General features: G+C 41.1%; 1 protein-coding gene, 2 long non-coding RNA genes and 2 pseudogenes across 4 annotated transcripts in view; 4 read left to right on the plus strand and 1 right to left on the minus strand.

Moving 5' to 3' along the window:
• The first annotated feature begins 1,345 nt into the window (after nucleotides 1-1,345).
• Nucleotides 1,346-8,659, plus strand: LOC117977367 (uncharacterized). Its single transcript, XR_008621901.2, has 3 exons — nucleotides 1,346-1,562; nucleotides 3,409-3,502; nucleotides 6,529-8,659. It is a non-coding gene; the product is annotated as an uncharacterized LOC117977367 (long non-coding RNA).
• A 2,754-nt stretch (nucleotides 8,660-11,413) lies between these two features.
• On the plus strand, nucleotides 11,414-17,498 carry LOC117978472 (protein fem-1 homolog A-like; annotated as a pseudogene).
• Nucleotides 17,499-28,992: 11,494 nt separating this feature from the next.
• Nucleotides 28,993-30,111, plus strand: LOC100988705 (telomeric repeat-binding factor 1-like; annotated as a pseudogene).
• Nucleotides 30,112-34,145: 4,034 nt separating this feature from the next.
• LOC100994526 (ribosome biogenesis protein SLX9 homolog) lies at nucleotides 34,146-46,176 on the plus strand. The gene is made up of 2 exons (XM_055102793.2): nucleotides 34,146-34,269; nucleotides 45,466-46,176. Exons 1-2 carry the CDS (start codon nucleotides 34,146-34,148, stop codon nucleotides 45,996-45,998), a joined length of 657 nt encoding a protein of 218 aa, XP_054958768.1. The 3' UTR covers nucleotides 45,999-46,176.
• Nucleotides 46,177-67,628: 21,452 nt separating this feature from the next.
• LOC130540465 (uncharacterized) overlaps nucleotides 67,629-72,089 on the minus strand; it is a 7,652-nt gene continuing 3,191 nt past the window's right edge. Inside the window, exons 2-4 of one of the 2 annotated variants that reach the window (XR_008955006.2) lie at nucleotides 71,785-71,911; nucleotides 69,633-71,043; nucleotides 67,629-69,451 (exon numbers count right to left, since the gene is read on the minus strand). This is a non-coding gene — a long non-coding RNA (uncharacterized LOC130540465). Of the gene's footprint in view, nucleotides 69,452-69,632; nucleotides 71,044-71,784 lie in introns of both variants that reach the window. The other variant, XR_010110131.1, reaches the window with a different exon arrangement.

A 72,089-nucleotide genomic window follows, 5' to 3' on the forward strand; every position in this document is an offset into this window, starting at 1 on the left:
ATGTTGAGCCATTGTGCAGGTGCTAGCAAAACTCCCCCTATACATTCCCTGAGGGAATCCTTCCCTATGGAAAGACCCTATACCTAACCGAACCACACAGTATCTTCAGGGAACAGCCCACTCCTTTTTGCTCTCTCATGGCTGGCTCCCTGAGAGGTAATAAACTCTCTTCATTGCTGCCTCTGGTGAGCTCTCTTGATTTCTATCCTGGGAAATCACAAGATCCCAGGGCACTGTTAAGAAACTTATCACAGATTCTTTGAATTTCTTCAGTGGTTCTGAAACAAGAGTGTTCCCTTGACCCCTTTGCGGGACTTGTGACATGAGTGACTTGTTTACCATGCTGAATCCCTTATGGAAGGAAGCACATGAGTGGATTGGTGTGGGAACCAGAGCAAATGAATGTGGAACTGGCCTGTGGCTCCTCTCCAGCGGGAGCAAGCTTTGTGTGGGTTCTGCAGCAGTGTCAAAGTGTGTTACAATGGTCTTTTAGCTCTGCGGTCTGGGAGGGGCTGTCTGCGACCCCCAGAGCCCCAGAGGGCCTGTGTTACAATCAGTGCTCCTTTAACATTTGCTGTCTGTGGATGGCTAAGTGTTAACCAGCTCAGTGGAAGGTCAGGGTGACAGCCTTTTACACTTTGCTGTCTTGGTACCTGAGTTCTGATCCAGTGTCCAGGAAGAATCAGGTCACATGAACAAATTGAAGATGGTGAATGTGGAGGACTTTATTGAGTGGTAAAAGTGGGCCTCAGTGGGAAAGGGAGCTGGAAAGGGGACGGAGCGGGAAGATAATCTTCCCCTGGAGCCCAGGAGTCTCCAGCTGAACTCTTCTCTGACCATAGTCCCTGACCTCCAGCTGCTTCTTCTCATCTCAATATCCAGACACTTCTCTCTTCTGTATGTGTGTCCACTGAGTCTGGGGCTTGGGATTCTTATGGGCACAGGATAGGGGGTGGTGTGGGGTGGGCCAAAAGGCAACAATCAGGTGGGAAAACAGGGATAGTTCTCACTTTGGGCTGCAGGTCCAGGCTTGTGGGTGGAGCCCTTGCCAAAGATCCTGCCCTCTTCTACCAGTATTTGCCTGCCTTCTGTCCATTTCAGTTCAAGACAGTTTGTGCAATTTGGAAACAGCCAGATCTAAACAGTGTAAAATCTGGATAGTCAGGCAGAATAAGGCTGGAAAAAATATATAATTATATAGAATAAAGCTGAAAAAATTCGCTGAGTAATACTCTGTGTGTGCACCTACATGCACATGTAACTAAGTGATAATTTCTATTTCCTTAGATGTTTCAAAATGTATCTTGAACATATGACAAATATTTAATGTTTTCTGGGTGACTACATTGAAGCCAACCACTCACTTGGGACAGAAAAGTCATTTTTTGGTGTGTGATTATACTTGCTATCTTATGGTCACAACTTTTAAAACTACATAGAAGCATTAATATTTTTATTTTTCCTTTAGATCCTTCACTGAATTCAACCCAGTCTACTCAACAGTTCACCAAGAGTCTTGCTATCTCCAATTTCAGGATATGCTTTCCATCACCAATACCCAGGTTAATGGACACTCCTCAACCCTTTGTCAGTCCCTGCCCAGCATTGCCTTTGAGACTGAACTCTGGACGGCCTTTCCATGTTCTCTTTTCTGTAAAAAGGAGACTTTTTATTTCTGGCAGCACTTGCCTAGGAGATAGCAAAGTTAAATGTTGTGTTTCATCACAATCAGTCTCAACTAACTAAAACTAATTAAACACTAGGGATTTTGAGTAACCCACCTACCCTCACTAGACCCTTTCTGGATCTAACTGAAGATGTTCATGATCAAGAAGCAAGAGGCTGTTTCAGCTCTCATGTACAGATCTCAGCCTTGTATGGAAGGTAGTTCTCAGTGCTTAATTAGCACCAGCAGCATGGCCCTACACTTCATAGCATTTAAAACCTTCAGTTTTGCCCTTAGGCCCACCTATGCAGTTGTCCCCTGATAAGCTCAGCTCAGCTCCAGGCCACCCCTGGCTCTGTGGCCCATGGTTTTTGTATTATTCTTTGTCATCTCTAATTAACCTCTTCTGCCTCACCACTACTTAATTATTTATCCTTCTCAGAACTTCTGGCGTGTATTGTAGTATATTTTACTTTTAAAATATGTTGCCAGTGTTCTCAGTTTGTCATTTATATGACATGTTCCATGACAAAGTACATCCCTAATACAAAGCCTTAAGCAATCTCATTAAGGACAGATTGCTGATATCTAATTTCTTTTCCCATTCCTAGAAGCAGTGGTCTTCAAAGTGTGGCCTCCAGACAGCAATATCAATATCACCTGGGAATTTGCTAGAAATGTAAATTCTCAAGTCCCAGCTCAAACTCAATGAATCAGAAACTCTGGGTGTGGGGCCCAGCAGTCCTTCAGGTGTTTCTAACCACATATTCAAATTTGACAATCATTTACTCAGGGTCTCACCCCTGGTAGTGTATTAATAAATGCCTGTTAGGTTGACTCTGATAAGTCTTTCTCTCAAGCCATCTTAAAAAGCATGGAATCCAAAAATTCCAGAAAGAAATGAGGAAAAATGTTACAAAGAATGAAGTAGGGATTTTAGGTTTACGAGCAATTAGAGGGAACCGAGTCTTCACAAAGAAACACAATATCCTGATTTCCTATCTCATGCTTGATTTTCCTACATTGTCTCACCTCAGCTGCGTGATTCCATGTATCTCACTGACCCTTCTGTTTGCCTTCTGTAAGGTTACATGTGGATTCTGAGAAAATTCTTTTTCAACTTTCTATCTCTTATTCCCATTTCAGTCTATGTCTTCACAGAAAATTATCACTGCAAAGCTGAGCGGTTTCTGGAGAATCTTGGCTCATTCACTGAATTCTTTGGGAAGGGCTGGTTCCCTTTGCGCATCTTCACTAAACTTGGACCTTTTTGATGACTCTCATTTTCTATCACCACCATAGTCTTTAGATGTCCAGTGGAGCAGGGAAACTGATGGTTTCCTGCACAGGTTGCTCGGGGCAAAAATGGAAGTTGGAAGTAAGGAAAAGCATGGAGTTGGAATTGGATGCTGAATGCTGAAGCAAAAGAGTACTCAACGTCTCTATGGTTTTGCTTTGTGCTGGGCCTTCCTAAACCTTGTGAACACCTGATAAATGTTCATTTGATTATGTCAAGCTCTTTGGAGCAGTAGCTTTCAACCCTGATTAGGATGTCAGAATCCTTTGGAAGAATTTTTAAAAAATCTATGGGCATGGAACCCATCCATCAGTATTTTTAAAAATTTCCCAGGTGGTTTCCATGAGTAGCTAAGGTTGAAAACCATGGTTTTGGATTTCCCACTTGATGATTTTAAACCATAACATCACTTTGCCTATTTTTCTAAATATTCCTCTTTCTACAGTCAGCTTTCAAAAGTCAGACTACAACTGAATCAAAGAATTACACAAGAAAAGGGAAACTGAGTCATCCTTCAGCAACTCCAGGAACAAATCAAGGTACATATAATGATGGGGTAGTAAATGCTAATACCATCTATCTCCTTCCCTTGTATCTATCCCTGTTTTTGTTCCCCTCTTTCCACTCTGGCTTCCTATTCTCCCTTTTTGGCAAAATATCCACTATTCTTGAAGAAAGCGAACCAGCAAACCTGCTAATATTAAAGCTTCAGTGACCCAATAGGTAGCTACACTTTGAGGAACATTTGCATTTCCAAAGAAATTATCTGAAGACAAAAATGTCTAATTCAATGGGCTGAAATGCAAATTGTAATATTTCAGGCTAGAAAGATATCTAACCCAAGGAACTTCCTTATCATGCTCTGGGAGACAGTAGGCTGCCTCATGGAAGGCCGTTATAGATGTCCAACTAAACATTGCAAAAAACAGGTATAGAAGCATTGGCTTGGGACTGAGAAATGATATTCATTTGGTGCAAAAGTAATTGTGATTTTTTGCCCTTGAAAATGATGGTTAAAACTGCAATGACTTTTGCATCAACCTATGGATTAGTAATTGATACACAAAGACATGACACATGAGAATACCAAGTGCACTGCTTGGCACATAGTAGACATTCAACAAATGCTTCTCACTGACAACTTTTGCTTTCCTCCTCAATCACCCACTTTTTAGAATCCTTGAAAAAATCTTAAAAATTTTTCAAATATTCAGGAAACTTAAATAACATCAGATTTAGAGAAGAATTATTGACTGTAGCCAATTTTTGGACCTATACATTTTTTAAACTATGTGATGGGAATCTCTTCATTTTTTAGAGCAACATGGATGCATATCAATTACAAACCTTGCTAAATCATCCTTTCTATCTCTGAGGCAATAAAATTCATTATCCTGGTTAGTTTGAGGATACACTTAACCCATAAACACCAACAGCAAGTATAGATTCAGACATTTGTATCTATAATTTAGACAGTTTAAAATGAATATTAAGTAATTCAAAAATTGTTGAAAGCTCAGTACCTTTTCACACATTAATACTTTATCAACTTCCTTTTAAAGAGTGAGTAGAAAAGGGTTAGTAAGTAGAAAAGAGTAAAAGGCCTTTCTTTCACAATTTGCCAAGACATGCATTACTTATTTAAAATAAAAAAAATGCTGTTTGAAAAACAAGAAGGATGGCAAGAATGAAGCTCCTTCATGCAAGATACCTCTGACTACCCTCTAAAGACAGATACTATGGCATGGTCATAGAATTACTGCAGGAAAAATTTGTCCACTGAGGCTGCTTCCTCCAGAGGTAAGGTTTAACTTACGGTAACTTGCTATGGATCAACAGCTCAAGATGAAGTGTGTGGCTGGCAATTTAAGTGTAAAATTAGATTTCCAGTATAATCAGTCATCTGATAGCCCATCTAAATGTATTCTGCATTTGCACATTTAATTAATTATGTCTTAATTGAAAACATTTTGCTCATAATGATTGGTTCTAATTTTATTCCAAATTAAATTAGTAGGGGAGAAATTTAGTTTGGGAATTTATTGATTTATATATATATATTTAAAAAAAGTAAAAATAATGGATTTTCTCTTTTCTTCTTAAAAGGAAATATCTTTCTGCTCATTTAGAGGTGCAAAGGAAAACATTTAGAACTTTCCAGATGAATAAATTGCATTTCATCTGAATGAACATCTAACTTTGGAGATGGAGAGAACATTCTTTTGTATTGTTGTAGATATGCCTAGTATAATATTGGTATAATTAATTTTTCAGCTACAATGCAGATTCCTGGGTCAGTGCAAAAGACCTTGTTTATTTAGAAGTGATTATCTGAGAAAGTGGCTCATTAGTCTTAGATTCCTGGAATGCACAGTCTGGTCTAGAGATTAAAATAGCTATTTAAATTCCCTTTATGAAAATTGTGCCTGACAGGGCACTTCCATGTGCAGTGAGGTTTGTATTTGCACATCTAGAGCATCCAGGAAATCAGCGAAGGTGGGTTTTGTGTCTTTAGATATGCTACAGTTGATAAACCCTAAGATTCAGATATTAGCTCTTGGATAAGCTCTTGCATTTCCCATAACTTTAGCTTTGAAGCCATTCATTACCTTAATACTAAGGAAAGAATGTCAGAAAATCCAAAGAGAGAGAATTCTCAGTTATGATTTTTGGACATATAATTGGAAAGAAGTCAGATTTGGCTTGTACAATTGGTGCCATATAATGTCACACAAAGTATTTCCTGCAGTGTGCTCAAAGAGGTCAATTTGTGATTTATTTGCAAGTCATAGTTCTGAAATTACTGACTTGTGTGTGTAACAATTTAGCTTTAACTTGGGCACTTAATTTAGCATTAAATATAGCTCCTCTTCAATACTGACCCTTGCCCTGAACAAGATGTCATTTCATAAACCCAATTAAACATGGTTCCTACTGTGGTTTAAATACCAAGACAGATTAAATGTATTGTCCAGTTTCACAGATCAGCAATGCATCTCTTCCTGTATCACTAGCTCATGATAATAACATAAGGGACCAGTCTGTGCCAGTGGATGGGCCAGAATTAAAAGAGGATAAATATTGATGTCCTGCCTGAAAGAAAACTGGGCACCCAAGGTGTCAGAGAGTTGTCTGATATACTGTGACATGAATGTCCCATATATATAAATTGCAGCCTTTTTAAAATAAGGTAGAATTGTTTGTGGAAGATTAAAAACTCTCTTTCTAAATTGTTGAATTAAAATATTTAGTTAATAAATACATCACTGCTATTTTCATCAATATTGGAGTTGTTTCTTCAAGTTTGTGTGTTTTCTCAATTAGAAAAAAAGTCTAATTTGTTTAAATAGTGAGAAGTCAACATTGAACTGTTGTCTACTCAATAGCCGCAATTCCTTATTTCTTGTTTACAATGACCATAGATTGTTTATGTTTGTATTGTTGCAACAAGTTCACAGACAATGGATTCCTCTCCCAATCTGAGAGGATGAGCCATGGTTGGTCTAGGCCATGAATATTGTGGTAGATTGTATTGTGTGTTCATAATTCTTTGTTCTCTGGCCAGGTGCAGTGTCTCACGCCTGTAATCCTAGCACTTCGGGAAACTGAGGCGGGCAGATTGCCAGAGCTCAGGAGTTCGATACCGGCCTGGGCAACAAGGCAAAACCCCTCTCTACTAAAAATACAAAAAATTAGCTGGGTATGCTGGTGCGCACCTGTAATCCCAGCTACTTGGGAGCCTGAGGAGTGAGAATCACTTGAACCCAGAAGGCGAAGAATGCAGTGAGCCAAGATTGTGCCACTGCACTCCAGCCTGGATGACAGAGCGAGACTCTGTCTCAGAAAAAAATAATTAAAAAAGATGATTCTTGTTCCCTCCCCATCCTTACCTTTTTTTAATGAGGAAAGAGAATATTTCCCTGTATCACTGACTTTGGGCTTGGCTATGTGACTGCTCTACCCAATAGAATTTGGGTAGGTTAATAGTAATAGAAGTAACTAAGCAGAACTTTAAAGAAGCTTCTCCTCTTCAACTCTTGCTTATAAAGCATTATAAAAATCAATATATATAAAGCATTATAAAAATCAAATGCCCTAAGTAGTCTGTGTCCTTCAACATGGGTCCAGGAATGAGAGACATCTGGAGCACACCTGACTCTCATCTGTAGTCTAAGGTAGAACTGCTGCAACCAATTTGCAAAATTCATGAGCAAGGAGTAAATGCTTGCTGTTATCGGTCAGTAACTTCTTGTCATGTTTCTTAAGCATTATTGGAGCAAAAGCAAACTAATACAAACGTTAATGTAATTCCTTTGCTTGTCATTGATTTAGAGATGAATATTTGTCCTGTTTCCAGGTAATACAATGTATTTAGGAAGAATGCCAAAGGAGGGAGCTTATTAGTAGGATTTTGACCTCTAATGAAAATGATGGCCAAATATATGAAATTTTTTCTTTCTTTGGTTTTTATTGTTTAAAGACATAATTATTTAAGTTGTGTTAGTTGTGTGGGATCTTATAACTGTGAGGAATTACATAGAATGAAAATGGAATGTGCTGTGGTGGCAGAACAGAAAGAAGTTGGGTGATTGACATTGTTGAGCTGCTGCAGGAAATCTGTTAGTCTCCATTTCCAGAGGTCTTGCTATGTAGAAAAATTGGATGACTTTATTGCTTAGGTCACTATAAGAATGTTTTCTGTTACCTGCAACCCAATGCACCCAACTAATAAAGTACGTTTCTAGAAATACACTTGCCTGCACTCATTTTTAAGACACACAGACCACATACACACGGAGAGATATTTTTAAAGGTCTTGTACTACATAAATTGTACTATTTTTTAATTTAAAAATATGGGCCAGGTGCAGTGGCTCACACCTGTAATCCCAGCACTTTGGGAGGCCAAGGCAGGTGGATCACAAGGTCAGGAGATCAAGACCACCCTGGCCAACATGGTGAAACCCCATCTCTACTAAAATACAAAAAACTAGCTGGGCATGGTGGTGTGTGCCTGTAGTCCCAGCTACTTGGGAGGCTGAGGCAGGGGAATTGCTTGAACCCTGGAGGCAGAGGTTGAAGTGAGCTGAGATCACGCCGCTGCACTCCAGCCTGGTGACAGAGCGAGACTCTGTCTCAAAAAATAAAAAATAAAAAAAAGATAATGTGATTTTTTTATATTATAGCACATGTACAAGACTGAAATCTGTCTCATTTTTAAAAATAACTGCCTAGTACTTTATGCATGAACATCCTTTGCCTTCAAATTGAATTTGAGGATCAACCTCAGCTATTTTCATAAAATAAATTTAAAAATATATAAAAAGATGAAAAATATGAGGGAAACATTAAGTGAAATGGAATTTGAATTCATAAGTTGTGATGTCCATCTAAATAAGTCACCAAGAGATACAAGATGAAAAATGAAAACAAATACTCATAGAAATAATAGAAGAAAACTTTAAAAGGTAGAGAATAAAGAAACACATGCTGTAATGTCACTACCCACTCAGTGTTAAGTTAAATGGATTTGTTGAGAAGACTCCAAAAGCAGGTATAAATGTCGAGTATGTGTGTGCACATGTGTGTGTGTATGTGTGCAACCCTATATAAAATATTTTAAAATCACTTTTATTGAAATATTGCATATGCACATCTAAGAACAAATTTTAAGCTTGATGAATTTTTACATTGTTGACACAGCCATTTAACTATCAGCTAAGAGAGGAAATAAAATATAACCAGCAACTCTCACCTCGTTTTATATTCACTATCAATCCTTACTCTTTTTTAAATTTGAGACAGTCTCATTCTGTTGCTCAGGCTGGAGTGCAGTGGCATGATCTCAGCTCGCTGCAACCTCTACACCCTGGGTTCAAGCAATTCTTATGCCTCAGCCTCCCAAGTAGCTAGGATTACAGGCACTCACCACCATGCCCAGCTAATTTTTGTAATTTTAGTAGAGACAGGGTTTTGCCATGTTGGCCAGGCTGGCCTTGAACTCCTGGCCTCAAGCAGTTTGCCCACCTCAGCCTCCTAAAGTGCTGGGATTACAGGCATGAGTTACTGTGCCTGGCCCATTACTCTTTTTTAATACCCCAAAGGCAACTGATATCCTAATTTCTCACACAAGAGATTGGTTTTGCCTGGGTGTTGAACTTTATATAAAGGGACTATCAGTACATTATTTGCCATATTGATCTATGTTATTTTATGTAACAATAATGCATATTTATTCATTGTTCCATAGTGTTCCATGTAGAAATAGATCACAATTTATTTGCTATTTCTTCTCTTAATAGATATATTTGGGTTGGCTTCTGTTATTGTTATTATGAATACGATGCTTAAATATTCTTTTTTTTAGTAAAAATATGTGCAGATTTATAGCTGAACAGAAAAAGCTTTGTCTTTTAACCTGGATATCTGGATTTTTTACTCTTGGTGAAGATAACTGCAATGACGTTTATCATGTATGATTTAAAGTCAGGAAATGCCTCTTGGTAACCTACAGGGTCAGTTTTTCACTGATGGGTTACAACTGGCCTAATTGGTTTGACAAACCTAGCTTGATTACATGGACAAGGAGACATAAAAGGCTTGTTGAGAATTTCTCCTCGAAGCCCTCCTGAAAGCATGATTCCTAGCACAGAATCTTGGTGGTTGACACTGGAGACAGAATGCACACTCTGTGTCTGTGAATACTTGGAGCCCTGGGTAGCTTTCAACCTGGGATGTCTTTCAGACTCCCAGTCCATGCCTGCACTCTCTTTCACTTGCTGCACCATATCCTTTGCCTTTAAATAAAAGCCCCATGTAAATATGTTCTATGGAATGTGGTGGTTCCTTTCAAACATCCAGACAGGAAGCTTTTCAGTATGTATACATTTATATTGAGAATACACCTAAGAATGAATTTGCTCTTTGCCAGTTCATAAAAGTATATATATTTATATATTGAGCTTTAGACAAAATTTACAAGTAAAATACAGAAGGAAATTTCTTGAACCATTAGAGAATAAGTTACTGACCTGATTCCCAGTTACCACCAAATATGTTGGGGTTTATTCCTTACAAACAGGTTTCTCCTACGTGTTCACAACACAACTATCAGCATTGGTTGTATTCCCACTAACACCCTGTTACTGTCTAATCCTCAGACCCCATTCAAGACCCTGGCACTCTACATTAAGCTACCCCTGGGTATAGTTACCTTCTTCACTCTACTCTGACTCCAACACCTCATGCTTGGCCACCGTCATTCTTGGATGCCATCCCTGGGCTCTGATCTACTCCCTAGATTATCATCCATTTCACATAGACACTCTTCTTATCCTTCCTGGGTTAAACCCACATGGGTGCTTACCCCATTCTGCTCAGTCAGGCTCTGACACTCCAACCTTGCTACATCACTGCGGTGATGCCCTTTTCATCTTGCTTGGGTTCTGCCACCACTTCTGTGTGGACTCCTTCTCCTGTTCTTTGGCTTTGATACCTGGCACCTTGGAGCCCTCCTATACAGATGCCCCTTTCAGTCTATTTACACCAGAAAATCCCACAGTGACCTGACTCTTCTACATGCAAATCCTTTTTATCCCATTCTGTGCCACTGCCTTACATGGGTGTTCTCTTCCCACTAGCCTGAGGGATTTAGACACCAGGTGATGGATAATACTTCTGTCTGGATGCTCCCTCACCTTGTTTTGATTCTGACACCCCACGTGGGTCACCTACATGCATTGAAGCCCTTACTCAGTTGTGGCTTCAATCCAAATGAGGCAGCCTTCCTCTGTAGGTGGAGGAATTAACCATTTTTCCCTATTCTAAAAATTAATCATTTCCCCAAAGAGCGTGGGTTTCTTTCGTGGAGAAATAGTGTTTGGATACAAAGGTCTAGAGGCTAGGTGTTCTACTACGGTGTCATTGCTTCTAGATTCTTTCACTTTACAAAGCTAAGAAATACATATGCATATACCAAGCAAAGTATACCATAAGGGTAAAATGATGACTTTTTTGAGGTTGGAGGTCACTATCTCTCCATCCTGTCTTCCTTAGAGTATTTCCTTGAAATCTTAATAGGTCCAAATAACAGGTTTATGCTTTTGATTTTGCAATGGAAGAATGGGGACTTTCTGACCCTTGGAATTGTAAACAAATGCCTCCAAAACTTACTTGGGAGTTTTTCACAAGAGGACTATCTTAGGATGTAGCCCTTTGTCTCTTGAGGGATGAGACGTTATTCTTACTTCTGCTTTGCTAAATAAATTATGTGAAAGTCTGCCTATTCATTTTAGTCACTTTTGTAGTACCTACATGCATAGAAATCTGACCATGTTCATGTAGTAATAAACTGTGTTCTCTTTTCTATGTTGGTTCAGAGAGGTCTTTGTTAGTGTTATTTTATTTCCAACTAACACACGGCCTATATTTCTGTATTGTTACTTTCTAGAGATGGATGACTTTGGATGGTCAAATATTGATAGAAAGGCACTAGTGAAACGTAATTCAGAAAAAACACATTTACAGATCTGGTGACAAGAAATGAAGAAATTTTTCATGTTGAGCTCCAATTATCTCCGAAAGGTAGAAGGGAAGTCATTAGTTGAGAGTATACATGGCATTGGAGTTGGAAGTTTTGAGAAAAGTGGAGGCTTATGAAATTAAAATAGTTGTTTCCAATAAGATGAAATAGAACTGATTAAAGAACAAAGGAGACATGATTGCCGAGGAGTCTCTCAGATGAGTTCACGTTGATCATTGTAGTCTATTGTTTCACAATAACTCATTCCAAAGCAAGCTGCATATTGGATTCACCTGGGATCTTTTAAGATATACCGATTCCTGGGTCCCACCTGCAGAGATTATGTTGTAATCACTCAGGAGTCTGACATCAGCATCCAGATTTCAAAAGTTCCCCAAGTGATTCTAAAGCATCCTGAAGATCAAGAACCATTGACCCAGATATAATGTTCATCACCTTTATTGTTTTCCACAAAAACCTACCCATGTAAAGCATTTATGAGGATAGAAAAGTTTACTGAAAATTAGAAATTGAGAGTTGAATTGGCAAACAAATTTAGTCAAATTAAATTCTGAGTTTTAATGCTTTCCTATGGCCACCCCAAGAGTGTGGAACTCTCCTTGGGCCTTCACCCCATTGTCTCCAAACTCAAATCATTTCACTAACTCTTCTCCACCTTCCCAGTCTCTGCTTTCTGAATGCCACTTCCTAGTCTACCTGACTCTGGGAACTATCAGTTGGAGCAAAAGTAATTGCACTTTTTGCCATTAAAATTGAGTCAAAAACCACAAATTACTTTTGCACCAGCCTAATAAAACTTCTCACTCCATAACTCAGAGTGATTCAGCTCTCACTAACAACCTGGTGTTCTCCATTTTCCTTTAGCGTGGACTATAGCTATTCATCACTTTTGAGAATTTTTAAGAGGCAACATTCTTGCATGTGATCTGGTTTATAGAACCAGGATAAAAGGTCATTGTTGACTCCAAAGTTTCCCAGGCCCAGGATCTCCTCAGAAATATGTGGCAGAGACAGACCTGCAGGATAAAGACAAGATATGCAGTCTTTTCTCATTCACTCCATTGATAGCTAGTAACAGCCGACCATATCTCAGTTCAATGAAGGAAAAAAGATAGACAAATAGATACAGTAGAGTGTAGTCCATATAATGGCTTAGTATACATAGGAAGTACACAAGTACAGTAACATCTGGACAAACTAGAGGATGGGAGAAGAAGGGAATTGAGAGAGCATTGCAAGAAGTGAAGAACCCAGGGTTTGAGCTAGCCTCCTGAAGCCACATGTATAGAGTTGTAGAACTGGAGTACTACAAAGGATGTCAGAAATCGTCTAATCTAGTGACCCTTTGTTACAGACTAGAAAATAGAAATCTCATAGCCTAGGAGTTGAACTGAATTGCAGAAAGTCCCATAGCAAGTCAGGGGCAGCGCCAGGATTAAATTGGAATCGGGGTTCATTGACGACTGGCCCACCGATACTCTCTCAACAGGTAACGAATTTCTAAGGTTCTATGAGCACAGCTACAGGAGGAATTAGGCCAGCAATAGGGTCGCTGGTGGCAGTAGAGGCCTAAACCTGCATGGCTTACACTTGTGTCTGCAAAGTGACTGACTCATTCCAGCCCTATCTGTGCACTCTGCAGTACCTCTGCTCAGAAGCTGCCAATGGGGGAAATGCTAGATAGATAATTTGGCTTGAGCATAGAGTGTGAGGTAAGGACACATACTGAAAATAGGAAGGAGAATGAGAAACCTGAATCAAGAACCAGCCTAACAAATATTAGGCCTTTGAATTATAAAGCAGGCATATGATATGGCTTTAGAAAATTACAAGATCATAAAGATGAGCAAATAAGACTAGAAAATTATGACTTTGGGACCTTGTGTCTGAAGTAAATGGAGAGGCACTTTGGGGAGTGGCAGGCAATGAAAACACATCTACCACCTGAGGAGATGACTCACAGAAATTCAAAACAGCCTCTTTTTTTTTAAGTCCAAGTCAAATATAGTCAAGTGAGGGAGGGTACATCATTCATTCTCAACTCACTGTGTTTAGTTTCTTAAAAGATGGCCGAATTGTAAAAAAAGTTTTTGAATGGGGCAGTTCTAGTGTCAGTTGTTCTCTCTTTTCCTTTTTTACTTACCCACTACTATAAACTACCGTAGATACATTCTTTACATTCAGTTAGTTAGTTTTACGTTTCCCAATTTCCACATTTGTAATTATAGCCTAGGAAGCTTCTTTGCTTGGAGAAAGATGTTCTTATATTAAAACATAAAACTCTTCCCAAGCATCCACTAGTTCATCCGGTAAGCAATTTCATCATTACACACCAGAGGTCAGTATTGGATTATTAATTTACATGAGTGATTAATTTTTACTTTCCCAGTAATAAAGATGAGAAACAAAACACCAAAGATTATTACTATATTAGAGCTTTGGTGTTAGTTCCTTAAGCAAGTATCATCTGTGCAGGCATGCACAGATCATGAATGGCTTAACAAAAATACAAAACAAAAAGAAAAAAGCCATCACAATGAAGGTGGCCTTTGTTCTTTAGGAAGACATTCATAACTCATTCGAGGCATATTAATTATGCAACTTTTACACAAAAGTTACTTTATATTGAGAAATGTTCACAACTAGCAGTATTAACAGACATGCTGGCAGTGAATTAAAAAGATAACAATAGTTTTTAGAGCCTCATTCAAATCCGCATATCTACAATAGTGTATCAATTTGGGATGGCCAAAGTTATAGATAATTTGGATAAATAAAATAGGGGCTCAGCAGTAAAATAATGACTGTATCTCCAAAATCTTTAAGATTAAATGAAAAGAAGAAAAGACTAAAGGCAGATCAAGCTATCATGCTGACTACAGACATAGTAAAGGCTTTCCACAGAAAGAGAAAATAGATTAGTCTTGTTTTACTCTGGTCAACAAAGGGTAGAATTATAGAAATGGAGATTGCAGCTGCATATAGATAGAATTGTTAAGACTCATAGCTATTCCAACATCTTTGCTTAGGGGGCCATGGGGAGTGCCAACATCGAGTATCAGAACAAACTAGATGAATGCCAAAATCTCTTACATTCTAAGGTTATATGAGAAAGTGATTTTGATGCCAAAGAGTAAATATTCCACAAATTCCAAACCTCCTTCCAGGCATATATATTCGGGTGGCACCTGCTTTAAGAAGTCTCCCTTAATCTGAGAACACAGTTTGCTTGTGCTTCTAATACTTTGACCATATATTGTCTTTTGTCATCTTTTGACCATATTGTACATTTATGTATTATTTAGCTTTGTGTTGTTATGTCTTATCTAAAACCAAGATTCTTCTTTTAGGAATACATGTTATTTTATCCTCTATGACACCTAGCACAATACAATGAAGTTAGTAGATACTCAGATAATATCTGTAGTCTGAACCTATTTCCTTATCTGAAAAGTAAGGAATAAAAACACCCATTTTACCTGCCTCACTGAGCTGTTTTGAAGATCAGATGAAATAATGTGCCTGAAAGCACTTTGAAAAGTATAAAATGTTATACAAATGTAAGGCATTCTAATTTCAGAGGGAGGTTTTTCTCAGTTATAACCTCCATGTCAGCTTGAATAAAGGAACATTTTTTAAAACTTAATCTGAAAAGAAACTTGTCCCTTCTGGGCACAAATTATAAAACTCCCCAAAAAATGTTTGTATATATTTTTGTTTGTTTGTTCCTAAATAGTATAATGAACTATGGTCTTTCAGGGAAAATGTTGCTCTGATACTAGTCACAATGTAGAAAATTGCCCTTATGTACTTTCAGGAAAGAATTGCAAACAAATGAGCTATTTTCTCTTCTGGAGTAAAGGGACTTCCCAAGCATGGGTGGCAGCTGTTCAAGTCCATCTGGTCAAGAATTCACTAAGATCATAATGTGAAAGTTGCTCAAGTGCAGATTTGCATGACAGCCTGCAAATGTTCCTTTGGAGACGAAATGGTTTCTCAGGTCAATAATCTGCATATTTAAAAGTCTCTAGGACACCCTAAGATGGCGGCGAGGGAGACGGTGAAGGTTGGCTCCCGCCTGTCTGGGCTCTGATCCTCTGTCTCCCCCTCCGCCTGCGGCCGGCTCATGGCCTGGCGGAGGCCCGAACCAAAGACCTCCGCACCGCCGTGTACAACGCCGCCCGTGACTGCAAGCTGCAGCTGCTCCAGAAGCTGCTCAGCGGCCGGAGCCGGGAGGAACTGGACGAGCTGACTGGCTAGGTGGCCGGCGGGGGGACGCCGCTGCTCATCGCCGCCTGCTACGGCCACCTGGACGTGGTGGAGTACCTGCTGGACCGGTGCGGCGCGAGCGTGGAGGCCGGTGGCTCGGTGCACTTCGATGGCGAGACCATGGAGGGTGCGCCGCCGCTGTGGGCGCCGGCCACCTGGACGTGGTGCTGAGCCTGCTGCGCCGCGGGGCCTCGGTGAACCGCACCAAGCGCACCAACTCCACGCCCCTCCGCGCCGCCTGCTTCGAGGGCCTCCTGGAGGTGGTGCGCTACCTGGTCGGCGAGCACCAGGCCAACCTGGAGGTGGCCAACCGGCACGGCCACACGTGCCTCATGATCTCGTGCTACAAGGGCCACCGTGAGATCGCCCGCTACCTGCTGGAGCAGGGCTCTCAGCTGAACTGGCGCAGCGCCAAGGGCAACACGGCCCTGCACAACTGTGCCGAGACCAGCAGCCTGGAGATCCTGCAGCTGCTGCTGGGGTGCAAGGCCAGCATGGAACGTGATAGCTACGTCATGATCCCGTTGCTCCCAGCCAGCGTGACGGGCCACACCAACATCGTGGAGTACCTCATCCAGGAGCAGCCCGGCCAGGAGCAGGTCACAGGGGTAGAGGCTCAGCCTGGGCTGCCCCAAGAAGGCTCCTCCACCAGCCAGGGGTGTGCGCAGCCTCAGGGGGCTCCGTGCTGCATCTTCTCCCCTGAGGTACTGAACGGGGAATCTTACCAAAGCTGCTGTCCCACCAGCCTGGAAGCTGCCGTGGAAGCCTTGGAATTGCTGGGATCTACGTATGTGGATAAGAAACGAGATCTGCTTGGGGCCCTTAAACACTGGAGGTGGGCCATGGAGCTGCATCACCAGGGGGGTGAGTACCTGCCCAAACTGGAGCCCCCACAGCTGGTCCTGGCCTATGACTATTCCAAGGAGGTCAACACCACCGAGGAGCTGGATCAGCGCGATCACCGACCCCAATGAGATGCGTATGCAGGCCCTGTTGATCCGGGAGCGCATCCTCAGTCCCTCGCACCCCAACACTTCCTATTGTATCCGTTACAGGGGCGCCGTGTACGCCAACTCGGGCAATATCGAGTGCTACATCCGCTTGTGGAAGTACGCCCTGGACATGCAACAGAGCAACCTGGAGCCTCTGAGCCCCATGACCGCCAGTAGCTTCCTCTCCTTCGCCAAACTCTTCTCCTACGTGCTGCAGGACCGGGCTGCCAAAGGCAGCCTGGGCACCCAGATCGGCTTTGCAGACCTCATGGGGGTCCTCACCAAAGGAGTCTGGGAAGTGGAATGGGCCCTGCAGCTGCTCAGGGAGCCTAGAGACTCGGCCCAGTTCAACAAGGCGCTGGCCATCATCCTCCACCTGCTCTACCTGCTGGAGAAAGTGGAATGCACCCCCAGCCAGGAGCACCTGAAGCACCAGACCATCTACCGCCTGCTCAAGTGCGCACCCAGGGGCAAGAACGGCTTCACCCCTCTGCACATGGCTGTGGACAAGGACACCACAAACGTGGGCCGCTAACCCGTGAGCAGATTCCCCTCATTGCACATGGTCAAAGTGCTGTTCGACTGCGGGGCCGACCGGGACAGCAGGGATTTTGACAACACCCCGCTACACATAGCAGCCCAAAACAACTACCTGGCCATCGTGAATGCCCTGATTGAAGCAGGGGCCCACATGGATGCCACCAACGCCAGTCTTTCTCTGGGAGCCCACTGACTCAGAAATTCTGAGTTAGGAAAAGACACAAGACCTTCCCCACATCCTGTCTGCCTGGGTTACGTAGGCCTTTGCCTTGTTACCTAGAGGCGGAGGGACTGAAGCCATTGCTTTCCTTCCCTGCTAGAAACACAGGAAGAAGTTGAGGATGGTCTGCCTTCCCTTGTCCTTTTACACGGCCAGGTAACTCCAGCGGCTGAATACAGTGTTAGGACTGGGGGCTCCCGAGATGACAGTTTGAAAGTCAGGGAATGAAACCACCTCTCATTTCTTCCAGCATGATCACGACCTGCTCCTGTGCCACCGTAGTCCCTGGCAGACAGGCAGGGCTCTGCTCAGGGCAGCCTGCCACTTGCATAGCTTTTGGTTAGTTTGGTGTTCTGTTTATTTAATAAGTGGGAAGGTTGCAAGCATTGCACAGAAATTCTGAGATTTTACTGCCTTTTTTTTTTAAAAAGAAAGTTGTTTGTTGGACTCCATAAGTGAATTTCAAGCAGTGAGGATTTTGTAGTGCCTGAGATGGCTGAGGCCACAGGGAGTGAGCTGTATATATGAGGAAGTTGGTGAGCGAGATAAAAGTCCATGGTGTCGACCCCTAAAACATGGGTGACCGTACATTTTTATACATCTCCACTCTACGGCCTTTTACAGGCTTTCCAATTTTATAGGCCTTTCCAATTTTCCATTCTCATTGGAAAGAGAACTGTGCTTCCAAACAGAAATCAGGAGTGACCACAAAGCCTGACAACACTTTGCCACCCAGCAAGAACTGGCACAATTGGTTTGGGTCTGCATTGCCATAGTGCCCGAGTTAAAACTACAGGCCACTCCACCTTGCAAACCTCACCTGGCCTCTGATTTCATTGTGGGTGCATCCACAGGTGGCGCTAGCTCTTTTTTCAGCTGCTCCGAGGATTGGGACCCAAGTCATCATGAAAAAGGCCCAGGTACAGTCTTAATGTGATAAATCCACTAGCTAAGACGTTGAGTGCCAAGACCAGCCTTCCAGCCAAGGTTTGGACAAAGTCTCAAGTTCCCATGACTCAGGGTAAGGTGCTGGGGCTGCCAGAGGACCTGCCCCAGCAAGATTTTTCTCAAGAGTGAGACTCCATCAGCCCGGGCAGATGGGAGCAGGTTCTTGGCCGGTGTAGACAGCAGCAAACAGCAGAAGGGAAGCCATTCTCACTACATCCTCCCTGCAGTAGCCACAGCCAGGCCCTCAGGAGGAGCAGCAACCGGGGGTGTCCAGAAACATCCTGTCCCTGGATGGAAACTAGGTCTCGTTTGGATTTTTTTTCTTTTTTTTTTTTTTGCTGTGTTAGTTAGGAAATTATTTATTAATTTACAAGACAGGTTTTATCTCAGCCAAGGAGGGAAATGGCGTCCCTGTCCCTCCCAAAGCACAGAGCAGAGAAATGAGGCTGTTTACATTGCGAGTCTCTGCGCTGGTGTTTAAGTCATTAAAAAGATATTTGGGAAAAAAAAGTCTCTAAATACAGGTTTATGGAATAATTCATAACAGCTTTAAGGAACTATCATGGTACACTGGGAAAGTCACTCATATTGCAGGATAGATTTCTTCTGTTGGCTGGTGAGCATTTGTTTATAGTCGGCCTTGACTCTACCACAATTTTAGAAGTAGTTCTTTTATTTCTTTAAAAGCAACATTTTGGGACAAAATATTGTGAACAAATAAGGAATACGACTATATTTGTGAAACCCCTTGTTAATTTCCAAGTGATATTTTAAATCTTGAATAAGACATGTACGCTCATAAATAAAGAGGGAAAAGAAATAATTAAATCAATGTTCCTAAGAGCTTCTCAGAAAATAAGAAAGAGATAAGTGATAGAACTATAATCTACAATCTACCCTAACAGTATATTTGCATCACTTCTTAAACTTTGTTTAGTATTTTAACACCTGTTTCTTATTATATGTGAAGAATGCTGTGAGGTAGCATGTCGATGTTTTGCAGATTAATAAACTGATGTTAAAAGAGATTAAGTGACTGATTTTGTACTTTCATTATCTCAAAAGTGCAATTAAAACTGCACTTAGGATTGCCACTCCTGTCGGGGGCCATGGCTTTGGTCCTATTTTCTGCAAGTCTCTGGATGACGTCTGTCCACCCACTGTCTCTGAGTGCTCTCCTCACCTCGGCCTTCCTCCCTTATTTTAGTCCAACACCTGTCACCACTCTTCAGAATCCTCATGAAACTTCAGGAAAATCGACTGGGTAGGGCTTGTTTCAGAATTATCATCCAGCATTCTAGGGCTGACTTAGAATTCAGAGAAAGAAGCAAAAGCACTTATCAAAGTGTCTGTTCTAGAGGTAAGCTCAGAGGCACCATGGCAATTCCCACATTTCCCCAGGATGTCTTCAGAAATACCTGATACTGTCATCTCAGGCCCAGATATCATCCACCAGCTGAAGGCCGTGGGCAACATTCACATCTCAGAGTAAAGAGTGTTTTAGAAGTCCACGGGCAATCACCAGTCATGCAGGGAGTTCCAGGGGCCAGCCAGTTGTTCCTTTCATGAGTTAGGAGGCAGTAAGGACATCACGGTGATCATTTCCACTGAAAACACAAATTTAAGTCCACTCTGCTACTCAGCAATTAATGCTGACTTCTGAAAATTATGAAGCATTTATCACTATGGTCTCCTTCTAGGTTTATCAGTGCAGTCAGCTCAGAAAACTTTCATTCCTTCGGTATATCCAGCTCCAGCTAATCAGGTAGGGAACAATGAAAACAGGCTGACATTTGATTCAGAGGTTCTGGAAAGAAAGTGGACCTGGCAACAAAGTGACTGCACTTACAACCCCCCAACCTAATGTCATCAGGATCCATTGGGGCTACCGGGGAGAGAAGACAGTTTCAGAGGCTGTCTATTATAAGCAGCTCCGATTAACATCTTAGGACCACAAGACAAATTATCATTGGTATTTGAAGGCAAAAGGTCAAGGATGATCTGGCCCTGGGTGAGTACCTGGGTCTAACTCACAATTCTCAGAAAGGCCCTCTGGGTCCATTCCCGATACATTAACAAAATGCCTGAAACACAGTGGGGTTTGAGCAAATGATAGAATGAATGTTTATGGAGGACGATTGTCTGACCTCTTCTACTATACACTTTTGAGAAAGGTTCTCAGAATGTATGGTTAAAGTATTGTATAGGTTGAGCATTCCTAATCCAAAAATCTGAAATTCACACTTTTTGAATGCTGACATAATGTTCAAAGGTTATACTCAAAAGGAAATGCTCATTAAAGCTTTTTAGGTTTCAAATTTTTGAATTTGGGGTGTCAACCGGTAAGTTTAATGCAAATGTTGAAAAATTTTTTAAAAATCCAATACGCATCTTGTCCCAAGAATTTTGGATAAGGAATACTCAACCTGCATTTCAATTGTTTGCTTGTTTGCTCTGTCATCAGAAATGAGCCCGGTGCTGTGGCTCATGCCTGTACTCCCAGCACTTTGGGAGGCTGAGGTGGGCGGATCACTTGAGGAGCTGGAGACCCACCTGGCCAATATGGCAAAACCCTGTCTCTACTAAAAGTTAAAAAAACACTTAGTCTGGCATGGTGGCAGGCTAATTTTGTAATCCCAGCTACTCAGGAGGCTGAGGCAGGAGAATCGCTTGAGCCCAGGAGACAGAGGTTGCCGTGAGCCAAGATTATGTCACTACACTCCAGCCTGGGTGAAAGAGTGAAACTCTGTCTCAAAAAAAAAAAAAAAAAAAAGAATGAGTTTCTTCAAGAGAGAAATTGTACCTTGTTCATGTCCATCACTCCCATGCATAACATGGTTCCATAACAACTCAGTCCTTATGAAACTCCACTCAGTAAGGACTCAGTTTTTTCAGAATGAACAGACCAAGTAAGAGCAATTACTTATTGTCATGTGGCTCAGATAAGAAAGGGCTGGGATTTGAGAAAAGGCTCTATTACTGAATAGGATCTGGGTGGATGGATTCTATCACAGATGTAAAGCAAGACTACAGTAGTGTGTCCAACAAGATCGAGTGATAGCAGGTTGTAGTGCAGGTAAGTAGATATCCACAAAGGGTTGCAAATGAAGTGTTGACCTGTCCAAACAGACGGATGCAGTACAAGACAATTTATCCTTACAAGAAAGATAGCAAATTGGAATTAGGAATATTTGTCATTTCAGAGGAGGGTCCAAGACAATGGTCCAGGATCCAGGATTGGGGAACCCCTTCCTGAGGACGATGACAGGTAACAAAAAAGGATCAAGCTGAAGCTCAGAAATCAGACTTGGGTGCTGGGAGAGGAGACTAAGGAACAGACTGAGACCCACTTACCAGACCCAGGGTATTGTCTCTGCATTAGCTCAGAGACAAAGAAAAATGATGAAACCACAGCTGGCAGACACGTAGTCACCTAAATCTCCATAGCATCATTGCAGGATTCGTGCTGAAATTCAAGGCAATGGTGAAGCTGCAGGAGGGCTGTAGGTGGTCATAGCTCAGGAAGAAAGGGTCTTTCAGAGACTAGAAACTAGGTCTGAGCTAAAACATTTGCAATCTTGGATTTCTTTGGGGATGTTCATTCTACTAACAAACCAACACCAATTTAATTTCCTGACGTTTATTTGGGGAGGTTTACAAGAATTAATTTCCTTGGAACTGATTTTTTTAAACATCCATTATAGAAAATTCTTTTCCTCACTTGTGAACACCTCTGAAAAAGAAGTATTATTTATAAAAGTTGGTACCTGTTAAACTATTAGAGTTGTGGGGAAAAGCCTTTACAGGGTTCACAAGAAAAAGCCTTCTCCAACTATGACTTACAGATGTACTCTTAAAATAACGACTTGACATATTTATATGTATATCGTTAGTTTAATGTCTTACCTAATCGTCCAACAAACTAATTCAATGTTGTTTGCGATGCATTAAATGAACAAAAGATAAACTGGGTATTAGAGAATCCAGAGAGCCTAGTGGCCCATGAAATCACTGGATTTGCAAAGTTATTTTCTCTTCAGCGCTGTGCACTATCTCAGAACAAAATCTGTTGGCAAAGCACTTTATTGGCAACCAATGGGTTAGAATATAGAGACATTAGGAATGCCACATGGGGTCCAACCAATGCTCCATCCAGGCCAGCCTAGTGCAAAAGCAACATGAGAGGATTTTGGAGAGCGAGGTTGCCCGATGTGGTATCAGTTTGTAGTGTTGGAATTATTTAAAATATCTTCCCAAAATCATTTTGTGAACCAACATGTAACTCTAACCATCATTTCAGACAAATCCCTTGATTTTTTCCCACGGCTCTCCCTCTTTGTGTTAGAGTTCCATACATGTAATGCCCAATATGTGAAGAGAAAATTAACATTCCCCTTTTTCTACTTGCAGACTTCCAAACATTTCCTGAAACCTTAAACTCTTACTGATTCTTTCAACTGTCCCCATTCCACTTTTCTCTGCAGCAAGTAGCTCTCAATGTGTAGTCCTCAGATGGGCAGCATCCACTGGAAAACTGCTAGAAATGCACATTCTCAGGCCTCACCCAAGATCTGCTGAATCAGAAGCTCTGGGGTGGAACCCAACAACCTGCATTTTAACAAGCCTTCCAGATGACTCTGAAGCATGCTCCATACTGACAACTAATGCAATGCATTATGGTAAATTTGCCCACCCACCCTCTGGCAAAAATAACATCTAATTGCATTTACTTTTTAGTTTGATGAGTACTTATCTTGGTATCTTTTAATTCACCTGATGTTTCTGTTGGTAACAAAACCAACAAAAACATTGTAAATTTGGTACACTGAAATGCAAAATAAGAGTGAAGGAGAGGACACTGGTAGTGAAATCAACAACTATAAAGCAGTTTGGGGCAATTCAGTTTAGGGACAGGCATTATATCTCAAAAATCCAGTGAGCATCACATTATAAAAGCACAGCTCCAAAGGTGATGATTTCATGTGAGGACCCTTCAGTCACAAAGAGAGGATTAGCTCACGTTCATTATTTCCAAATTTCCCTCACCAAAGCACACATTATTAGGCATTTTTGCGACATTTTTATCAAAATGAAAATGTGTTTGACAATGGAGCAAACTGAGATATATGAAATATTTACTTGTTTGAATATCTGAAGATACTAGAAATGTGTCCTTAATTTACTCTGTCTTATATGAAATGTAAACCAATGCTATCCATTAGCTTCTAAATATGTTCCAACTGATGCATGTTGCAACTGTTCCAGCCCTGTTGCATAGGACAAGACTCAGTTTTTTCAGAATGAGCAGACCAAGTAAGACCAATTACTTATTGTCATTGAAGTTTGTGGTTTTTGTTCAAATTTTATAAGGGTACAATATAATGTGTTTAATCATCATGGTGGCCACTTTTTATACATAGCTTTTTAAAAACTTAAATGCAAACTTCACAACCTTTGCCTCATACTGAATGAGGCCTCATAACAAGCCCTCCAGATGAGTCAGTACCAGTAGAAGTCTGATTTCACATTCCATGAGTGTTTGCTGAAGGAGAATGTATGTGCCTGTGTTCTACTGGGCATTTCTGAAGGATATTGACAAGCACTGCATATAAATCCTAGGCTAGCTGTGTCACAGATTGGCACAATGGCAGAAAGAATATCTCTGAGAATTTACATCCCGGCAGAGGCAAATCAATCAGTCAACTATGGAGTAAAGCATTGTTAAATTCAATTGGAAAAAAAAGTTGACATTTTCTCATATGCTTTGTCATCTAATATCTGTGTTTTTCTCCGTTCAGTTACTCTTCTCTGGATTTCAAATAGAATTTCTAATAATAAACGTGTACCAATTCTATCATCAAGCTGTTTATGTTCTTTACATTTCTGTTCTTAATAATTATATGCTAGTCTTTGAATATGAAGATAATGCTTCTGACCCAATATTCATAATGCATGTGCCTCGAGTTGTTATTTTTTGCAAGAGAAATGTTTATTTTGATCTGATGCACTTTCTTTCCCAGTCTTCATGTGACCAGCAGCACCAACTGCAAGACTGTCTGTCACCTGAGTGTGGCTTGCAACCAAGCACATGTGGGAATTCAGTGAAGGCCCCTGCCTTGACCTCATTATCAACAGGAACCAGCCAAAGACAGTGGTCACTCTTTATCCATGTAAATAGACTCCGTAATTTATTTTCAAAAAAATCCAAAGGAAAAAATTTAAGGCCGTTGTAATACCAGAAATCTGCACTGTGAGTACTTGGAAGATGACAGTTGATAAAGCTGGGAGGTTTACAACGACTAGATTGTCAGAAGGGGTTAAATGTATGTTCTAATAATAAGAGAACAAGAAAAAAGAATGCCCTGGTGATGTGTAAATTTAAAATACAGTGGTACATTTTAGGAAAACCAAAAATCAATCCATGAACTTTGAAATGAAGGGAGATAGTTCTGAGAGAACTAAAGGAACTGGACTTGAGATCCAAGATTACAATTTACTCAATTTTTTTTATAGATACTTTAAGTATGGAAAATTTAATTTTATTCTTATAGATAGTAAGGTATAATACAGAATATAAAGTCCATTAAATTAAGGTGGTTATAGATCCTGGTTTTCTTGACACTCTTATATCATGCTGATGGTTCCTGTGTGAATATTAACATTACCCCCTTCAATTCACAAGTGTCTTGCGCTGTGTGTGGGTGTGCGCGCACGCGTGCCTGTGTAGCTTTTGGTTTTATTCTTGTTTGTTTTGCAAAAATGAAATAATAGCAAACATGTGATCCTGAAACTTTCTTCACTGAATACGTATCTTAGAATCTTTATTTTTCTTATTATTCAGAATAATTCATTTTTTAACCTACTACTTACTCATCATTAAATATAGTTATTTAATCCTCTTTTAAAACCATTTGAATTGTTTTAAATTTTGTCCTACTGCAAGTAATTTCATCATATTCTTTTAACCTATAACTGCACATACGTTTTAGTATTTCTGTAGGTTAAATTTTTGGAAATGGTATCAGATCAAAAAAGTTAACATTAAAGTCATAATCAATATTCCCAAATGTAGACACATTTTTGAATCTTCAATTTAATCACTTTCATAAAATTTCAACTTTCCTTAATAATACTTCCAATTTAAACTAAGGAGCTTTAATTGTTTAGGACCACAAAGATTTTTATCAGAGGGAGGACAAAACATGAAATATTTTCTTTTGTAATTTATTTGTTGCAAAAAACATCACTGCTGTTTGGAAATTGAGAAACTGTCCAAACTAGTACACTATGGACAACAAATGTGAACGGCCTGCCCGCACAGAGGTTTGAGAGCCACAGGAGACTTGAGACTTCTTCTAAGACAGTTTAAAGAAGGCTCATTTGTCTTTTTATACAATGTAGCAAATCAATATATTAAATAATATAAGAACACCAAGTTTTCTTACATATAAAACTAGAGTAACCTATCAAACAAAGCTGTTCCACGTAACTGAGAACTCATTAACCCTGAGGTCCTAGGACTATATGAAGTCAGTGCAATAGCAGGCGATAGTCTGTCATGTGCAACTAGGGCTTTCGGTGGGGAAAAGTACAACATCCCAGATTCGTCAGTGATGTGGCTGGATTGTTGGGTGTGAGAAATGCACCAGCCCTGACTCAGAGATGCCCTCTCTTGCTCATCTTCCTGTCATTCTGGTGCTGAACACCTGTGCCCACCCATAGTGACCTGTGACCGAGGGCATGGGCACCAACACCTTCCCTATCTCCCTGTCTTTTTTCTTTCCCTCTTTTCCCTTTATTCATTCCACTATCCTTCTTCCTCCCCCTCACAACCCCAACTCTTTTCATATTATCAACAAGTGGCAAGTACAGGCCCTGAGGAAGACACAGATGACTAAGACGGAGCTTCTGCCCTTGAAAAGCCCCTGATCTAGTCTGGGAGACTGACATATAATCAGAGGATCAGACAGCCTGATGAATACCATGATCATGTGCCTGACACCTTAGAGTAAAGAAAATGTGGCAACTCATGTTGCTAGGAGGAATCAGGACAGCTTTGCAGAGCACCGGGCATTTGTGATGTGTCTTCAAATTCATTGTCTTTGAGTGTAGGAAACCACCGTTGGAGCATATAGGCTGGACCTAGGAACCCTGGGCTCTGCACCAAACACAGGCTCCTGAATGGAAGATAGGTGACATTGTCACTGTCCTCAGTCCCTGCCCTGGCTTGCCTAGAAGGCAATAAATTAAGTTGTTATAGGTGGTGTGTACTTGTACCTAAAGACGTCACTGCTAGCTAAGGGGAAATAAGCCCCTGAAGATTGTTAGGGCAGTGAAATTATTCTTTAAGATACTGTTATGGGAAATATATGATATAATGCATTTAGCAAAGCCCATAGAACCATACAACACAGGGACTAAATCCTAATATAAACTGTGGATGTTAGTTAATCATAATGCATGAATATTGGCTCATCAGTTGTAACAAATGCGCCACACCAACACAAAATGTTAACAATAGGAAAAACCAGAGGCTGGTGGGGGAAGAGAGTATACAGGAACACCATATATTTTGCTCACATTTTCTGAAAACCTAAAACTGGTCTAAAAATCAAAGTCTATTAATTTTTTTAAACACCTTGAAACAGTATGTCTATCTTCTATTAGTTCCCTGCCTTTGTGAAAATAAGAGCAGACTTTTGGTTTTTCTTCTTTAGGACAAGAATTATATTTTTATAACTCCTCCATTACTTTTGATATATCTAATTATTTCTTTAATAACTGGATCAAACACTTTAATATTAATGAAGGTAGAGCCAATAGGATATCCTGGTAGATTGGAAGAGACAGTGAGAGAAACAGAGGCATAAAGGATGATGCTGAAGTTTTTGGCTTGAGCAAGAAGAAGCAGGGCTGGTACTAGGGTGAGCCAAGTGAGATGTTGAGGGCATACAATTTAAGGAGGCCCTTGCGTAGCCATGCAAAAGCAAGTTCAGCACTTCCTTGATGCTCTGAATGCCTTAAAGTTTGTGCCTAAGTGGTTGGCTTACTTCACTCTTGTCCTAGTCCTGACTGGATCAATGGTATCACCATCCACTGAGTTGGGGCAGGCTGAGCAGAAGCAAATTTGGGGAGGCTGGATTGAATATAGAAGCTTGGTTCTGGACATGTTGACTTTGAGATGGCCATTGAACATTCAAGTGGAGACATCAGGTAGTCAGCTGGATCTCTGAGTCTATATCTCAGGAAAGAGGCTGAGACTAAAGTTATGTATTTAGAAGTTATCACAAGACTAAATGAACTCATGAAGAAAGTGAGTGTGAATGGATAGTTAGATGGATAAGGGAAGAGTTTCAAGGCCTGAGCCATGAAATACTTCTATTTGTCAGAAAGAAAAAGAGGAGCCAGCAAGGAACCTTGAAAAAGAGCAGGCAATAAGAGAAGGAACACTGGCAGTGTATATTCCTGGAAGACAAGACAATGCTTCAAGGAGTAGAGAGTAATAAGTTGTGTTTCATGCTGCTAGAGTTGAGTTAGACAAAGCTTGAAACTAGAACTTTGGTGTTAGTGGCATTGAGGTCATCGACGATGTTGACTAAAACAGTTTTGGTGGAGAGATGACAACAGAAGCCTAAACAGAGTGCACTGAAGAGAGAAGAAGAGAGGAGAGAAATTTGATTCTGCATATACATAAAACTCTTTCAAGGTCTTCTTTTAGAAAGAGGAAGGAAGATAGAGAGAGAGACAGACAGACAGAGTGAGAGAGATGAGAGAGAAGCCAGAGGGGGAAGATAGGTCCAGAAGTTAATACTTTCCCAGTTTTTCCAACTTGCATCCCAACCCCTTCTCTCTGGGTTTTAGCAGTGGATACTTTGAGATTCTAATATTTATCTCCTCAGAAGGTGAGATGCAGAAGAGGAGATAGGAAATTGAGATAATAACTACTTTCTTCTGATGGGTGGGAAAAATTCTATATGAGAGTTTTTCTACCAAGACACATGTGAAAGGAAGTGGCAATGTGGCAATTCATCTAAGATCAGCAACTTTTTTTCTCTGTTTGAATTTGTTGATTTGGAAGTTATTTGTCTGGCTCTGCAACAGAATCATTATTTGCTCTACCAATTTTTCTAAAGTCTCACATGCTGATGCCAGTTAAAAAAGAATACATTTTAGTCTGTCAACTTTTGCTTACAAAAGAGGATCTAAAAGTGTGTTCCAAGGTAATTTGAACAGACTCTTTCAAGATAGTGCATCTTTTAGTAGATCCACAGAACAGTAAATATAACTTGATAATCACCCCAAACATTTCTTGCATTGGAAAATTGAATTGGCAGGTTTGCATAATAAAGGGCTAAAATTATGAACCACACAAGATTTGCCTGAAACTTGATCGTTCAGGCTCAAAATTCTCTACTGAATACTCTTGTGCTTGCTTTTGTATTTATCCATTTTCATGTAACTGCTTAGAGCAGACATATCTTTTTTTAATCTTTTTTCATAAAAATAAATTGTAATAAATATGCCGGCGGATGGTAGCGATGCCGACCCTACCGAGGAGCAGATGGCAGAAACAGAGAGAAACGACGAGGAGCAGTTCGAATGCCAGGAACGGCTCAAGTGCCGGGTGCAGGTGGGGGCCCCCGAGGAGGAGGAGGAGGACGCGGGCCTGGTGGCCGAGGCCGTGGCTGCCGGCTGGATGCTCGAGTTCCTCTGTTTCTCTCTTTGCCGAGCTTTCCGCGACGGCCGCTCCGAGGACTTCTGCAGGACCCGCAACAGCGCAGAGGCTATTATTCATGGACTATCCAGTCTAACAGCTTACCAGTTGAGAACGATATACATATGTCAGTTTTTGACAAGAATTGCAGCAGGAAAAACCCTTGATGCACAGTTTGAAAATGATGAACGAATTACACCCTTGGAATCAGCCCTGATTATTTGGGGTTCAATTGAAAAGAAACATGACAAACTTCAAGAAGAAATACAGAATTTAATTAAAATACAGGCTATAGCTGTTTGTATGGAAAATGGCAACTTTAAAGAAGCAGAAGAAGTCTTTGAAAGAATATTTGGTGATCCAAATTCTTATATGCCTCTCAAAAGCAAATTGCTTATGATAATCTCTCAGAAAGATACATTTCATTCCTTTTTTCAACACTTCAGCTACAATCACATGATGGAGAAAATTAAGAGTTATGTGAATTATGTGCTAAGTGAAAAATCATCAACCTTTCTAATGAAGGCAGCAGCAAAAGTAGTAGAAAGTAAAAGAACAAGAACAATAACTTATCAAGATAAACTTAATGGTAATTATGTTGAAATGGAAACTGAAGCTAATTTGGATACAAGAAAAAGGTCTCATAAGAATCTTTTCTTATCTAAGTTGCAACATGGGACCCAGCAACAAGACCTTAGTAAGAAAGAAAGAAGAGTAGGAACTCTTCAAAGTACAAAAAAGAAAAAAGAAAGCAGAAGAGCCACTGAAAGCAGAATACCTGTTTCAAAGAGTCACCCGGTAACTCCTGAAAAACATCAAGCTAGAAAAAGACAGGCATGGCTTCAGGAAGAAGACAAGAATTTGAGATCTGGCATGAGGAAATATGGAGAGGGAAACTGGTCTAAAATACTATTGCATTATAAATTCAACAACCGGACAAGTGTCACGTTAAAAGACAGATGGAGGACCATGAAGAAACTAAAACTGATTTGCTCAGACAGCGAAGACTGATTGTGTTTGTAAAGGCTTGATGAAAGGACAGTTAAGTATTTTGATCACTGTATTTTGTTTGAAACTTGTGTCATTGATGTATTTTAAAACTTTTGTTTAAAGCATTACAGTATTTTTCTGTGACCATCAATTAATATGAGGGTTTGTGCTATAAGAGTTAAAGCATGTGCTATCATTGTATTCTTTAAGAACTTTATTTTGATAAAATGTAAGTTTGTTGAACCCTGCCACAGTTAGTATCCCCACCCCCAAAACCTATTCCAATGAAAAAATTAAAACCTGTTACGAAAAAAAATTCAGTTAACCTATTTTGTGTCTGTAGGCTGACCTCAACACTGTAACATAATCCATTAAAATGAATTTTACTTTTTTTTAAGACAGAGTTGCTCTCTGTCACCCAAGCTGGAATGCAATGGCACAATTTCAGCTCACTGCAACCTCTGCCTCCTGGGTTCAAGCAATTCTCCTGCCTCAGCCTCCTGAGTAGCTGGGATTATAGGCACACACCACCATGCCCAGCTAATTTTTGTATTTTTAGTAGAGGCGGGGTTTCACCATGCTGGTCAGGATGGTCTCAAACTCCTGACTTCATGATCCACCCACCTCGGCCTCCCAAAGTGCTGAGATTACAGATGTGAGCCACTGCGTCCTGCCTAAAATGAATTTTCTAGACGATTGAATAACAGTAGTCCTTTGATAGGAGATAATGACTTGGTTTATGGCCTTAATATACTACTTAATTACTTAAGATGTTTATTAATAGAATGATAAATGTACAGAGTAACCTATAAGCGTGACATACTTTCGCTTTCAGTAGTTTCATGTAAAGAAAAAAACTTGAAAATAGTAATACCTGAGGACCCATGGGAATAACAGACACTGGGGAGGTAGGTGGGGAGCAGGAACAAGAGCTGAAAAACTACCTACTGGGGACTCTGCTCACTACCTGGGTGACAGGATCATCCATACCCTAAACCTCAACATCACACAGTATACCCAGCTAACAAACCTGCCCATGTGTTCCCTGAATCTAAAAAAAAATCGAAATAATTGTTTTAAAAAAGAAAAAGACAATAGTATTACCCATGGGACAAAATGTGTACTATTAGCAAGAATCATTTGTGTCTCATTTAGAAAGAATTTGACTTTTGTTCCAGTGCTTAAACTTTGACAAAAATGGTTTTGAGTAGATCTTTATAACCTGATGCCATAAATACAACATTCTCTGATACCTTCATTTAATATATCAATATTGGGCCTAAAAGAGTATTCTATAAAGCTTAAATTGGTATTAACTATGATCATCTTGATGTCTGTGATAGATAATAAACAAGGTCATACATACGTTACTAAACAATTTTGGTTTTTCACCAACATTTTATCTAAAAGATTTAGACTAACAGAATTATTTAGCATTTCGAGTCATGTGCTTTATTTAGCAAGTGAGTAAAAATATTGGAATATTGAAGTATTTGCATAAAAAATCAAATGGTAGTGTTTTGTAATCTCTATTGTATTTCCTATTAAGGTTTCATATATTACTTTCCCATTGTTTCTGAATTTGTTATCCTATATATAAACAGAAACATGGATGAGTACCATAAAAAATAAATAAATAAATATGCCAAACTCACTCCCAATAGCATCCATAATATCATATGTATTATATAAATACATATTTTACCATTATAATTGACAAACCAGCAATTATGAGCTTGATTCTTTGTGGATGCATTAGGAGCAGTGTTTCTTCATAGGATATAATATGTTGTAATTTCTTATTCTTTACTGCTTGCTGCGCTGTAAAACGTTTATAAAATGAGTTGCTTTTGGGGTGTGAAATGAGCAATCATTAGAGGAAAAGCATTAAGAACAAGAAAGTGGAGTGAGAATCATGAAGCATGTGCATTTCTTTCTCAAGGTCGTGGGTAAATTTCAGCTCCATGGAAAATCTTGAGAAAGAATCCAGCAAGAATGTGATCATGAAATGTTAGCTTTCCCCAAGTAGAAATTCCATAATAGAACTATAAAATTGCTGCTTACAAATTTTTTCTTCTAAATTCTCCTTGAAATTAGGGAATTGAAAGGGCCAGGAGGGACCTTGGAATTCATCTAGTCTGAACACATTATACATAGGAAAAGCTAAGCTGAGCCATTCTGCAAGTCACACTAATGTGACATAGAAAATACTAGAACCTAAGGTTCTGAATTACTGTTTCAGGTGTTCATCTGCTACAACAAACATTTATCAAACACCTAGTAGGTATAAGAGATCATTTAAACCCACCCCAAAGGATACAAAGTTGAGGAAAGCACTCTTTGCCTTTGCAGAAATCACAATCTATTATCAAAGCATATGGTAGAAATTTCAATATCTAAAACACAAGATCTAAAGTGTTAAGTGCCATGAGAATGATGTAAGAGTTTAAGAAGGGAGAGATACAACAAAGTTTGGGCAAGCCAGTATGTTTCTTGAAGGAATAGCACTTAATTTGTGATGTGAAGATAAAATCTCAGTAAAGAAAAATGGGGAAGAAGATGGTAAGCCTGGCAGAAGGAATATTATTAGCAAGTGCAGGAAAATATACTCTGATCAAAAAGAGCAAGTAGCCTAATGTGACTGGATTTCAACTTACCTTTACATTTTTCTATCATGTTATTTCATGCCCATAAATTATGGCAATAGTCTAAATGAACTTGAATATCAGACCAAATTGCCTTGTCTTATGTAGTAACCCACTCAAGTTTCTAAGCAGAAAATAACCTGACCCCCATTCTCTGAGATTTGAGAAAAAATTGTGTATCCTTCACTAAAGTTTGGAATGCATTTTGGAAGGAAAAAGGAAAACAGAACGAATATGTCCTGACCACGTGTATTACTCATTTGCTCTGAAAGCCATACCCTTCCCCTTTTTCTGCTCAGCTCTGAATGTTAGTCTCACAATTAGGTTTAGCTAAGTGAAGGCAGAGGAGCCGGCATCCAAAGGGTGGAAGGGAAGGTGAAGCCAGACTATTTCTTCTCACTCTCTGTACTTGAGGTAGCATCTCTTCTCTGGTTTCGGTTCCTGTTGTGCAGTCTTTGCCATGCTTCCAGCCTGGCAGCCTCGGCATTTCCTAAGCAGTTCCTTCTCCATGATTCCAGGTCCTACTGAGGACCCAACTCAAAGAATCCCGTAGTGCCATTGCCTCCCTTTGTGCTCCATTTCTGATATCATAGAGACTTTCTGTTGTTGCTAACCTCTGGGTGCTTCACATTTCCTTATTAACTTTTCCCACTCTTCCAATATAGGATATTAAAAAGCATATTACTGAAATGTTAAAAAGCATAACTGCCTTTAGATATAATTAAACAAAGGGCCTCAAACAAAGTCACCACGGACCTGCCTCTTTCTCCCTATTCCTGGACTCTTCTGTGCTCTTTTTGCATTGTCTTTGCTGTCAGGCTAGTTCTTTCTGTATAATTGGAAAGATGACTGTTGCTTGGCCCAAGTCTACATCCTTACGGCTCATAATCCAAAAGAAAAGGAGATTATCTATTTTCCAGAAACCCTGTATTAAATCTCAAATTGAATTTGATTGATTTGCTAGAGGGTAGGGTGATGAAGTTCTCTGGTCCTGGTCATTGGAGAAGGGTAAATGTTATTTCAGCCTCATTCAAGTTTTATGGAGCGAGGCATAGCATTTACTCAAAAGAAGGGATACTGGGCAAACAACTGTCATCTAATACAGAGAGATGCTGAAAATTATCTATTTGCTCCTCCATATCCACTCTTCATCCTTTTCTAACCTGACTTTGTGCAAAGGAAGCTCACCTCCTTGGCCACTCTCTTCCTTTGTCCTCTGACTTTATGTCAAGTGCAGCCAATGGAGCACATTGCCATGGGATTGGAAAGCAAGAGGAAAGAGCCTTAGTGGGGTTTATTCCACCCCCACCTGGCCAGGCAGTGATGTGGCAGTGGTGGTGGCAGCATCCCTCGCTGAAGCAGCTCTTGCTGGGTAGTATCTCCCATGTGCAGGTTCCCCAGTGCTCTGATAAGAGCTCCTACCTCCCCCATCCCTATAGGACTGATGGTAGGAATGGCCTTCATCACCTCTAGTCCCTGGGTGCGTCACTGCTTCTAGTGGGTTCCTTAGCTTTGTCCATACCCTGAATGAACTCTTGATTAAACCCTCTTCAGTTATCCTTTTTTTGGCATGCCAACTGATCCAGCCAGGACCTGGTACTTATGGGTTAAATGATTATTGCCACTTTCTAGCTGACAAAGCCAAGCTTAAACATTTTCAGAAACTTACTAAAGACCACACAATGAGGAGGAGGTGGGTCTGGGACTGAAATTTTTGTTTATTTGCCTTCAAAATCTGGATCTTAAAAGAACAATTTCTCCCCCTTTGACAGACATAAACCCAAAAGCATCTGTGCCATTGTCATGTGCCTTGTCTGTCTACCTTCTACATACATCAGAGTATGATGGGCCAGGCAGACAGGGATTTTGGCTTCCTTAGCAAAATTGGCTCTTAAGTTAAAAGGAAAAACAAAATAAGATAGAGAATCCCCTCTCTTACATTCACAACTTCATGGCTGATTCCAGTTTGCTTTTTGATAATATACACATTCCATTTCTTATAGTCTGTGAGTAAATGGGCCTTTCATAAGCCCATCCAAAGGGTAGCTTACAATTTTCATTCTGTCCCCTCTCCTTGCACTTTTCTTAAAGTGAATTACTAGTTAATGCCTGAGAGAGTAAAATCCCTGATCCAATTTTTTCACAAAATATATAGTTTTATGTGGAAGAAAATAGGAGTCTGGAAGATACTCAGTCTCAATGAACTTTACTCCTCTGAGGAAGATTAGCAACAGGGATAGGAGTCAGTAGAGGCACCCTGGTTAGTCACCAGCTCTGATTGTAAACAGTGGGATCATTGCTTTTAATTCTTTACCATAGAACTTTCTCTGGCACCAGATTCATGTAAGTATAATTCAGAAATGTAAGTGGATAACAGCTTATTGTCCAAGGTTCCCAAGGACCAAAAAATAAGGTGCAAAAAATACTTAAAAGTAGCCAAGTAACTCTGACCTGGAGTGCTGAAGTTCATTCCCTTTCTACATCATTTGCATAATATCTCCATATCCAAATGGTATCCCAGAATACACGAAGGAATTAGGAAGTCTAAGAAGTTAAATGGAAAATAATAGCACGGGTAAAGTGCAATTAATGCCGTAAGCAGGAAAGGCAAATACACTGATTTAGCTGAGATTTAACACAACTTTGGAACTCAACTTGGCAAAGCAAGAGGGGACATTGGAAAAGCTGTACCTTGCTAAGAGAGAAAGTAGCTTTCTATTCTGAAGCAGCTATATAAGTGCAGTCATAGAAGGCCCAATCCACAAGAGAAATGAGTCTGGTTTATGGGAAGAATCCAATGCAAGAACGCATTTACATGTAGCTAAATCACTGATCTTGAGAGGTCAAGGAAGATAGAAACCTTATTTAATGACAAGGTAACAAAAACAGAAATAACACTTTTTACATTATTTTTAAAATCTTACTTGTGATGCATACTAATGTCCCAGAGTTGTGTGGGCTTTTCTCCAGAAGTACAGATTCACAAAGGGTTATTTATTTATTTATTTATTATACTTTAAGTTCTGGGATACATGTGCAGAATGTGCAGGTTTGTTACATAGGTATACACATGCCATGGTGGTTTGCTGCACCCGTCAACACATCATCTATGTTAGGTATTTCTCCTAATGCCATCACTCTCCCAGCCCCTCACCCCATAATAGGCCCCATTGTGTGATGTTCCCCTCCTTGTGTCCATGTGATCTCATTGTTCAGTTCCCACTTGTGAGTGAGAACATGCGATATTTGGTTTTCTGTTCCTGTGTTAGTTTTCTTAGAATGATGGTTTCCAGCTTCATCCATGATTATTTTGAGAAAAGTTTAGAGTAAAACAAAGGATAGACCAAGGGCCTCTGTGGTCAGAGTTTGTGCTCTGAAAGGGGGTCCCTTTCTCCATGGTGCTAGGCAGTCACGGTGATACACAGACAAAACAGAAATGATCTCCCTGTTTTCTTTAACAAAGTTCCAATTACTCCCAGCATCTTCACAATGGGTGAGAATGAACCTCTGTTGAGTGCAACATGCTCCGTGGTTTGTGTTTCTTTACTTTTTTGTTTTGCTGCAAGGTTGCAGGCTCCTTTGTAGTCTACAAACACCTTGAGAGCAGGGATGGACTTTATTCATCATTGTTCTTATTCCTTAGCTCAAGGCCTGGACACATAGCAGGCATTTAATAAAGTGAGTTCTATTAAACTCATCTTTAAATGTTGATGTTGTTTTCTTTTCAGCAGAAAACTTATTTAGGTCACACACATACACACATACCACATGTATTCACACTCCAGAAAAGTAAATCCAACACATACACACACACAAAGAACAACTGATGTAAAAAATAATAATGGTAAATTGAAGGCAATAAAACATTTATTTTTACACTAAAATTAAAAAGTAAGATATGAAGAAAGCTGAGCATAAAAGATTGACATATACAGAAGCTACAAGAAAACAGACCTACAAAGCATTATTTCATGTCTTCATGTATCGATTTTTTTTCTCTAACATGGGGAATGAGGTAGGTTTTCCATTGCCTCCCACTTTCTGTTGGCTGCTGATGGCTACATTTCCTTTTCTGAGAATCTCACATATTGACCATAGATATTGTTGTCACTAAATAAACCACAGGCACCATTAATCAAACAGGAATTAGTGAAAGGGAAAGAGGTATAGTGGGTTGAATAATTTTTCCCTAAATTTATACACATCTGTGTCTTAGTTCTTTTGAGCTGCTATAACAAAAATACCATAGACTAGGTAATTTATAAACAAAAGAAAATTTATTGCTCATAGTTCTGGAGGCTGGGAAGTGCAAGATCAAGATGACTTCCTATTCAGTGTTTGGTGGAGGTTTACTCACTGCTTCATAGATGGTGCCTTCTCGCTGCATCCTCACATGGCAGAAAAGTTGACCAAGGTCCCTGAAGCCTCTTTTATAGGGTATTAATCCAATTCATGAGGAATCTGTGTTCATGGCTTAATCACCCCCCCCCTAAAAAAAGCCACATCTCTTAACTCTCTCATATTGGGGATTAAGTTTCAACACATGGGCTGGGCATGGTGGCTCATGCCTGTAATCCCAGCACTTTGGGAGGCTGAGGCGGATGAATCACCTGAGGTCAGGAGTTCAAGACCAGCCTGGCCAACATGGTGAAACCCTGTCTCTACTAAAAGTACTGGGCGTGGTGGCACGCACCTGTAATCCCAGCTACTAGGCAGGCTGAGGCAGGAGAACCACCTGAACCCAGGAGGCAGAGGTTGCAGTGAGCTGAGATGGTGCCACTGTACTACAGCCCAGGTAACAGCAAGACTCTGTCTCAAAAAAAAAAAAAAAAGTTTGAACATACGAATTTTGGGGGTATGCAAACATTCAGAGCATTCCAACCTGGAACATCAGAATGTGACCTTATTTGAAAAGAGAATCTTTGTAGATATATTTGGGATATAAAAAGGATTCTGGGATAAAACCATCCTGGATTTACAGTGCATACAAAAATCTAGTGTAATGACTGGTGTCTGTATGAGAAGAGGGAAAAATACAGAGACACAGGGTATAAGGCCATTTGTAACCTCTGGCAGAGATTGGAGTTATCCTGCCACAGACCAAGAAATGCAAAGGCCCAGAAGAAGATGAAAGAGGCAAGGAAGGATTGCAGCCTTCCAAGGAAGGGTGTCCCTGCTAACACCTTGATTTTGGACTTCTGACCTTCACAACAGTGAGAGAATACATTCTTGTTGTTTAAGCCACCCAGTTTGTGGTACTTTGTTACAATGGCCTCAGGAAACTAATACAGGAGGTTTTTTGTTTAGCATATTACAGGATATTGACTTGAGTAGGAACTCAGATTTCACAGAGAGATAGTTGGATGAGGTCTATGTATTAACACCACATTGAATATAAACTCTATAAGTGGGAAGCATTGTTTCCAGGAAGAGCAAATACCACATTCCAACCATATTGATGGTTGTTGAGTCAGGGCCCTCTTATTCTATGAGATTCCTGTCGAAACTGCCTTATCAGCAACTGTCTGGCTGAGAGCAAGAATAATCTTTTGCCTCTTTTATACACAGATTTTATGTAGTTAATTAAATAAATGTTAATTTAAATTAATAAAAATCATACTAAAGCAATTTCTAAAAATATATTTATCAGCCACTTTTTTTTTTTAGGTCTTCAATAGAATAATGAAATCCATGAAAAATCCTCGGGTTTTCAGAGTTTCATCTTGATATCTTAGCATTCTGTCAAACTATAGGCTGAGGGAGAAACATTCTGCAGCTTCCCTTAGAAGACCCACTTTGGATCCACCTTTCCGCAGAGGCATTTTTCAGGATTTCTGTGTCTAGATTTCTCCCTGGGAAAACCAGGGATAAAACCATCAGTCACATTACTTGCAGCCCAGGGAATGTTCAGCTGACACATGTGACTAGACCAGTGGTAGAAGGCATGCAGGACTTAGGATTTCACGTTTCTTTATGTTTGACCTTTACATTTCTAACAAGAAAGGCATTGTTTATTAATGTCTTCATTTTACACAGGAAAAAAAATGAAGATCGGGATAGTTAAGGCAGTAATTTTCCTATATTTTTCACTCTTTTGAGGAACAGGCTGGCCCTAGGAGATGGGATGCAGTGAGAAGGAAGAAAAGGCAGCCTAGCTTTTATCTCATCAAAGTCAAAAGTCTTATGGACACACTTTTGCAATACCTCTCCTGGAAGTGACTTAAGTGTTATGTATTTCCACATGCCCTTATTTTAGTAATTTTTCCATGGGAAAACAAACCCATGACTCAGTAAAATTTGACAAAGTAAATCGCCTAAAATTTCACAACAAAACTCCCCCTAAATGGCGGTGGGAAGCCATAGTTAGAAACAAATTTTGGCCTACTATTTTTCAACTAATTTTTAAAATAGTGGTAAAATACACATAACATAAAATTCACCATCTTAACCATTTTTAAGTGTGCAGTTCAATAGTGTTAAGTGAATTACATTGTTGTGTAATCAGTGTCCAGAACTTTTCCATCTGTCACAACTGAAACTCTATCCCCATTAAACAACTCCTCATTTTCCCCTCTCCTGAGCTCCTGGCAACCATAATTCTACTTTCCATTTCTATGCATTTTATTACTTTAGACACTTCATGTAAGTGGACTCATAGTATTTGTCTTTTTGTGGCTTGCTTATTTTACTTAGCATGTCTGCAAGATGCCTCCACGTTGTAGTATTGTGTCAGAGTTTCATTCCCATTTAAGGCTAATAATATTCATATATATATATATATATATATAAATTTTGTTTCCATTCATCTGTAGATGAACACTTGAGTAGTTTCTAATCTTGACTATTGTAAGTAATGCTGCTATGAACATAAGTGTACACTCTACCTACTACTTTTAATCACAATTTTAACCCTTCCATTTTGAGAAAAGTTGTAAAATAACAGAATATGTTTTATTTAGAAAATTAATCATTTTTATTCTCAGATATGAGAACAACACAAAGTATTTTTCTTTGAAGTTCATAAAATGCCATTGCATAATTTATTTTTACATAAAAATACTTTCTGGGTTGAGCATGGTGACTCACACCTATAATCCCAACACTTTGGGAGGCTGAGGTGGGAAGATCACTTGAGGCCAAGAGTTCAAGACCAACCTGTGCAAGAGAGTGAGACCTTATCTCTACAAACACTTTAAAAAATTAACCAAGCATGGTGGTGGATGCCTGTAGACCCAGCTACTCAGGAGGCAGAGGTGGGAGGATAGTTTGAGGCCAGGAGTTCAAGGCTGAAATGAGCTATAATCATGCCACTGCACTCCAGCCTGGGCAACAGAGTGAGAACCTGTCTCAGGAAGAAGAAAAAGAGAAAGAAGGAAGGAAGGAAAAAAAGAAAGGAAAAAGAGAAAGAGAAAAGAAAGAAAGGAAGGAAGGAAGGAAGGAAGGGAAAGAAAGAAAGAAAGAAAGAAAGAAAGAGAAAAGAAAAGAAAGAAAGAGAAGAAGAAAGAAAGAAAGAAAGAGAAAGAAGAAAGAAAGAGATGAAATTTCAGAGTACATTGCTGCTTTGAATTGAGTTGTGCATTGGGAAGCATCAGTCTCCCAGGGAGGGACAGAGAGCTGATAAGGTAGTATGCATTCTCCCAAATCTGTCCCACCCAGGGAATAATGTGCTAGATTTTTCTGACATGCTTCTGGAGGGTGAGAATGCTAAAAGTCCCTCACAGAATCATTTCCCATTACTAAATTCACCTGGTTTATTACATCTCATGAATGAAATTTTTCAATTAAGTCTTCCCCTTGTTTTTGTTGTGTTGTAACTACTTTAGGATGACTGTTCTACTTAGAGATGGTATCTTAGTCCATTTAGGCTGTTACAGAAATTTTTGTTACAAAAATGCCATAAACTGGGTAGGTTATAAACAACATAAATTTATTTCTTACACTACTAGAGGCTTGGAAAGCTGAGATTAAGTCACTATCAGAATCCGTATCTGGTGAGACCATTTCCTGGTTCACAGACAATGGCTGTCTTCTCGCTGTGTCTTCTCCTGCAATTGATTTCTCTTGCAGTGGATCTCTTGCATGTCTTTGATAAGAGCACTAATCTCATTCACCAATTCATGAATCACTAATCACTTATGAAAGGCTCCATCTCCTAATGCCATCATATTGGGAATTAGAATTTCAACGTAGGAATTTTGGGGGAATATTAATCTATTGTTCATGGTTTGATGACCTAATTCTCATGGTGGTTTTAACCCATGCTCCCTTTTAATAAACATAAAATGTTGTAAAATTATATACTTTTTCTCATAGACAACTCCCCCCCTTCCTCATACTTTATCGTCTTTAAAATCGCTGATATACTTAGAAGATGGTTTATTTTCTAGGCATTTCTGCAGACTGATTAGGTAGAGCTTTTATTTTTCTTTCGCCAAATATTATATTTCTTTTCTTTTCTTTTTTTTTTTTTTTTGAGATGGAGTTTCGCTTTTGTTGCCCAGGCTGGAGTGCAATGGCCCGATTTCAGCTCACTGCAATCCACCTCCCGGGTTCAAGCAATTCTCCTGCCTCAGCCTCCTGAGTAGCTGGGATTACAGGCATGCGCCACCATGACCGGCTAATTTTGTATTTTGAGTAGAGACGGGGTTTCTCCATGTTGGTCAGGCTGGTCTTGAACTCCTGACCTCAGGTGATCCGCCTGCCTCGGCCTCCCAAAGTGCTGGGATTACAGGCGTGAGCCACCGCGCCTGGCCTTATATTTACTTTCAAGTATATGCATTCTACTTCGATCCTCCTAATTCTGATCCTCTCTCCATTACCTCCTCCCCAAAAACCTTCTAAGGATCATATCATTTTAATTAGGAAGTTATTTGGCTACATTCAAAATATGATTTTTTCTTTATAAATATTGGACTAATAACTCCAATTTGTGCACACGACATCTGAAGAATGTTACAAATATGTGTGAACTCTGTAAGGCTCCCAGTCCAACTTTTTTTTTGAGATGGAGTTTTGCTCTTGTCACCCAGGCTGGAGTGGAATGGTGTGATCTTGGCTCACTGCAACCTTCGCCTCCCAGGTTCAAGTGATTCTCCTACCTCAGTCTCCTGAGTAGCTGGGATTACAGGCACTTGCCACCATGCCCAGCTAATTTTTGTATTTTTAGTAGAGACGGTGTTTCACCATGTTGGCCAGGCTTGTCTCAATCTCTTAACCTCATGATCTGCCCGCCTTGGCCTCCCAAAGTGCTGGGATTACAGGCGTGAGCCACTGCGCCCAGCCCCGGTCCAACTTTTATTTCATTTTCCTAATCCAGCCTTGTGTTGGAAGCTTCTTCAAACTAAACCAAGAAAACCTTAGGTCTTCATGTTCATATGGGGACTTTAATGTTGATATGGTGTTTGTACACTTTAAAATATTTCCACATATGTTAACCTTGTGGTGATTCTCTGAGGCATGACAGATACTATTTTCCTTGTTTCATAGAAGACAAAACTTGAATTACAGAGAGGTGAAGTGACCACCCTGAGGGCTTCCCCAGCTAGCAAGTTCAGGATAGGCTGAGCTGGATTCCAGGTTCTCTGGCTTCCAGTCTGGTACTCTTTCTGCTATTCCATGCTGTGTTTTCTGATTGAAAAATCATAAGTCTTTGGTATTTCTCAGCTTGGTCAAATCTGTTTAAAGATCACTTAGCCCACTTTTGTCTGAGTCCATATGAACCAAGTGATCCTTTAATCTGTCTTACTGAGTAAATGCACCCTTCCTGAAGTGAGTGAGTGCCCTATGGAGTTAGGTGCTGAGCTGAGCTGCAGTCCTGGGTTATTTATTGCCAATTTGGCATCACCAACTCTCCCTTCTAAGGGTTCCTCTGTCTTTCAGAAAAGTTGGGAGCTATATTTGCAGAACACCCTTCCCATATGGTTACAGGTTGGTTTACCAAGAAGTCCCTTCCCTTGCTGAAGATTTGGAAGGCTGAAACAAATGACAGGCTAAAGGGGGTTAAAGGCAGAAATGTGGAAAGCCATGAGATTCTAAGAGGCTCCACCAGAAAGCCACTCCCTTCATCACTGCAGACTGTGATGGTTGAAGAGAAATATCTAGAAGTTCAAGGACAATGGACAATGAACAGGAAACTGTTCAGCTGGGAGCTGAGCTGAGGTTGTCCACCGTGGCTTCATTGACCTCAGCTTCCCCTAGTCTTCCAATGGTTGTATAGGCTTCTTGACATCTGCATTAAACCTTTTTAATTTGGATTATCTAGAGCAACCAGTTTTTCCTGACTAAACTCTGACTGATAGACTCATTCCCATGCTAAGTGCTAACATTTTGATTATGACTTTTATTCTTATTGCTAAAGTATAATTTCAAACGATATAATTAGGACACTGAAGCAAATATAATATGAATATATGGCAAGGATTTTGTTCAACTCATTAATTAGGTGGGGAAACAATTAGATATTAAGACCAGTTCAAACAATATTTGAGGAGCTAGGTATTTATAGGCCATTTAATTTTAAAATGTTAAGATATTTGGGTTATATATAAAACTTGTTAATATCTTACAGAGCAATGCATAATAACATTTGGGGTTATATTTTCCACCAAATCATATGCCTTTCCATGGGACAAAAATCAACATGTTAAAGTAAAACTTCTGGGACCTTCAATAGATATTTTTAAAATTAGCATCATCATCATCATCATTTGCTATACACTTGATAGGTTATAGACACTACAGTAACATGTTCTCAAACATGTAATTGTCCTTTCAACAATTCTGTGAGGTGGATTTTGTCATCTCCATTTTAGAGATTTGGAAACTGAGCCCAGTGAACCCACCTGACCTCCTCAAGGTCATGGACTGAGTTAGAGCTAGGATTTAAATCCAGATTTGTCTCACACTGAGGCCTGTGATTTCCTCCTAGTTCACTATCACCTAATTAATTCAGATACTCCTGACTCTCTCTGTGTTAATTAATAAAATCAGCTTGGAGAATAACAAAGTTGAAAACTAAGCAAAGGAACATAGCTGAATACAAAATGTTATTACAAAAGATTAATGGCTTTGAAAAGTAAAAGCAGTATGAACTATGCCATGTAAACCTTAGGGGGATAAGGGCCTTAGATTATTCAAAAGATAAATATATTTGGAAATTTTTTTTAATTTTTAATTTTTTAAATTATACTTTAAGTTCTATGGTACATGTGCACAACATGCGGGTTTGTCACATAGGTATACATGTGCCATGTTGGTTTGCTGCACCCATTAACTTGTCATTTACCTTAGGTATTTCTCCTAATGCTCTCCCTCCCCCCTCCCCCCCACCCCACAACAGGCCCTATGGTGTGATGTTCCCTGCCCTGTGTCCAAGTGTTCTCATTTGGAAAAATTTTAACAACTGAGATTAAAAATCCAAAGTTGCCATTTCCACCAGATTATTATTTCACGGTCTGTGATGTGCCAAGTATAAAGAATAGGAGTAACATAAATGCAGGCCCCAACCAAGCAGAGTCTCTCAAACTTGAATAGAGCATGGAACCTACTTAGTAGAGGGAGTGAGGGAGAGAGCGTTCCCAGACTCTGAGCCCACGCCCTCTCATCCAAAAGTTTAGAGAGCACAGCTTGCGAGATTCATGGTCAAAATAGGCCTGATCATTTTTGGTGCTAGAATAAGATAAATTGTGTCTTTCAATTAACATTTTTCTATTTGCAACATTCTTACTTCATCCTCAGCCAGTGTAAAAATCAAAGTTTTATTGTAGATTAAAGAAAATAAATGAAAACATGGACAAAAAACATAAGTGAATTAGTATGAGTTGTGGTTAAGGGCATAGACTCTGGAGTCAGAATGTCTGTGTTCAAATCCTGACTCTACTGTGTCCTGTGAAACTTTGGGTTGGTCACTCAACCTGTCTGTGCCTCAGTGTTGTAAACGTCCAGTGGGTTTACCTTGGCCACTGCCTAGACAGAGCCAATTAATCAAGACGGGAATTGCAATAGAGAAAGAGTGAATTCACACAGAGCCAGCTGTACAGGAGACTGGAGATTCATTATTTCTCAAATCCATCTCCCAGAGCTTTCAGAGTTTTTAAGGATAATTTGGTGCATAGAGGAAGGCCAGTGAGTCCAGAGTGCTGATTGGTTAGGTCAGAGATAAAATCATAGGGAATTGAAGTTGTCCTCTTTCACTGAGTCCGTTCCTGGGTGGGGGCCACAAGATCAGATGAGCCAGTTTATCGATCTGAGTGTTTCAATAAACTGGGTGCCAGCTGATCCATCAAGTGCAGGGTCTGCAAAATAACTCAAGCACTGATCTTAGGAGCAGCTTAGGGAGGATTAGAATCTTGTAGCCTACAGCTGCATGACTCCTAAACCATAATTTCTAATTTTGTAGCTAATTTGTTAGTCTTACAAAGGCAGTCTAGTCCCCAGGCAAGAAGGAGGTTTGTTTTGAGAAAGGGGTGTTAATATCTTTGTTTTACACTATAAAGTAAGTTCCTCCCAAAGTTAGTTCACCCTACACCCAGGAATGAACAAGGACAGCTTGGAGGTTAAAAGCAGATGGAGTTGGTTAGGTCAGATCTCTTTCTCAGTTATAAGTTTGCAATAGCTCTTTCATTGTCTTCATCTATAAAAACAGGGCTAATAAGAATTATACCTCCGTTCATCAACACCAACATCTTTGCCAGGACCAAGATAGACCCCAGCGCCTTGGTGCAGAAGCTGGAGCTGGATGTGAGGAGCGTCACTTCCATCAGGAGAGGTGCAGAGGCCAAGACCGTTTTGCCCAAGAAAGAGAAAATGAAGCTGAGGCGTGAGCAATGCTTGCAGAAAATCGAAGCCATAAAACTGGCTGAGCAGAAGCATAGGGAGGAGCGGAGGCGGAGGGCCACGGTGGTGGTGGGGCACCTGCACCCGCTCAGGGATGCCCTGCCCGAGCTGCTGGGGCTCGAGACTGGCAGCCGGCGCCAAGCCTGCAGCAGGGAGAGCAACAAGCCCCGGCCCTCAGAGCTCAGCCGGATGAGCGCAGCCCAGAGACAGCAGCTTCTGGAGGAAGGAAGGACCCGGTTTCAGGAGCTGCTGTCCAGTCCGGCCTACAGAGCCAGCCCCCTGGTGGCCATCGGGCAGACGCTGGCCCGGCAGATGCAGCTGGAAGATGGCGGCCAGCTCTGACCAGGGCAGCGGGCATGCCACAACTCCTCGGGACACATGTGTGGGCCAAGTAGAGAGCGCCGGCCCCTCAAGGACCATGGCCTGAGCCTGGTGGACGCCCTTCCTTCTGGTCGGTTGTGGGGCTCAATAAATGGCTCTGTGAACTTCCCCTGCACCCCAAGGGCCGTTCCCATGAGCTGCTCCCTGATTCACAGGGCTGGGCCCCCCGGGACAGCTGCCCCCGCTCTCCTCAGGACAACCAGCCACATCCCTCCACTGGGGGCCCCAGCCCCCACACAGTCAGGGTGGACCGTGCACAGGGTTTGTGGGGACTGCAGTTGTGGAGGCCCCAAGTCCATCCCTGAGCAGGCACTGGTGCCCCCAAGATAGCCTCCTGGCTGTGTTGGGAAGGAATTGTGCCTGGGTGTGGCCCCAGCTGTGCCACCAGCTGCCCTGATTTGCTTCAGCCTCGGTTCCTGCTGCGGCCCTGGTGGGATCCAGGAGCACTGAGGCCTGCAGGGGCTGCCGTGGCGGCTGGCTCGGGGCCCTCCCCACCTAGGGGTCTGTTTCCCTTTCAGTCTCCCCTGCCACCCTCAGTGACCAGGGACACAGATGGCCCTGGCAAGGCTCTCCGCCTGCTGCTCACCTGTTGTCTGCACCCCCTGGGCTGCACCCCCCTACCCCACCCATTGCCCTCGCCCTACCCAGCTGCTCCAAACCCAGGCAGCCCACTGCATTGCTCTGGGGGTGGAGAGCAGAGGGTCCTTCTGCAGGGAGGAGATGTGGAGTGGGCCCAGCCCTGAAGCTCTTGCTGACCCGGAAGTGAGAGAGGTCCTTCTTTGTTGCTGGAAGCCCTGGGATTTGGGGGTTGGTTTTTGGACTGTGAATCAGTGACTGATCAGTCCTTGTTTTCAAGTTGTGGAAAGCAAGGGGGTGGTGCATCCCCAGGCCCCTGAGGCCCAGCTTGGCTCCCCCTGCCTGAGCTTCCCCCATCCCAGTGCTCTGCGGGGCCTCGCTGGCCCATGTCCTTCAGCAGGGCTGGGCAGGCTGGGTATGGTGGTGCACCCCACTGGGGGTGTCTGGGAAGTGCAGAGCAGGACCACTCTCAGCTCCCAGGTGGGGGCCCAGCACCCTGAGCCTTCCCATGCTGCCTGGGGTGGGGGTGGTCCCAGTGACTCCGGGGCCTCCTAGCTCCAGGGCATGTGGGTGGCCCCTGTGCACAGCCCCTCTTGTTGTGAACCCCCATGGTCTGACCTCCCCTGGCCCTGCTGCCTGCTCAGGGTTCATAGCTCCAGCAGCCCAGCCAAGGCTGCCTGGAGAGTGGTTGGCCGAGGCGAGTTGGAGCCTGCATCCCTTCTGTCCAGTGTCCTGGCCCTTCCCTGACATGAGCAGACACAGCATCCACAGAGACAGCTTGGACACCCTCCAAGGCCCCGGCCGATGGGACAGACGGGCGTACCGGAGCCACAGGCAGCAGATCCCACACTCTCTCGGCCAGGGCTGGCTTGGCTGCCCAGCCCCAGCTCCTTGGAGAACGGGCTTCTCACTTCAGAGGAGCTGGTCACAAACCAGTGCTTGCGACAAAACCATTTTTGTGGTAGAGCAAGTGTTGGGAACAATGTCTGTGAGATGCACGCAGGGCAGTGTGGTGGGGAGGTGGGCGGGGGCGGCTTCCGCTTTCTCCAGCCTCCTAATCCTGCGGTCTGGGTTTCCTGTGAAAAACCTGGCCGGGCGCAGTGGTGCACACCTGTAATCCCAGCACTTTGGGAGGCCAAGGCAGGCATATCACTTGAGGCCAGGAGTTCAAGACCAGCCAACATAGTGAGACCCCATCTTTACAAAAAAATACAAAAATTAGCCAGGCATGGTGGTGTGTGCCTGTAGCCCTAGCTACTGGTGAGGCTGAGGTGGGAGGATTGCTTGAGCCTAGGAGGTCATGGCTATAGTGAGCCAAGATTGCGCCACAGCACTCCAGCCTGGGTGACAGAGTGATCCTTGTCTCTAAAAAATAAAAATTTAGAAACGCCAAAAAAAAAAAAAAAAGAATTATACCTCATAGATTTCTATGAGAATGAAATGAGCTAAGAGTCATAAAATGTTTGAAAAACTAGCTGGCTTAAATAAGTACTCTTATTTTTTAAATATCTGTTAATGAAGTATTAGTTAGCATTTTTTTTTTTTTTTTTTTTTTTTTTGGTAATAAGCTTGGGTGTTGACCCTAAGGAATCTTTGCACTTAAGGTAGAGTTTGCATATAAAAATCCAGCCTGTACATTTTGAGAAAAGGGATATCACACACTTGATTAGCTCTGTGTGGTCTTTGTATCAGAAATATAAACACCAGCTGTTGTAAGAGATAAAGCCTGACATCTCAGTGGCTTAACAAAAAGAGATGTTTATTTTTCATAATGTAAAATTCAATCTGCAACAAGGATTAGGGTGAGAGTGTGATCTATGGTTGTATTAGTCTGCTCAGGCTGCCATAACAAAATACCATAGACTGTTTGGCTTAAAAAACAAAGCATTTTTAAATCACAGTTCTGGAGGCTAGAAATTCAAGATTAAGATGCTGTCAGGGTGGGTGTCTAGTGAGGGCTGTTTTCCTCGCTATCAGGGGAACCAGCACTCAGTATTTCAACATAGGTTCTTTCTATTTTCCCTAAGTGTTGGCTGGTCTGAGAAATAAAAAGAAAGAGTACAAAGAGAGAAATTTTACAGCTGGGCCTCCGAGGGTGTCATCACATATTGGTAGGACTGTGATGGCAACCACGAGCCACAAAACCAGCAAGTTTTTATTAGGGATTTTAAAAGGGGAGGGGGTGTACAAACAGAGAGTAGGTCACAAGGATCACATGCTTCAAAGGGCAATACATATCACAAGGCAAAGGCAAAATTAGAATTACTGATGAAGGTCTATGTCCCACTGTGCTTGCATTGTCTTGATAAACATCTTAGCAGGAAACAGGGTTCGAGAGCAGACAACCAGTCTGACTAGAACTTACCAGGCTGGAATTTTCCAATCCTAGTAAGCCTGAGGGTACTGCAGGAGACCAGGGCATATTTCATCCCTTATCTCAACCGCATAAGACAGACACTCCCAGAGCAGCCATCTACAGACCTACCCCCAGGAATGCATTCCTTCTCCAGGGTTATCAATTATTAATATTCCTTTCTGGAAAAAGAATTCAGCGATATTTCTCCTACTCACACACCCATCTATAGGATCTCTGCAAGAAGAAAAATATGGCTCTATTTTGCCTGACCCTGCAGGCAGTCAGACCTTATGGTTGTCTTCCCTTGTTCCCTGAAAATCTCTGTTACTCTGTTCTTTTTCAGGGTGCACTGATTTCATATTGTTCAAACACACATATTTTACAATCAGTTTATACAATAGTGGTCCTGAGGTGACGCACATTCTCAGCTTACAAAGATAACAGGATTAAGAGATTAAAGTAAAGACAGGCATAAGAAACTATAAGAGTATTGATTGGGGAAGTGATAAATGTCCATGAAATCTTCACAATTTATGTTCAGAGATTGCAGTAAAGACAGGTGTAAGAAATTATAAAAGTATTAATTTGGGGAACTGATAAATGTCCATGAGATCGTCACAATTTATGTTCTTCTGCCTTGGCTGCAGCCAGTCCCTCGGTTCGGGATCCCTGACTTCCCATAACACCTCGCTCACAGATGGCCTCCTTCTCACTATGCCCTCACATCTTCTTTCCTCTGTGCTCTCAATGCTGGGTGGGGGAGAGAGAGCATGCTCTGGTCTTTCTTCTACTTATAAGGAGAAGAGAAGAGAAGGGTCTACATAGTCTTTCAGAGATCGAGGCTGAAAGAATATCCACCATTTTCAGCATGGAGCTTCTGGGATCTCCCTGAGTGTCAATATTCATCAGCAAGTGAAGAGAAAGAATTGTACACAGGAGGGTAAGTGGCCAAGGTCAGTAATCACTTCTGCCCACTTCCCACAGGCTGAATGTAGTTGCATGCCACCTAACTGCAAGGGAGACTGGGAAACACTGCCTACAGTGTGGAAAGAAATAAATCTTGTGAATAACTAGCTATTGAATAGTTCTATTGAATCTGCCTCACAGTCTTTGGACCTCCTAGACATAAGGGGAAAAAAAGTGCACCTTTTCTTAACTCTTCCAGAGTGTTCTCTAGTTCATGCTACTTCAAGTTCTTTCCCCAAACTTTTCTCACCTATGTTTTCCTACGGGGCTATCTGACTCAGGAAGTTCATGGGCAATGTGTTCCTATAAAGAAGAAGGAGTGTAGGGCCACCTTCAGCTTATGTTTTAGCTCTAGAGGATGAGGGAAGAGCCAACATGTGTCAGTTTGAGGATGGATGTACAGTGAGTAGTGAGGGGCTTTTTCCACCTTGAATGCATGAGAGCTCTTGAGCCCCTCCCACTGCACATTCAGAGTCACCAGATTTGTGCATGATATCTCTGCTTATACAAGAAAAGAGTCCCTGTAATTGCTCCATATTTTCTGTCATGGTAAGAATGAAGAGCAAGAGAGCTAGGATAAGGCCCTAGAAAAAGGCAATGGCAAAGCTCAGATAAATGCCTTTCACCCCTGCCACTGTCTTTCCAGAAAACCCCATGTAAACCTTGAGCACACTGCAAAGTCATTGGACAGGTTTCTCTCCAGCAAGAAAGCCCCATGCCCCCTACCAGTTCACTGGGGCCTCTCAGGCACCATTCGCAACATGAGCTATTGGTTGGGTCTGGTATGTAGGGGAGCTGCCAGTGCCACTGAAGTCACGTGATAATTGTGGTCTCCTGGCCAGGAAGCAGCTGATCTAGCTTGGGGACAGGGCAGGCAGGATGTGCCATTGATTCCCTTGTGAGAAATTCCTAAGAACCTACTCTCCATCTGCGGTTAATTCTCCCAGGAGAATTAAGAGATTTTTTTTTTCTCTCTTCTCTAAAGGGAACAAATAAAGGCCCAATTATTTTTCCAGCAGTCTGAGTTTAGAGTCTACAAATTCTAATTTTTTATTTCCTGGAAACAGTAAAATTCCATTGCCATTTGTTTTCTTCTTTAAAATCCCCGTTACTGCACTTTCAAAGTAAGCTTTCCTCATAGCCCTGAAGAGCCTTTATCTTTAGGTTGTCAGTAAAAACAAGTTGCCCCCTTTGACTCAGTTGGTTGAGATATAGTGTACTGAAATGCACCCAGCAGGCCATTGCCAAAGTTGTGGTTTTTCAATTTATGTTTGAGACAAAAGAGTCCAAGGAGAATTCCACTTGTGTAGGTTGCATAAGAGCCGACAAACAAAGCTGAACTGGATAAGAGTATAAAGAAAGTAAGAGAAGCAAAATGTGTGATAGAGGCCACAGATGCTGCCATAGACAGCGAGATGGTGACAAGGTGAAAAGGGGCTGCAAATTTATTAACTGGCTCAGTCCTTACTGAGAGTTCTGCACCATATCTCCTCCACACAGGTGCAGATTTTGCTTTTAGTTTTACAAAGATTAGAGCAAGAAAGAAGCTGCTTTTAAAACAAGAAAAAAAACCACTTTCAGTGCACCATCTCGTATAATATTATATCCTATTGTACCCTGCCATTGTTTAGGCATCACTGTATTCTCTCATTGTGTCATGTATATATTAAGAGCTAAATAAATGTCTGTTTCATTGAATGTAAGAGCTAAATAAATGTCTGTTTCATTGAATAGTTCAGCTCTGCTTTCACCTCTTCTAATTAAACCAACACCACATGCCACTTGCTACCTCCTGAACAATTACTACTTTTGTGTTTCTTCATTTATCCAACAAACAGCTCCAAAGATGGAACATTCAACTCTAACATAAACCCTGCTGCTTCCAGGGGCTCTGCGCCCATCCCTTTGTTATGCTACGCTGACATTTAGACCTACTAGAAGGTAACTGTTTTTCATTTATGTGTCCTTACAGGTCCCAATAAGAGTCCCTGAAGAAAAAAGGTACATTGCATACCCAACATCAATTACATTTATCTTCCTTCATATGCAAAGCATCGTATGTTTCCACATTCAAGAAGCAAACTCATGAGTCATCATGGGAACACCATGACTTTTAGATTCAGACTGATCTATATTCAAATGTGGAACTGATTCCACATTACATGTCTAGCTGTAAAACTGGGAGTAATGTATGTATATGACCTTTGTAGATCTGTTTTTTTCATCAGAATAATAGCAATATTTACCTTGCAGGTTTGTTCTGGGAATTCAATGAGATGACACACATGCAGTGGGGCTGCAAATGTACTGATGTTAGAGTCAAAATGTGGGAAAAACAGGGGCCTTTTAGTGTTCTATATGCAGACTAGTCTTTGTAGACTTGCACCCCCATTGATAGTGGAGGCAGTCGTGCGATCTTGGTTTGATCTAGTAATTGACATGTCATTTAGTTAACACAATCTGTTTTAGATGCTTTTCAGACTTTTAGATTCTCTCTCCTACTCCTGAACTTCCCTGGAATGACACCAAGTTGTATGAGGGGTTTACTGTGTCCTTGTGATAGTGGAGAGAAAAAAAATTCAGATCATGTGGAATCCTTAGATGCCCTCTATGCCCAGCTGTGGACAGGCTGGTCCACCTCTCCTTGTCTGAGGATTGCTGAGCTCTGTCTAGCTCTGCCTATCCTTTTGGAGTGAAGCTTTGGCTTCCTGGAGTCCAAGGTTTCAGGCATTTGTGTGTATTCAAGTCCACCCCCACTTTATCCTATCCAGTCTTACCCCAAGCTTCTGACAGTTGCCCACTCCTTTCTCAACACTTCCACATCCCTTCTGGAGCATTTGGGAAATCTTAAATCCCTGTCATAACAAGTGCAGACAATGGAGAGCCAGGGCTCCATAGTGGACTCACCACCTGAACCCATTCTGCAGTCTTCCCACAGAATTGCTCTGGAGCCATGATGGATCTGGCATCCAGCTGAAGGCACAAGTTGTTCTAGGGGCCTGCAGACTCTGCCTTGGAAAATAATCTACTCCTCTGATATTTGTGTATTGCCCCATACTTCTATGTTCCTAAAAGACTTTTGCATTTGATGTATGATTCTTATGTGGGAATAGGAACGTTTTTGTTCTACTTTTTTTTTCTGCCTCCATTATCTGACAGGATGGGAAGGGGTAAGCTTTCCTGTTACTTTCCCTTCCTGTCTGAATGCAACTGTCCTATATCATTTGCTCCTCATTCCTCTAAGATTTCAGTCTCAGAGTTCAGCCCAAATGATGAAATTGGCTGTATCTTGGTTTATTCTGGCTACTACAACAAACTACCATAGACTGGGTAGCTTATAAAAAACAGAAATGTATTTCTCACTGTTCTCAAGTCTGGGAAGTCTAAGATGAAGGCACCAGCAAATTCCATGTCTGCTGAGGCCTGTTTTCTGGTTCATAGATGGTGCTTTCTCACTGTGTCCTCACATTGGTGGAAGAGGCGAGGGCTTTTCCTTGAGTGCCTCATAAGGGCACTAATCCCATTCATGTGGATCTGCCCCCATGACCTAATCACCTCCCTAAGTCTTCACCCTCTGATACCATCACCTTAGGAGTTAAAATTTCAACATACAAATTCTGAGAAGGCAGAAACAGTCAGACCCTAGCAGGGTGCAAGGACAGAAATCAGCCCAACCGTAAGAAAACTTAGAAAATATATCTAAAACTTTATCCCTGTTATAGATGGAAAATACTTGGTGCAGAGCCTGGAATCTTCTATGAACTTGGATAGGTGAATAACACTGTACTACATGGTGATAGCTGTGAAAGATCCAAGTGTTACACTTAGAACTGACAAATTCAACATATTTTGTCAGACAAGCATTGGGCTCATTCTGTCCATTCCACAGTCTATTGGCTGAACTCTGCTAAACCTATGTGATTAAATAAAGACATCTGTAAAAGTCTTAATGATGGTCACACTACAAAGCTCTTTGAGTAACTAATCCCAGTGTTAGCCAGCAATGAGTCTTAGGGAAGTTCTTCACATTGACCTGGATTCCAAATACCTAATAAAAAAGAGCAAGTGTCAAACTCAGAGTGTGTGTCTCTTTCTTCCTGTTTATTTATGAATGGCTTTTAATGAATAGGAAAAGAACAAAAAGTATAAATGCAGCTTGTCAACCACAACAATGTGCCTTTTCAACTTTTAGCTGACTAAGACATGAAAAGTTATAATTTCACTACTTTTTATATAAACATAACTGCATATTTTCACAGCTTTGCTTTAAGACTTAAGCTCCTCCAGCTGATCGTAAATTGCCAGGAAATGTCTGCCCAGTCTATCACAGTGTCTTAATTAAGCAAAGGCATAGAAATTATATGGGGGCCTTGGCCCGTGGGACTCACCAGGTGTAATGAATTCTGAAGAAGCAGTAGACACAGATTTCCCAGGGTGCGCTAATAATAAATACTAGTGGAAGGACAACAGAAATAAAAAAAAGTTTTTTCTCTTTTCTACCAATCTCTTCCTTTGAAAAAGATAGCAACAAAGATAGCTTAAAGATAGACCTTTAAGCCTCAATTTTGATGCCATTTCTTTCTAGAGAATTTTTGGTTTCTCCTTTCCACACTACATGCTGTGCTAAGGGACCCTCCTCTGCACTCCTATTGGTAAACAACATTATTATTGCATTATTCACACCTGCCATAATTGTCTTGTTATATATGTGTCTCCCCCAATAAGTCTGTGGCCTCGCCTTGTGTTTCCAATAATTCACTCATCAGAGGGCTTTCCCAGGGGGCTGGGGGCAGAGAGGGGCCCACTGATAAACAACAGATGCCCAGTAGGCCTGAGGCATGTCTGACACATGGATGATGAAGGAGATGGGAAAAAAGGAGCAGCAGCTCCTGGAATGACATAGTTAAGAGCCCGAGGAGGTGCATTGCTTTAAAATTACTGATCATAAGAAACAGTTCCTGCAAATGGTGTGGGGCATGCGCCCTTGTGTCCATGCCAATTCACTTGGTAAACACCAGAAACAGAATTCTCATTGAGTACTTGAAGCTCATAGAAATGTCAAGAGTAAAAGGAATGGTGCAGTTGGAATTCCTGTGCAATTTGAAGCTCTCACTTGAAAATGAGAGAGGGACAAGGAACCAGGAGTGAACAGACCAGGGGATCAAGCAGGAATAATATATGGTTCAATACTTGTCCAAAGTAAGAGAGATGAAATATTCACTACTTTAGAAAAACTAAAGTGCTCACCTTTCTGAGGTCATGGCCTTCCAAGAAGAGATATTTTAGTTGCAATAAATGAGCTCTTTCTACATGAGGCTGAGGGTTTGGCTTCCTTAATTCTGCAAAAATAATAATAATAATAATAAAAAGAGAGAGAGAGAGAAATAAAACGCACCCACTGATGTTCAAAGAGGAAGAGCAAAAGCCTGAACTTGCCATATCAATGACTAACTATAGAGTTATTCATTAGAATAAGATACATAGGATTTGCATCCCGCGAGAGGTCACTGACCCTGTTTGAGAACGATCATTTGGTTAAGAATTGTTTAATTCCTTCCTTTTTAGAATTTGAAACAACAAAATCTATTAAGCAAAAAGTGGTAAGAGAGCACAAGATGCAGGAGACTTTCTCTGTCCCAAAAGACCTTACAGACTTGTTGAGAAGATTGTATGAATAGGTGAAAATCACCAAACGATGGCATATGTGCTTGGCACAGAGTGGGCAATTGGTTAATATCTGTATGGATTGCTGCTTAGCTAATGAAGTCTGTGGTGTATTTACTAGCCTTAAGTACATAATGTTGACTAAACTATGCTCCGCCCTGACAAACCATGAGGCCTGCTCTTCGCACCGCTCCCACCTCGGGCCTGTGCAATGAATCCCTGATCTCCCTGTCCTTAGGAGTCACTGCCCTTTGGTCTTGTGAGGCCTTTCAGACCACACCCCTCCTGCCCTAACCTTCTTCCCTAACCTTCTCACTTAATTGCTGCAATTTTAGTTTGTTTGCCAAAGGAAACGAATCTCTGTGACCGTGAAAGTAAGAAGTAATATGAAGTAATATAAACAAGTGGCATAAAGTGTTGTGATGATTTTGTATTGAGATGAGAAGTTGATCAGCTCGAACACAGAAGGAAGGTAGTGCCCTTAGAGTCAGAAGTATAAATTGATGATCCAGGTCTGTCTCTTTGAAGTGTGCACCCTTGAGCAACTTACCAATTCACAAAACCTAAGTTTCCTCATGTTTGCAGAGAAGGGATCCCAGCTGTGGCACAGGCTTTGTTGGGCCAGTGGGGTGAGCGCAGCTGGAGTGGACAGACTTAAGTCCATTTTGCATGAACAATGGCTTGTTTGAATAGAAATGCTGGTAGGCCTTTTATTGGTGGTGAGAGAGGGCAATAACAAGTAGAATGTAGGTGACAGTCAATTATTTCAACTCATTGGTGACAGTCTTTTGGGAAGTGCAGATTACATACTGTCAGGCCTCTGAGCCCAAGCTAAGCCATCATATCCCCTGTGACCTGCACTATACATCCAGATGGCCTGAAGCAACTGAAGAGCCACAAAAGAAGTGAAAATAGCCTTAACTGATGACATTCCACCATTGTGATTTGTTTCTGCCCCACCTTAACTGATCCCAAAACCTATAAGAACTAATGATGATCCCACCACCCTTTGCTGACTCCTTTTTTGGACTCCTTGTTGCTCACACAAAGCCTGTTTGGTGGTCTCTTCACATGGACATGCATGACAAAGGGAAATCGTTCCAGCCTTAGAATTGTGCCTTTCTCTGAGGAGGGAGCCACAAAGTGTTAAGGAGGGCCAGGCAACAGGAGCCTAGGCGAGAAGTTAACACTCCCAGACCTAAGCAATCTAATCCCAATAGCGTTCCAGGAGAGAAGAGCACTAAATACTTCCTCAGCAGAGAACAATCGACGGTCTCCAATGCCTTTTCCATCTCAGGCAGCCAAGTCTCTGCTTCTGACTCCACTGAAGAGACTGGAGGGGGCATCAAAGAAGAGGAGCTCCATCCATAAAATCAGAAAAGCATGAAACATTTGGTTGGAGGATGAGAAAGACACATAAAAATTATTGTTAGCATGCGTGTTACCTTTAATGAATATTGATCTCTACCTTTACACATGCTTATTAGCATGCATATTGGAGTAAAACAAATTGGCAGCCACCAGTTTTCAGGAGAGATCCTGAAAAGTTTCAATTAAGCTAAACACAGCAAGGGAAATAAATGTACATAAGAAAATCATTAAATGTTTAGTGAATAGAATTGGTGAATTGCTTCCATTTTATACAATTTTCTCTTCATTTTAGGGCTTACCAAAACTTGCAGCTGTAAGGCCCAGTTATTTACTCCTTCAAATAAAGCAAGATTCCAAGAATAAGTATGAATGTTTTGTTTTGTTTTTCACTGAAATATTCCGGTCTGTAGCTACTCCAAATCACACTAATCTTTCTAGAGTCTGGTATAGGTCCTGGTCTCAAGGCCACTGTTACCACCATCACCACCTTTTGTGCCTCAAGGTTGAGCCCTCCTAACTTACCTGCGTGGAACTGGAAAAGTCCCATTTCATGATACTTTAAGCAACCCAGATGTCTCTTTCACTGAAAGTGGTATTCTTCCTGTGTTTTTTCTTTCCAGCAAGTGATGTCGACCTCTACCTACACCTGACATCTCAGTATAATTCTTGACATTTTCTTCTTCACATTTCCATTTTCAGTCGCCAAGTGTTGTCAGATTTTACCTTCTCTCTATTTCTTGAATGAATTTTTCTCTTTCTGTCTTCATTGCCATCATGGATTCCACCCCATCACTCTCTCACCTGGGCTACAGTGAGCACCTCTAAAGTGCTCTCCCTGATTCTCTCTCCAAAAATGTTTCTGTGCTATATCCAAAATGACTTACTTGAAATGTAAATACAATTTACATTGTAAATTGCTTGGCTTAAAAATTCCCAAAGACTTCACATTGGTACTAGGAGTCCAATCAAGAGTCAAAAAATGGGTTCAAGCAGTACAAAATTTGTTTCTTTTCTCTCTCCCCCATCTTGTGGCAGGAACATTATTGAGCTAAATGATTCAGATATATTTTTTCTTGCCTTCTGGACTTTGGTCTTCTTATTCAAATGCTTTTCCCACTACCATCCCAGATTTATATAATTAGCTCTTACTTTTATTTTAGTTTGCTCTTCATCTTCACCACCAAGGGAAGCCTTACCTGATATCCCTAAATATGAAAGGCTTTCATAACAGTGCATAGTTTTCTCTGTTACTTATAATATTGTTTTTAAATTTTTATATTTTTATTACTATTAATAATAAATAAATCTGAGCATGCTCTTTGATAAGAAGTCTAATAAAGTTTTGATGCAATTAGTAATTCAGTACATAATTGTTTTCTATAAGCCATGATTCTAGAGATTGAGGGGAAAATGCAGCAGTAATCTCTCCCAAGTGGAAGGACAAATAGCCAAGCAATATTGACCTACCCATTCATCTCTCAAAAACAGGGTTAAGATATTGATTCTCCTGTTTTCAGGATGAAGAAGGGACAGGGAGTTTCTTGCTTGTTATTTTCTCAACTCACTCTTTTTATGGAAAAAGTAATTAATCTGATAAATGACACCGAAGATTTTGATGTTTATTAGCAAGGTGGTGATTCCAAGAAGTTGAAATAAAAAGGCTTCAGAGCCTGTCTCTCTCAATCACTGTCTTTGGGCTCTTGAGGCTGCTTGTGCACAAAATAGGAAGCACTTGTGTAAGAGCTGCATAGGCAGGCTCAGTCCAGCTACTGGTTTCATAAATCCAACTTTTCCAAGCATGACAGAATGTCATAATCCCATGAGCCAAAAGTTTTATGATGAGAGAGAAAGAATGATATTTTGCTCCCCAATCTAATTTTCAAATTAAATTTTAAACAAAGTTAATAAAGTTAAATAAATTTAACACAGCTGAATATACACACACATGCATACACCCATGCACATGCACACAAGCTTCTTGCATTCATTTTTTTAATTGTTTAATCATTCATGAGAAATGGTTTGATTTTGTATTTTCTATCTACCAATACTTGCACAAGCTCTGGCTGCAAAACTTTTGTTGGTCAAACATTAGCATTTGGGCAACATGTCCCTGCTGAGAGATAGATCTTGATACAGCCTTAACTACATCATCAGTAGACATGGGACTGTTTTTAACTAGAGGGAGGCAAATGGCTTTCAGATCGTTGTGCAGCTGGTTTTAACAGTAGCCTGCAGTGGCTTTTTGACTGACATGAACCTTACTAGTTATTATTAGGCTTCAGAGCATTAGTATGAGGTTTTAATTTGCTTATGTTAGGCATGAGAATGTAGCACTATCCTAGATGCCCTAAATATTGTTCTTTGTCACTTTTTTCCTACTGAATTCAGAGGTAATTTGGGGACTGTGTCTAAAATGGTCTTATATTCATGTGCCATAGGTTTCTGAAGCTTCTGTTCTGAACATGGTCTCAAGTTGGCTCTTGAGAGCTAATTTCATTACACATGATCATAGGCATAAATTTAAATTTATGGGGGATTGTTTTGTACATCCGACAGAATCTGGATTTACTACCAAGAGACTGTAGAGTTTATCAAAAGGAAGATAAACAAGAATAAGAGTTCTTGCTGTCTAGGGAATATATCATCTTCTTTGGGTAATGCCTATTAATGCTCCTCAAAATAGCTAGAGCATTCAAAGTTTGTAACCAGTTCACAATGACGAAGTAGCTTCTACTAGAAATTAAATATATTAGTTCTTTCATTGAGTAACTATTGCTACAAGAATATATTTGCTGAATAAACTAGCAGGCTTATTGACATAATTGATTTGCATACCATGGCAACACTTCATGGACCAAACCCCAAGTCCCATGAAAAATTGAATAGAATTATTTGACAGTTAAGTATCATTGGAAAGGCCTGGCTCTAGGTCTCAGGAAGCAATCTGGTTGATTATGTGTTTTCAGTGTGTAGTCATAATACAACTGTATACCAGTAGTGTACATTAGACACTTTATACGCTCTACATATATTTTCTCATTTGATCCTTCAATACATGCATAATATAGGAAATAGACTTGAATTTAACTGCTCCAGTAAGGCCAAAGACCAAAAACCTCATTACAATGCCTACATTAGAAATTCTTCTTCCAATTAAAATAGTTACCAGGGGCAATTTCTCCTGCCATAATGAGAAGACATTGGATGAACTTAAAAATTTTTTTTTTGTTTAAAGCCATCAAAACACTATGGGCCTAAAGTTACAATGAACTAAATTTCAGAGAAAAATAAGCCTTTCCTAGGTGATCACAGATTAGCAGCGGAGCCCATCTCTGAGGACATTTGCTGGATCTGGGGCCTTGAGTAGGTAGAAGGACAAGCCTACAATGTGCAGAGACACCTGGAACATTGGGAATAAGCAAAATAATCTACAGGGAACTGCAATAGGGGCTGAAACTAGAAAGATCATGTGGTCTCCAACTCTTACTTATTTTCACTTAAGAGACAGGGTCTCATTCTGTCACCCAGGCTATGGTGCAGTACAGTGATCATGGCTCACTGCAGCCTCAAACTCCTCCCTCAGGTGATCCTCCTGCCTCAGCCTCTCCAGTAGATAGAACTACAGGTGCACAGCATCATGCCTGGCTAATTTTTATTTTTTGTGTGTGGACACAAAAACCCACTATGTTGCCCAGGCTGGCCTAGAACTCTTGGCCTCAAGTGTTCTTCCTGCCTTGCCCCCCACCCTCAAGCACTGCTATTACAGGTGTGAGTCACCACATCTGGCCTCCTCTAGCATTTAGATACTAAACTGTTGGGAAAATGAGTAAAAGATAAATATAAGTAGCATTTTGAGTATTTTCTTCCCATACACCCATGGGATTGTTTCATGTATCTTACTACTTCACATAGGAGACCATTCCTCCATCCAACTATGCAAACTAAGTCTTTAAAATTTGATTTTTGCCCTACAATAAGCTCTATGCTAAAGCTCATTACATGTGATTTTGACAATTTCTTTTTTTATACCACAGTTGCAAAAAATTAATCATATTCTTTACTTCATGAGACATTATTATTATTGTTTCCTAAAAGTTTCTTTCTGGTTTTACTTATTCAATTTTTTTATTCTTTATCTCTTGTCACAGACAGGCATGCTAATTTGTTTGATATAAGTTCTTTACTCTTAAAGAATTCTTACAAGATAAGAAGGTTGTTTTCTGAGTGTGTGTATGTGTATATACACAAGTGTATACATTTTTCTTAAAGAGTATCGTGCTATAAAGCTAATTTTATTTCTATTTTTTTCACAGAGCATCACATCCTTCATGTATTTCCACACTGCTGTAGGCTATTTTTGGTTGTTTATTCCCCTGTAGCTGCTGCATAGTTTTGGAAAAAATGAATCAACCACATTTTCCCTATCCAGTCTTGCAGTAGAATTCACACTGATATCCTGCTACTGAAATATTCACTTCCTTGTGGTATTCTTATGAAAAGACTTTTTGGTCATGTGTCACAATTTGTCAGGGTCTATGTTAGTCTGTTACTATTGCTATGAAGACACACGCGATGCTGGGTAATTTATTTATTTATTTTTTAAAAAGAGAGGTTTATCTTGGTTCAGGGTTCTGCAGGCTGCACAGGAAGCAATGGCATCTGCTCTGGGTGAGGCCTCAAGAAGCTTACAATCATGGCAGAAGGTGAAGGGGAGCCAGTGTGTCACATGGTCAGAGAGGGAGTAAGAGAGAGAAGGGGGCAGTCCCAGGCTGTTTTTAACAATCAGATCTCTCATGAACTCACTGAGACGAACTCACTCACAAGGGGATGGTGCTAAACCAAGCTTGTCTAACCTGCAGCTTGAAGGCTGAATGCAGGTCAGAACAGCTTTGAATGTGGCCCAAAACAAATTTGTCAACTTTGTTAAAACATAAGAGATTTCGTGTGTGTGTGTGTGTGTGTGTGTGTGTGTGTGTGTGTTTAGCTCAGCAGCTATTTTTAGTGTATTTTATGTGTGGCCCAAGAAAATTATTCTTCCATTGTGGTCCATGGAAGCCAAAAGTTGGACATTCCTGTACTAAACTATTCATAAGGGATCCACCCCATGATCCAATACCTCTCATTGGGCCCCAACTCCAACATGGGGGATCACATTTCAGCATGAGATTTGGAGGGGACACACATACAAACTATATCAGGTATATGTGCCCATCATTGAGACAGGTTGTAGAGTATGCATACTTTCAAATGGGTCCTGTAATGTTATTTTCTGAAATGTTTAAAACCATTGAATTTCCCATCCATTGCCCATAAAGGTTGTTTTCCTCATATCCTCATCACACAATGTTATCTAGGATTCTTATATTTTCTAAGTGAATGATGAAAATACAGATCTCATTTTATTGTGCACATTTGCATCTGTCATATTGTTAATAATGTATTGGAATTTTTTGGCCCATCTTTCTATTGAGTTGACTATCTTCTTTGTTCATTTGAAAATCAATCATATTCACTGTGCCCTAAGCATTGTCAACATTTTCTACTACTCTGTCACATGTCTGATAACCTTGCATACCAGCCTTTATTGAAATGAATCTTTATGATTTTTATACTCCTTCCAGAGTTTATGTATTTAAGTAAATTTTTTGGTTTAGTAAATCCTTTATTAAATTGTAACAACAGGCCCAAATCTCTGTTTTATTGGGTTCATTCAGATTTAGAATTCAGAAAACTTTTTGGTGGATAAATTCTTTTTATCATAATAAAGAATGGCTATGATAATGCAATATGATTATTTCTGCTAATGCTTATTGTTTTATAGCCTACTTTGTTTATGTGATCAGGAGGACAAGACCTGAATGGCCTTGACCAACTCAGCTTTCTGTACCTCCTGGTTCTCAGAATAATTTTAGAATGTTCAGAGAAGACAATATCCTGAGATAAGGAGAAACTGTCTGGGACTGTCTGGGCTCTGCCCTTGTTGTTCCTAGAACAGGATATTCCTGCAACTCTTAAACTCAGAGAGCCAAGTAGCACATGGGGTGTGAAACCTAGGGCGGAGCACTCAGGGGTTCCTCAGCTGCAGTACACAGTGGAGCATGTGCAGAGGAGACTCTGTCAACCCTGGGCAACTTTTCTGACCTCAAGGGTCAGGCTTGCCACAGAACTTAGGCTTTTGCTGATTCTTCCGGCTCCTCTGTGAGTAATAAATTTGGTTTATCTGACCTACTGTGTGAGCATTCTTCTGTTTCTGGCAGCTTGGTTTATATAAAGAAACCTCTTGCTAGACCTATGAATCTATGCAATGTGGAAGTGTCATAGAGGTAAATAGGAAGCAACTTAACTGAGTTGAAAACTAACATACATAACATGGGGCCACTGCACCAAGGGGCGAAATGAGCCGGCCAAAAAGGCCACATGTGACAATTCCAGACACACTGTGGAAGAAGAAGGATGCTGAAACTCAGAGAGATCTGAAGATCTTATCCAAGCCAACAGGGGGCAGGGAATTCCACTGTACTCTGATTCAAGAGTACAAGCTTCATCTCAGAGAAAAGCAATGCAATGGCCTCAGCGATCAGACCAGAGAGACCCTCTGCCACAGAGAAAGCAGAGATCCAGAGAACAGCATGAAGACAATAAGAGACTTGAGACTCACTTTCACTTTGCCTTGAGGCCACAGAAAGCCCAAAGCATCTGAATATCTTCTTGGAGGCATTTTCCTAAAATAGAGCTATTGAAACTTGAAGAAAAATGTGAATCAAGAAGCTAAATTTAAAGATATGTTATTTTCTCCTGCCCTCCCCCACAAATTAACCACAGGATGAGTCTAGTGAGATGAAGCATATCATTTATACAAAATACAGAAGCTACATATTCTTTATGTGAGCAGAAATATGTTCAAATTTTACCCAATAAATGCATTTTGTTTTACTACTAGAAATAGTAATTTTCACTTGGTGATTACTTTATTTTATAATTATCTCTATTTAAATTTGTATTAGCCCACTCCTGGGTATCTACCTAGAGGAAAATAAGTCATATGAAAAAGACATTTGTACACACATTTATAGCAGCACAATTTGCAGTTGCAAAAATGTGGAACCAGGTTAAATGTCTATCAGCCAATGAGTGGACAAAGAAAATGTGTTATAGATACACCATGGAATACTGCTCAGCCCTAAAAAGGAATGAAATAATGGCATTTGCAGCAATCTGGATGGAGTTAGAGATGATTATTCTAAGTGAAGTAACTCAGGAATAAAAAAACAAATATTGTATGTTCTCACTTATAAGTGGGAGCTAAGCTATGAGGGTGTAAAGACATAAGAATGATATAAGGGACTCTGGGGACTCAGAGGGAAGGTTGCAGGGATGAGGGATGAAAGACTACACATTGGGTACAGTGTACACGACTCGAGTAGTGCATACACCAAAATCTCAGAAAATCACCACCAAATAACTTTTCCATGTAACCAGAAACCACTTGTTTCCCAAAAACTATTGAAACAAAGTGATATGTATGAAAACAATGAATATGATAGTCTTGAGGTACAACATTCACTGGGTTTCATATGGGAGAAAAACAGCTAAAATCAAACACATGGATAGACAGTCAGAACAATGTCCATCGTATACATAGTAAAATTAATACAACTGCAAACATGCATGAGTGGAGTCCATTTGGAATAGCCTGCAGTGAAGATGGATGCCTTAGGGCCCACATAACTCATGTTAGGGAGAAAATGTATAACTTTATTCAATATGAAAATGTCTTCAGAAATAACTCAGTCCATGCTGTGCAGATGCAGTCCTGTACTGTAGAGACAAAGAATAAGAATCATCAAAGTGGAAAAACCTCTGCCCCTGCTCCAAATTCTGGTTCACACAGCAGTAGTACTACTGGAGAGAAAAGCCATACATGTCCCAAATGTGGGAAAGCCTTTACTTACCAGTCATTTCTTGTGAGACATATGAAAATTCACACTAGAAAGAAATCTTATGAATATGACAAAAGTGGCAAAGGCTTTAGATATTCCCTACACCTTAATAAACATTTAAGAAAAAACATTCTGGACAAGCCCTATGAATGTAAGGAATGTGGGAAAACCTTCAGCAAGCCTCAAAACATGCACATATAAGGAGTCATGCTGGAAAGAAACCCTATAAATGTGACAAATGTGGAAAAGACTTTGCAAAGTCATCAGAATGAAAAGCCACCTTAAGAGATACAATAGTGAGAAGTCCTGTGAGTGAAAGGTGAAAAATCATCATTAATTTTTCACCATACTGAACATGTGAGGAGGACATACTGGAAGGGAGCTCAATGAGTTAACATGCATGAGAACATCTTTCCTGAACTCTCATATCTTACAGAAGTGTGAAAAGAAACCCTGTGAAGGTAAACTCTATGGAAAGCCTTTCACTCATCTTCATTCATCTTGAGTAGCTATTTGTTCTCACACTGGAGAGAAGCTATGAAAGTAAGGAACATGAAAAAAGCCTCAGTGTTGCCTCAGACTCGTAGTTTATACAAGAACTCACACAGCAGAGACTGCTTATGGAAGTAAAAAATGTAGAAAAGACCTCTTTAGACACTTATCCCTCCTGTTACACATGAATCCGCACTCTGGAGGGAGACTACAATGGGAATAAATTTAAGAAAGCTTTCAGTTCCAGCTCTTCACTTATTGGGCATGAATGAGCACATAGCAGGACTGAAGCACTGTAAATGTTAACAGTTGTTGCAATTATCATTGTCTTATCTCTCAATTAGAACCCAAATTCATAATTTTATAGTTTTTCTTTTCTTAAAAAAATGGTATAAAATGACAGATAGCTGTCTTAGCCCCCTTTCTGCTCTGCCACCTTAATGTTGCTATGTAGTAGCTTTGTTACAATTCACTTACATACCCATGGTTTATTTTCAATGTGAAGCCCTCTTTGAGTTCCATTCAATTTAGATTTAGAATTCGTATGCTCCAGGATACCCTTTTTTTTTGTCAGTTTGTTTTAATTAGTCACAATTTGCCTGCATTATGGTCACATTATGTGGCTTTAATGGTACCGATTTGGGGTGCCTATTATAACTTTCATTATGGTCTAATGTGGCCAATTCTGTCCATTTCCCTGCTATATCCATTATTCTCATCCTCTTCACTAAGGGAGCATCGATTTATCTTTTACAAGGAGCACAGTTTGTATGTCTTTATTTATTTATCCTTATTTTATTATTTAATTTATAACTTGTTTTTGAAAAATGGTCTCACTCTGTCTTCCAGGCTGGAGTGCAGTGGCATGAGCATAGCTCACTGCAGCCTCCTGGGTTCCTGTGACCTCCCAGCTCAGACTCCTGAGTAGGTAGCACTGCAGGCATAACAGGTGTGCACCACCACACCCAGATTTTGTTTTGTTTTGTTTTTGTGGAGACTGGGTTTCATTATGCTGCCTGGACTGGTTTCAAGTTCCTGTGCTCAAGTGATTCTCCCACCTTGGCCACCCAAATTGCCAGAATTACAGGCATGAGCCACCATGCCTGGCCCTGATTAATGTCTTTAAATGAGTTTCCCAGTTTTTCTCATAACTGCACTGAGCAGAGCTTATAATCTTGGCCAATGTGAAATGCAGAATTCACTGGTTTGGATTTCTGAAAATCTGTTTGGAAAGGGAAGAGTTATTGTTCCTCTTTTCCCTTAATCCTGTTCCCTTTGCTCTCTCTGCTTGCTGCTCTCTGGAAATAGGATGAAATGCCCTGAGTCCAGTTTAGCACCTTGAAGACCATTGGAATGATGGTCCCAACAACACAATCTTCAATATACAAGATTTCTCACTCCCCAATGGCATATTGGGTATCCATGGCTGCCCTGGACTATTTCTGGACTTGTTTTATAAAACTAAACCCTAGTAGAACTAAGAAACAATTTTAGGAGAGATACTTATAATACATTAAATGATAAACCTAAAAATGAATAAAACATATTATAAAAATAAGGAGAATAGACAAAATGGGCTTGCAGCTGCTGACTGGCCACACATCCTTGGTGCTCACCTCCATGGATGCCTCACCAACTGTGACACTTGGAGAGCTGGCAGCCATCACTCAAGAAATCAGAACACAGTGGCCTCTACTGCAGCATCAGGGAACAAAAACTAAGCCTGTCAGCTCTCAAGAAACATACTTATGTGTATGTATATATATATATGACATAAATTTATTCAGTTACTTTGAGATATCTCATTGCTAAACAGATAAAATGAATTAAAACTAGTGCAAATTTCTGGCAACAGTACTTCATCTCCCCATTATTTATCCAGGGCATTGAAAATTGGCACACATCACAGATCCTTAAGTCATTCTCTGAATCAGAAGGAGAAAAGAGGAGAACAGAGAGAGCTTACCATATGTGCCAGTCACTGGGCTAAGTGCTGTGCCTAAAGGATCCCACTTGATGCTTGAAATAACCCTGCAAGATCAAACTAAAAACTCATACACACTCACACACACATACACATGCTCAAGCACACACTAGAAACTACAGAACAAAGAAAACATTGACAACTAATAGAAGTATAGTGCTGGCTAAGCACAGTGGCTCATGCCTGTAATCTCAGCACTTTAGGCCAGGAGTTCAAGACAAGCCTGGGCAACATAGCAAGACACCATCTCTACAAAACATTTTCTTAGATAAAAATCATTTTTAAAAAGTGGTATAATGCCTAAGGGCTCAGGGAAGCAGTACCTCTATGGCTGTATGGTAAGCAGCAGGCAAGGCTACCTGTCAGACCAAAGTGGTAGTGATTCCAGGGTTCCTTTGCACACTTATCCAGGAGCCTGGCTAGCTCAGCACTGCCTGGGTTTACTTTATACCTTCTACAGCTCTAAAGCTCTGGCAGGTGGGACCTAACCATAAGAGAAATTGCTATTACGCAGGACTCTCTTAACTGCGAGTGACTGAAACCTACTCGATCCAGGAGAACATTGAATTACTTGACTCTAATTACTATGAAAATATCCTTAAGTAGATGGGCTTCTGGCTCAGTGAGATCAGGGGTCAACTAATATCAACCAAGACTCATTCTGTCCCTTCATTTCCTGTGTCAACTCTGCTTTTCATGCAAGCTATTTTGAGAGAACAGCAAAAATGGCCCCATAAATTTCATATCATTTACTTCCTTGCAAATAGCTATGCCAATAAAAAGAAAGCATCTCATTCCCAGCAGTTTCATCAAAAGTACAGGGATGACTTCCATCAGCCCAGCTTGGATCACATGCCCATCCCTGAATTAATTACCCTGCTGATTGCCCAGGGTGGCCAGCCTCTCCCCAATCACATGGACTAGTATTGAAAGAGTGGTCCTCACATGAAAAAAAAAAAAAGGAAGAATAGTGGCAGAGAAATGTGGGAGGGAGGGCCTCATTTCTGTATAAAAAGTGTGAGCATATTTGTGTTCTTTTGTACACTCATTGATATAGTCACTGGGAAAAAATTTGAGAAAAACCCACACATGACTTTCTACATGCCTCTGTGCTTTGTATTCAACACTGAGCTGGGAGAAATGTAATTATTAAAACAAAACTTTGAAAAGAAGTAACAATTTGGGACAATGGGGACCCTTAGCTGATGTGACAGTGAGCAGTTCTTCTTTTGTGTGCATGAAGATGCAATTCCCAGGAGCCCGCCTGGGGTCTTCTAGGACAAGCATGTGGGCACCTACTGGCTGCAGTTCCACCTTTCCTTCCCTGGACTCTCAGGGAGAAACAAGTTCTGGATTCAGCTGAACTGAGTTCAAGTTCAGGCTCTGTGACTCACTGGGTAAGTCTCTTGCTCTCCTTGAGTCCCATATCCTCATTGGTAAAATGGAGAGGTAGAGTTATTGTTAGGTTTGGAAGGCAAGGCGAGGGTTAAAGAAAGACAGAAAGAGACAGTTGGTGGCTTCAACAGCAACATCTTTATTGCCAGCAAAACCCTAGGGAGAAGGAAACCAGCTTAGTGCCAGCACCAACTGCCGCTCACAGGCTGGGGTAATCATGGGACTGGGAGGGAGGGATCTGGGTGTTAGAGCTTGCTGCCCAGCAGGATATGGCAAGGATGTCCCTGCAGTCAGGCTGTTGGGCCTTTGCCTGAGAGGATGCGATAAGGATGTTTCTGCAGTCACATGGTTAGGAAGGATGTTTCTCAGGGCCCAAGTTCCCATGGAACGTTTCACTGTGATCAGAGTCTGCAAAATGGCTGGAGGTTTACAAAATGGTACAGGTTAGACTAACAGTAACATCTCCCAGGTAAACAGTTCTACAAAGTAAACTTCCCTTGAGCATCTACACTGTACCAGACAGGGTGCTAGGACCCAGGCCACAGGAGGAACAGGACAGATGAGGCCCCTGCCATCCTGGTGCTCACATCTGATGAAGGAAGCTAACAGGTCATAAGACCAGGTCAGATGGTGGTGGTAATCAAAGACATTACCAGAGTGAGATGAGCTAGAAAGAAACCAAAGGAGCTCTTACAAACACAGTGACAGGTGGAGACCCCTCCAAAAGGTGACTTTTGAGCAGAAACCTGAGAAATGTGGAGGGGGCTATGGAGAACGACCAGCCCCTGAAGAAACCCTAGGATTGGGAAGGTAAACCCAGCACCAGAAGGGCAATGGAATGGCCTTACCTGTGCGTCCTTCATGCTTCCTTCCTCAGTGATGCACAAACAGAAACATGGGGCAATTTCCTGCAGGGTCCATGGATGAATCAAGAAGCAGCTGCACTGCAGAGCTGGAGTGGGGATAAGATCTGACCCAACAGTAAAGCTAGAAGCAGGTGCTGCTTACCACTGACCACAATGCAGGTCATGAAGCATAACCAGACCCTGAAGGCACATCCAGGGCCAGACCAGCTGGCCGGGCAGCCAACATCTTAGTAGAGATCCCAGGAGATCAGTTGAGCTGGTTAGAGGGAGAAGAAAAAACAGGAAAGCTTCAGAAAATTCCAGAGGACCCATTACACTTAACATCAACTTCCCCCAAGTGGGATCTGTTTGTCATTGCTGGTTCTAAAGAGTTGGTCCCACCACCCCCACCTGCCCATTGCCTAACCAGGGAAAAACTCAGGGTGGGGTCCACAGAAACAATCCCTGTGGAAGGGGAAAGGGTGTTTCTCATCCAAAACCAAGGGAAAACACCACTCATAAGGAGCAGAGGGGCCTGAAGGGAGAGACAGGATTCTGCTGCTCATTTGGATATCTGCTTCCCAGCAGGAAAGGGGACCATGCAGGATACAGGGGCTAAGTGGACCCTGTGCTGTGGGGCTAGGGGGGCTGGTGCTGACTCACTGTTGGAGGTGAGCCACTATAGGAGGCTTAGAACCCCTCCCTGCAGCCTCTCCAGTCTAATAAGGGGATGGTAGTGTGGTCAGTGGGGGCATCCAGATGCAGTCAAAGGGCACAGTGAGTGATGTCTCCTCTGGCCTCCTCTTTCAGCTGCAGATTCTCCAAGTTACTGGAACAGCTTCTCCATGGCCCCACCAGCCTGGAGGGTGGTGACAGCTCCCAGATGACGCTAACCCCAGGGCCCTGCACCATCCCCCCTGGTTCCCCTTGGCCCTGCCCACACCTTTGTAAACAGCTTTTTCTTAATGACCCTTCAGCCACTTCGAGGTCCCTGCCAGTACCTGACTGCCACATTCCCCAAAGGGAATAGGCTCCTCAGCACAGAAGCTGAAGTTTCTACAGGCACAGAGAAAACACTGTCCCAACTGTTGGAATGGAGTCGGGAGTGGAAAAAAGAACGTTTTTTCTCAATGCTTAGACTCACCAATTGTTTCATTTTATCACATGAAGGCTGTGTGGCATTTTGAAGTAGAATTAATAATCTACATAATTACAAATTATATTCTTAAAAGAAGGTGCTCAGTGCCATGCCTGACACATGGGGGAACTCCACGATGAGACGTGTGAGAAGCCAGGGTGCCATGGTTACAGACAAGGACTGCAGGTACAGACTGCTTGCTTCAAACCTGGACCAGCGGTGTGAATTTTGGAAACTCTCTGTATTGCTCTTTGCCACTGTTTTTTAATCTAACAACTAGAAGTAAAAACAAGGTTATTGTAAAAATTAAATGAATTAAAGTAAGCAGAGTGCCTACAACACCCCCAGGCACACGGTCAGCACTAAGCATGTTTTTCATTATACTCTTAATGAGGTAAGAGTGAGAACACAGGTGCCAGCCATGAGCCTGGGGTTTCTCTGGCAGAGGCATCAGAGACTCTACTTTTAACATCCTCCATTCATTCATTTGACCCTGGTAAGGGAGGAGTCTCATGGGATAGGAACAAGCATCCACCTTGGAGCCAGACTTCCCATGGTCAAAGTTGAACTCCACCACTGTTCAGCTGGGTGACTTTGGGCAAGTGACTTCCCCTCTCTGATCCTCAAATTCCCTTTTGATAAAAACAGCACAATGGCAGGCCTATGGAGATTGAAGGAGCTGACAGAAAAATGTGTGCCTTAGTATAAATTTCCTGGAAGTAGATCCTGAGGCAAATATTCAAATACAAAAATTCTATTTGGAGATAACTCTAGGATAGTAATTCGACTGCCAGTTCTTCCTTAGGGTGCGAATCCCAGGAAACACCAGTAGAGGAGTGGGGAACTGAGACAGGAAAGGAATGCAGCAGTTAAAGGGACCTTCATCAAGAAAGTTTCCCCTGTGGCAGCCACGACTCAGCCCTGCCAGGTACATCTGCAGAGACAGCACAGAACATGTGCCTCAGAGTCATCCCACCCAAAGCAAGGGAGCTGGGGTATTTATCCACCAATACCCACCAGTCACTCCTCAGGGATCCTTCCAAGGCCATGATTCCTCCAGAATGTCCTGCCTGATCTGCAAGGGTCAGACCCGGGGTTGAGGACAGGACCCCTGACAGTGCCTCCAGCAATGAGCAGGAACAGCCTGGTGTGGAGAGTTTCAGTCAGTGATTCCAACTCATACACTTACCCACACACCACACTCCAACCCCAATAATGTGTATATGTACACACACATACATGCATACATGACTGTTACCCACTTTGATCCTGGTGACTCCGTGGGATATACAGTAAGGCAGAAATCAGAGGGAAGAGCAGAA

Source organism: Pan paniscus, chromosome 17, assembly GCF_029289425.2.
Source record: "Pan paniscus chromosome 17, NHGRI_mPanPan1-v2.0_pri, whole genome shotgun sequence".
Classification (NCBI taxonomy): Eukaryota; Metazoa; Chordata; class Mammalia; order Primates; family Hominidae; genus Pan; species Pan paniscus.

Coding starts and splice junctions, on each gene's coding strand:
- LOC100994526 (XM_055102793.2), top strand. CDS start 34,146: ATGTGGCAGTGGTGGTGGCAGCATCCCTCGCTGAAGCAGCTCTTGCTG. Junction 34,270..45,465: donor CCATCCCTATAGGACTGATG/GTAGGAATGGCC, acceptor CTATAAAAACAG/GGCTAATAAGAATTATACCT.